Consider the following 72,089-nt stretch of genomic DNA (forward strand, 5'->3'; position numbering starts at 1 on the left):
AAAACTTAATATTAGAACTTGGGTGGGGTAAAAAATCACGCATGTAAAGGAAGATCTTAGGCGACGTTGAGCTTTCGTTGAGGAAATCACCCATTGTTATTTACCAAAGTATTGGAAAACTAATATGTTAACACAGTGATAGGTAAAATATTTTGTGAGAGTTTAACTTGTTAAGAAAATTTTAGAGGCGTGTCAGTTTCAAAGCTTGGTCATAATTAACGCATTATAAAAACTTTATAAATTAATATATTAGCGGCTGACGACTGATTATATTTAATCTACATTCACCATCACCAAGTGGTCAAATTAAGGCAATGTACAATTGATCAATCTAAATCAGAGAGAAAATCTCTGTCCACAAATTAACCAAATCAAAGTCCTAACTACCAATCGACTTTTCCTTTCTAAGTCCTGTTCATATCTGAATTTATTTTTTTCAACCAGCTCTTTAAATGTATAGAAATTCCTTAGCGCATTTAAATATTTTTAAGAAGAAATCAAGTAAAGAACTATAGGAAACAAAGGGAAATTTAAATTTTGCGAAAAGAGGAAAGGGATTTTTTCCTATCTATACCATATATGAAACCTTATTACCAAAAATGTTCATAATTTGTTAATTACCCGCCCAGTCCACACTTTTACTACAATTTATATACCAATCCATAATTAGGCAGATTCTGCCATTTAAAACGCGCTAAAAAGAAGGCACGAAATCTGCGTTTGATTCTTTCCACATTAAATTCGAATTTTGAAACTTAAAGAGATCTCATTGCTGCGTAATTCTCTCATTCACTACAATTCTAAAACAACGCAAGCTTCAGGAGCTCCAGTACTCAATTTGCTTTTACAAATTCTATAACGCAATACAAATTGTAGAATTCAAAATTGTTCTTCATCGACCTCAGTACTCAAATTGTCGAACCTATATCTGTTCTTCATCTCTTTCACACCATAATCAATATTTTGTGGTGCAAAGTAATGGCCATTCTGCAGAAAATAAAAAATTTATTGAACATTAGCAGTTTGCATAAAAAAGAAGCAATAATCTACGTATAACTACATGATAACTACAAAATATAACTAAAAGAAGAACAGCCTACCCACACCTATAACTACAAAACAATACAGGACATCTACACATGTAAACATTATCTCAAAACAATAAGAAGAAAAGGGTAACCACAGCTCTATAACTACAAAAATATAACAGTTAGTTCAAGTAACTCACAAAATGTAGATTAATTGTAGTTAGTATGAAGGTAAATATAGCAGCATACAAAAGGTGAAAAATATACCTTATCTAAAATTTACCCAGCAACTACAAAATAACTACATTTATGCACTGTCTAAAAATCACAATTACAATTAACCTTCAAAATTGAGACAAACAATCTACAAAATTTGGACAATTCCACATTTTACCAAAAAACACTTGAACAACAGATTTTTACAACCAAAATCACACTAAAAAACTGTAAAGAAAAATAATTAGTGTTTATTTTGACGAAGAAGGAGAGACCTTGGATTTTTTCACAGATGGAATTTTAGGGGAATCTTCAACAAAATCATCATCTACACACAACTCCTAAATTAACTGAAGGTAAAACGTGGGGGGTGTGTGGGGGGTGGGAGGAGAGAGAGGCGGGTAAACGAAAATGGGAGAATATACGCTCCTAAATTAACGCCTAATATAAATGAAGCATTAATTGTACCCTCAATTTGAATTATGGTATACAAATGGTAATTTGGTATGCTGAAATGTAATTAACACAATCCTTAAACATTGAGGGTAATAAGGTTTCATATATGGTATACGAAGGTAAAAATCCCAAAAGGAAATAGATAAAGAACCAGTGGGCGCCATTTGGTGGCATGGATTGGGTCATTTGTTACTTTGATTTCTATATTTCCAGTTTTATAAGCCCAACTCCTTGGAGCAATGGCAGCCCAAATATCTTCGAACAGTTCAAATTCGGATCTCAAACCCGATTCATTCCGACCCGCCAATTCCACCCATTTTATTCCCTCCCATCAGTTCTTCAACGAAATAGAAGTGTATGTTCCTCATTTTTCTCTAATCCCCTTTATCGATGAAACTAATCACTGAAGGAAGCTGGAAAGAAACTTAATTGTTTTTTCAGTTCTCAGTTATTATCCATCACTCTTGCTAATACATTTTTATTTTTTATTTTTTTGTCCTACAGATAAGTCAGGTAAAAAATTATTGTTTTTTTTGTTCCTAATTTTCTAGTTTGCCTCTTAAGAACCCTTGTTAGTTATTAGAGTCGCTGTTGTAGATATTTGGCAAGATTTGATTTTTAGGACTGCTGTGTTAGAATGGGAGCTTCTCTACAAATTGAGTTCGTCAACTGCAACCTTTTGCTAAAGGGAATTAACTCAACCCGCTTATCGAAAAAGGTTGGAGTGAGAAACTTTTTTTTATTTTTTTTGCTTTGCCTTTTTGGTGCAGATTTTTATTAAGTGCCTAAGGTTTGGTTCTACTATGATTGCAGTTAAATATAACCTCTGCCATTAAACACTCCCAGAAGCAGGAAGAGCTATCTCTCACTATGTCTCATGTTGCTGATCAGAAGTAAGTAACAATTTAACATTACCCCATTAACACATTTGTTTGAAAACAGAATTATATGAGTTATATTTGATAGTGGATTACTCCTTTTCTTGAAGTAGTTGGGTATTTTCTATAGAGTATTATCTCCGGTTGAATTTCATGTTAAATGTTTTTTTTTCTTCTCTAAATTTTTTATTCTTTAATTATTATGGACGTGGATGCAGGAAAGTTCAAAAGGCTGGAAAAGTAGAACATCACTTATGGAAGAAAAGAGAATCTGCTGGATCTGGGCAAAAAGCGCTCAATCTTGTTCGGCTTGTAAGTTTTGTCAAATTATTCTAGCTTATTATTATAGTACCATGCTGAAAGGTATATTTTCTCTTATACCTGAAGTAGACGTATTTTTTACGTTTCTTCTGTTTTCTTTTTTATCTGTAAATGGATAGATTTCTGGACTTCCAAATGAGAAAGAGTCTGTTTATCGTGCATTAGATAAATGGATTGCATGGGAGACAGAGTTTCCGTTGATTGCAGCTGCTAAGGCTCTAAGAATCTTAAGGCAACAGCGGATGTGGAAACGAGTAATTCAAGTACGACGCATGAGAACTTTATTTATTACTTTGAACATGGGCAGTGGCCTATATTTGATATCATCTCGCCTTGACAAATTTTGAAGTTCTGTAGTAATAAATCTGTTATCTTTCAACATGCTATGACGTTAGAAGCCTTGTCTTAGCTCCATAAGTATCACTCAACTTCTTATTGAATTGACTAAGAAAAATTTGCTCTGTTTCAGTTTCTTTCTTTTACCATTTCCTCCTGAATTTGCAAAACGGAGAATTCTGATTCTGTTGCATTTCTTTTCTTAGTTCTGTGGAAATGCTAGGGGGGACTTTCTTGTGGTAGTAATTGCGAATGAGCAAGGGGGGGGGGGGTGGGGGGGGGGGGGGGGGGGGGGGGGGGGGGGGGGGGGGGGCAACTAAAGAGGTAGCGAGACTGACCGCAATTTCAGGAAGTTATCTCTTGTCATTACAAAATCAACTTCAACTCTATCTGCTGTCACCACGATGTAGTTGTGGTTTATAACCAATTCTACAAGTTTTATTCGAATGTATTGACTACCGGCTACGTTGCAGTAGAAATTGAACTTGATGATACCGAGATGTAGTTTACCTCCTCTCCATTGTCAGGGCATATTGAATCGCTTGGTAAAAATGAGAAGTTCGTGTATTTTGAGTATATGTGAGTCTAAATTGAGATCATGGCAACTAGTTTGAGTGGGCAGTGAAGTCTTTCAGAATGCCCTTTTTTTCCCACCAAATAATGCTTGATCTCTATCACTCTATGCTTAGGTTGCTAAGTGGATGTTGAGCAAAGGTCAAGGAGCAACAATGGCAACCTATGATACACTTCTACTGGCATTTGATATGGACAAAAGGGTAGATGAAGCAGAAACATTATGGAATATGATTTTACATACAAGCACACGGTCTGTCCCAAAACGGCTCTTTTCCAGGATGATTTCATTATATGATCATCATCATGTACCAGAGAAGATAGTTGAGGTAAAGGAAACTCGTCTGCGTGCTTCCTAATTAGTGCAAGTATAATTGGTTGTTCAGTTCCCTACCCTCAGAGCAGCCTGATGCCGTATACAATTCTCTCTTTCTATCTTTTCATAATGGATTTTCTCTACTCTTGAAAGTTCGATGCTGTTTTTGAAGCATGCTCCTTGAAATTTCAGGTGTTCGCAGATATGGAGGAGTTAGGGGTAAAACCCGATGAAGATACAGTCAGAAGAGTCGCCAGAGCCTTCCAAATGTTGGGCCAAGAAGATAAGCATAAACTGGTTCTCCAAAGGTATCAAAGAAAATGGAAATATGTCCATTTCAATGGTGAAAGGGCAAGAGTGAGAAGAGACAAGGAATGAATAAAGCTATTCAAAGAAACACTTATCAAGTGGTATTGGTTAGGGCAAGAGTGAGAAGAGACAAGGAATGAATAAAGCTATTCAAAGAAACACTTATCAAGTGGTATTGGTTAAAGTCTTGATCAGATGCATAGAGTCTTTTCTCTGCAGCGTTTGTTTTTTTTCTATGCCTTGCATTGGCGGTGAAGACTGGTATGTAGTTGGTTGATATTGTACATGTACTGGAACATATTCATGTCGGAGAAAATCAAACTTGCTGTACTTGTATTGATATATCCCTGGTGAGATTGTGTTTTGAATACCAAGATTCTACTCGGCTGATGATATGACACATAACTAGAAGTCAACAAGATTGATCAAATAGTATCCTTATAGCAGTTGGTTTCTTTTGCAAAAGCAAGGGTAGCAAACCATACTACACCTTATAGTGGATGGAGTTTTCCCCGTTATACTGATTTCATTGGGGTTTTTTCATAGGATGCTTGGTTATGGAGGTGTTGTTTCGTTTATGTTTTATTATAGTTGTATCTAAGTTTCATGTGCAGAGACCTTCCTTTCAACTATTAATGGTTTCGAAGTATTCATGTAATCCTTTTCATATAGGTAGATTTTCCTTTCAACTATTTATTATGTATGTATGTACACAATTCTTTTAAGTTTTTTCACATCATTTTGGGAGAAGGGCCGAATTTGCCCATGTAGCATTTAAAAATTAGCAACTTTGTCTACCGTTACACTTTTGACTTAGACCCCTGATTAGCTCCAAACTAGGATGTTTTTTGTATAACTATAGTGTTCAACTAGGATCATTGTCTTATAACTATAGTAGGGTCAATCGCACCTCGAAGAATTTTATAATCAAAGTTAATGGGTAATTTGCATTCTTTTTTTCGGGACGTGCTGAGTCCACCCATTTTAAGCTAGATTATTGTTAAGGGTAAGAGAAAATACAAAATGATTTGCCAACAACAAACATTTGGTCATACCAAAAATATAACAGATGGTAAAATTGAGCAATTTCAGGTAATATAATATGCTAACGGAAACAAAATGACTTCAAAAAGGCCAATCAGTGCAAATAATTCGGAATGGGTCAATGGGCCGACAGAGAGTTGGTCCAAGCCCACATACGAAAGGGGGCATCTTTTATGTTCCTTTTTTGTTTTGATTTTTTTAAGGAATTTTTACCTCCTATAGCAAAGGTTAACACCTTATTTATTTTAAAAAAATACCATTTAAAAAAATTATATTCTATAGATACCTTTTAAGGTTTATAGCAAAATATTTAATTTTGGTTACCTCCTAGCCCTAAGCCACTAAATACGCTAATCAGTTACACTATTTTCTTTCTCTCTCTACTTTGATACATCCCATTCTCTTCCCGCATCCCGTTAAAATTTTCCGTTCTCCTCCTCCTTCCACCGGATTTGTGCAAAGCCCACTTCAGAAATTGCTCCGGCTCCCGCATCCGACGACTGCAACAACTTGAACTTGGTCCAATTGAACAGCCTTGCTCCAATGGGCTATTTGGGAACAAAAATAATCCTGTTGATGTTGATTTTGAATTTGATTTGTTGATGCAAGATGAGTACCAGTGTGATATCTTCTCACTGTTGGCCCCGGAACATGGGCATACTACATAGGCTAATTCTTATGATTTTTTTAATTTTTTTGTGAAAAAATAGGGTCAATATAGTGTTCTAACAATTAACGTTGATATAGCTTTGGCAATAGAGCTTGGATATACTAGATTGGCTAATTCTTCTGATGCTTTCTGAAATTGTTGGGTCAATAATGTATTGACAATTAGCTACAACGTTCAATAAGATTTGTTATGATTTTGCTCTTTTGTGTAGAGCATTTCAATGTATCTCGCTGTATTTCTATGTATTTCATTGTATTCACTATCTTTTTTTTTCATTGTAATTCAATGTATCTCGTTGTATTCCATGTATTTCATTGTATTCAGTTCCTTTTTTCTCATCGTATTTCAATGTATCCCTCTGTATTCTATCTATTTCATTGTATTCATTGTCTCGCTATATGCCATGAATGTATTCATTTATTTTTTTTAATTAATATAATTTATGTATTCAGATGTATTATATAATTTCTCTGAAGATTGCTATATTTTTGGGGTATTTTGTGGTTGAGAATCTTTTTTATAACTGAAAAATACAAAATTTGTGTGTTATAATTGAGTTTGTTGAGTTATATTAGGAGTCTATTATGCTAATTGATTCACTTTCCGTTTTAAAAACAGTGTAATCCCCTATTTCACGCCGTGAATACAGTCGAATATAATAATCTGTCCAGCTGTAATCCCATGTTTCACTCCATGAATACAGTCGAATACACTCGAATACAACAACTGATTAGTTGGACTCCCTGATTCACGCCTATTTTTGCTACTGTATTCATAAATACAATAGCTTAAATACATCAAATACATCTTATAACCACAGAAAAGGTATCTATATTCCGTAATATACCAAATGGTATCTATAGATGGCTAATTACTACTAAAAGATAGTTCTTTATGAAAATTTCTCTTTTTTTAACAGTAGCTCGGACTCGGATTAAAAAACCTTTTCAGTTGCTTCGCTGATCTAACATGGATTTAGAGGGTGTTTGGCTAAGCTTATAAGCTAGTCAAACTAACAGCACTTTTTGACTTATCTACGCGTTTGGTAAAGTTAAATGTGCTTATAAGCCAAGTGCTTATAAGTCAAAAATAAGCCAAAAGCCATAAGCTGGCCACCCCAGCTTATGAATTTTTAACTTATAAGCACTTTAAGTTTGATCAAGATTTTTACTATTTTATCCTTAAAATATTCATTTTTAGAGCAAAACTCCTACATCAATACTCACTACCTCAAGTATTTAACCTAAACCCCCTCCCCCCCTCCTCCCACCTCTTCAAGTCTGCAATTCTCATTGACTATTTAAGATAAGCAAATTCTCTATTCCTTTGCATATTTATATCTAAGTGATTGTGTATTAATATTTATATCTTTGAACTGTATGTAATAAATGAGGACATATCAAATTTTAGGTGTATTGCTTTTAAGTGTTGTGGTGATGAAGACAATATTTGTTTCTCTTAAAATAATTTGTCCTGTTTAGGTTTATTTTTTTACTGAGAAACTTTTGTCAATTTATTACTGTAATTATTATAACTTATGATTATATGCTTATCATAAAATAAATTATATTTATCATAAAAATTATCTTATCTAAGCACTATTGTATTTAAAATAAATTGACAAAAGAATATTTTGTATTTAAATCGATCTGGAATCTAAAATTTTGAAGAAATTACGCCCTTATAAGTGTAAACAGTTTTAAGGTTATTCAAGTCATTTTAACGGAAAAAGAGCTTATCAGTACTTTTTTATCAAATACAGCAGCAACTTATTATCAATTTCAGCACTTGTACCCAAACACGTAACTGCTTATTTGTAAATCAGTTTCAGCACTTAAAATTATTTTTCAGCACCTAATATGCTTATCAGCTAATTCAAGTCAGCTAATCCAAAGGCGCTTTTATTCTGTCGACGTTGGCATATCTCCAGGCGACGTATTTGGAAGGAAAATCTTCGTCGTTATGGGGGAGGGGAGTCAATTACTCAAATGGTCACTCAACTTTCTCAAATTATCTCCTAAAGTCACTTTTCTTTCGTTTGTAACAACAAAGTCACTGAACTATGCCTATTGCACTCAGAAGGTCACTCAACTAGATTTTCAAATTTTGGATTGCCACCCTCTAAATTATAAATATTTATCTTCTTTGTTTTTTTTACTTTTCAATATTATGATTTTTCCTTTTTAATTTATATTATGGGCTTACCTATAGAATAAATAAATATTATTTATAAATTAAAAAAATAAAAAGTATTTAAGCATCTATAATGCTGGAATAACAAAATAATGAGCATAGTAAAAGAATTAATTAGAATAAATCGTTTGTAATAATAATTTTAGTATTAACAACAAATTCAAAAATTTATTTACACAATTCAGAATGAAAGAAAATAAAGGTTGTAAAATATATATTCGGTGCACGTAATATATAATTATTTAAATAAAAGTAGTTTTATAATGTACATTATATATTCTTGAAAATTATGCTCAATTATATTATATTTATTCCATGCACGACTTAACATAGCATATTTTACTCTATACAGATAGTCCCCTTGCTTTCGGATGATATAACTTTGTGTCGTCGATATCTGGTAGAAACATAATAATATAATTGAGCATAATTTTCAAGAATATATAATGTATATTATAAAAATACCTTTATTTAAATAATTATTTTTACATTACGTGCATGGAATATATATTTTACAACCTTTATTTTCTTTCATTCAGAATTGTGTAGATAAATTTTGATTTTTTTTAATACTAAAATTATTATTACTAACAAATTATTCTAATTAATTTTTTTACTATGCTCATTATTTTGTTATTCCAGCATTATATATGCTTAAATACTTTCTATTTTTTTTAATTTATAAATAATATTTATTTATTCTATAGGTAAGTCCATAATATAAATTAAAAAGGGAAAATCATAATATTAAAAAGTTTAAAAAAATAAAAAGAAGATAAATGTTTATAATTTAGAGAGTAAAATAGGTATTGGCAATCCAAAATTTGGAAAATCAAGTTGAGTGACCTTCTGAGTGCAATAGGCATAGTTCAGTGACTTTGTTGTTACAAACGAAAGTAAAGTGACTTTAAGAGAGATAATTTGGGATAGTTGAGTGACTATTTCTGCGGGAGGGCGACTGGTGAAGAAGAGTGTGTTATCTCTGAAAAAAGAAGATCTGATGGATAAGAAAGTATTAGTGAAAGTTGATCTGGACGTTCCGTTGAATGAGGACTTAAGCATCCGTGATGAGACCAGAATCCGAGACGCTCTTCCTACTATTAAGTACTCCATATTATTAGTTGCGGCGCTCGTGTTATTCTCCTCTCCCATCGTGGTTATCCAATGGACAAAGAAAAAGAGTACAGTTTGAAGCCACTGCGCAAAGACTGTCACAACTATTAGAAGTTGAGGTCAACATGGCGGATGATTGCATTGGTCGAGAAGTTGAGGATATGATTTGTAAAATGCCCTCGGGAGGGGTTCTGCTGCTGGAAAATGTGAGATTCAACAGAGGAGAGATGGCGTGTGAGCAAGAGTTTGCAAAGAAGCTGGCGCCTATTGCAAATTATTATGTCAATGATTGCTTTAGGACTTCAAACAAACCACACGCTTCCAACGAAGGGGTTACTCAATACTTGCCAGGAGTTGCTGGACTCCTTATGAAAAAGGAACTTAGGTATCTTTCTGAAGATGTAGCCAATGTAAAGAAGCCATTTCATGCCATTGTTGGTGGTTCAAGGCTTTCAACTAGGATTGGCGTGATAGAGAACCTTTTTGACAACAAGGTTGACGTCATATTCTTTGGCGGAGGTCTGATCTTTACTTTCTTAGCGGCCGCTGGCTACTCTGTTGGAAGCTCACTTGTGGAGGAGAACATGCTTCGTCGAGCAAACCTAATTGTGAGTAAGGCAATTGAAAGAGGTGTACGTCTAGTGTTTCCCGCTGATTATAGCAGAATGGTTTGCTCCTGGTGCTACAACTAAGGTAAAATGATTTTGGCAGTGCTATCTTGTTCTGCAGTTGTCTTGACTTTTGCTGACTGGTCCTTTTTTTCTTTGGCCTTTCAGATTGTTAAACCAGGGAATATCCATAAAAAATTTATCGGGTTAGATATTGGACCAGACACTGTCAGTCTGTTTAGCAGAGTGCTAGATGAAGCAAAAACTATCATTTGGAATGGACCAATGGGAGGTTTCGAGATTGCCGAATTTGCTGGTGGAACAGAGGTATAAATGAAGATCTTGTTTAAGTTTCACCATGAGTTGTGTGCCAGCAAGATTATTTTTCTGGTGTAGTTTGAAGATGTCATAGATAGTTTAGTTTTGTTGGTTGAGATAATGTTTTCCATCTAAAATATTTTTGGCATATATTATCCAGGGGATTGCAAAAAAGTTGGCAAATGTAGAAGAAGCAATAAGTACAATCATAGTGGGTGGCAGTAGTGCTGCCGCTGTTAAAATATTGGGGCTTGCGGAGAAGATGACCCACGTTTCAACGGGAGGGTTTGCCTCATTGGAGCTTTTGGAGGGGATACCGCCTTCTGGGATTTGTGGACTTCAGGATGAGGTTGATTACACTGCTGGACTCCTAGATGAGTCAGATGCTTTTGTCGTTAAATTTGATATTTGATGTTGCTGCTGCTTTTGCAGCGAAGATGGGTTTGCAGTGAAGATGGGTGATGATAATGCTTTTGCAGTGAAGATGGGTGATGATGTTGCTTCTGAAGTGAAGATGGAGCAGTAACAAGTGTATGCATGCTGGGCTCTCATTATGTGGTAGCAGTACATGGCACATGCTACTTTACTTTTTGATAAAAATGCAGATATTTCCGGTGGTCGACTTGTGTAGCTTTGGTTACTAACCAGTTACTGGTATTGTTAGTCTTTATCCTATAACAGTTAGAGATCATTTCTGCGGTGAGTTCTCTTATGCGTATGTGTATTGATGTTGTGGATTCGCTGTAATTAAGATGTTACAACCTGTATCCTGCAACCTATTTAGACCAAAAAAAAAAAAAATCGGATTAAATTCATGCGAGGTGCTTATATTGTCATTTAAAAAAATCAAATACCAGCCGCCCGCTGTACAGAACGCAAAACGCCATTGTTAAGCAAACAGAGTAAACAGAGATGGATTGATCCACCAGAGAAAAACAACAGGAAGAAAAACGAAAGGAGACTGGGTATTAATACCATTATCGGCAGTAAAGGTAGCATAGCTAACTTCTATCCTTTTCTAGTCGCTGTGATACCTATCTAGTATATACATTCTTAAAATACTACTCCCTCCCTTCCAATTTATGTGAACATGTTTGACTAGAAGTTTAAGACTTTTGAAATTTGTTTGTCCTCATATTTGTATGGCTATAATTCTGTTAAAACTCGTGGTGGTAAAAACAGAGTATTTGTATGGTTTTAGCTTCTCATTCAGGGTAGAATTGGAAGTTTAAGTTAAATTATTTTCAAACTTAAAAAGGGTCTTTGCATTCTTTGCTTCAAAAGTAACTACAGGAAAGTTATGTGCACCGAGGAAAAACCAAAAAAAAAAAAAAACACAGAGTACTATATCTATACTGCTATGGGGTTTGAGGATTTATGCCAATTTTACTGCAATTGGACTCCTAACATTATGGATTCCATCATTCCAGGAATACCATCCAAACACATATTGATCTTTCGGAATACTGTCAATCATATCACTGCGTGCTTTCACTGTAATAGTGAATGTCCTCTTCGAACCAACGTGCCTAAAAGACAAGACGGGTGGTGAAATCTCAACAGAAAATCCCAATGGAGGTTTGGCACTGGCAAAGTAAACACTTTTTGGTGCACCAACATTTGTTAATCTTCTGCTAACAGTCACAGTACCATTGAGATTAGGAATAGCTAGAGACGGGTAATTTAGGCTGTTAGGCAAATGTGATTTCTTGGGACACTTGAAGGATTTGTCAAGATCCTTAATACCAGAAGCGCAAAGGAAGAGAAGATAGTCTTGGTAGGAAGCGTCGTATACAAGTCCAGGATCTGCTGCCTTTGATGGCCTGAAATGCCCTCCTCCGAATTGGAATGGATCTGCTGGCTTCCCTGATGCATCCGTTATTTGCTCACCAACATTATTTCTTAATCCAGCTGAAAATACACAGGATTGATCAGTGTAGAGTACAAAATTATAGTATATGTTATAACAGGTTAAAATACTGTCAGTGTATATAAGTTAAGTTCAAACGGAGTTGAGAGGTACCTGAGGTTATGAGAGCAGATCTTATTGCAGCACTGCTCCAAGTAGGATGTATAGCCTTCAAAAGTGCAGCGGCGCCACCGACATGTGGGCAAGACATGGAAGTACCTGAGATTATGTTATACTCAACCACACGATCATCGATATCTAGCTTCGTGGGGGAAGATCCGCCACTCCATGCTGCCAATATATTCAGCCCTGGTGCCGTGATATCCGGCTGTGGAAATAACATAAGTCAGAATTTAATCAGATGAGGTTACATAAATCATAAATCAGGTAAATATCTTTAGGTTTGTTATGTAAATTCTGACCTTGAGGATATGGGGGGCAACTGCACTTGGACCTCTACTAGTGAAGGAAGCCATGTAAGGTGCTGGTTTAGAATGCAATACTGTTTTAGCTGGGACAATATATGCCACTGGGGACTTTGTAGAATTGATGTAGTTGAGAATCTGAACTGCACTTTTATAATCCACTGCAGTGGCTGGAAGAAAGTGAGGATCAGCTACTAATTCAGCTCCATTTGCTTTATTATTTCCTAGTATGTAACCAATTCCTCCTGCCCTTTTCACCTCTCCACCTTTTCCTACTCTTGTCCCGTTCCCTCTCAAGCATATTACTATCTTCCCTTTGGCCTTTTTCGGCGAAAGAGAACCTGGTAAACATTGCCTGAAATATTTTTTCAAAAGTTTAGATAGTTTTTAACATAATCACCCCAAAAAAAGCAACCAAAAAGATGATGACAACAAAAAATAAAGTACCCTGCTACATCTTTGGTTACGTTAGAGTTGATCACTTGTCCTGCATAAACTAGAGGGTACATTTTCTTCTCCAGCTTATAAGGTGTAACTGTTTGTCCCTGATATTAAGCAAAACATACAAAAACAAGAACGGATTAAATAGATAAAGAAAGACGGTATAATCCTAGTGTTTCAATATTTCAGAGGAAATAGTGTATGAAAAAATGAATAAGTTATTACCATATATTTCTTGCCATTTCCTAGGACAACAGGTGCCAAGAATGATCTGTCAACACTGCTAGCACCAACAGTGATAATCCAGGGAGCTGTATTAGACAATGTAGAAGGTGCAGGTCCTGAATTTCCAGCACTACAAGATACAACAATATTTTTCTTCACAGCATGAAGTGCTCCAATAGCAATGCTATCTTGATCAAAAGGCTGAGGTTCTTTTGTTCCAATGGAAATACTAATAACATCAACACCATCTGCAATAGCATCATCCATTGCTGCTAGCATGTCTTCATCAAAGCAAGTGTTTCCATCTTCTTTCCCCTCCTTCGGAATAGCCCAGCAGACTTTGTACATTGCTAGCCGTGCGAGTGGTGCGCCACCCGAGGCGGTGCCAGATGCAAAGCCACCAATGGCAGAGACATTTGGAACCTTTCGGCCTCCTGCTGTTGAGGATGTATGAGTTCCATGTCCATCCTTGTCTCGTGGAGATAGATAATCTAGAGTTCGGTTTAGAGGGCCATAATATTGCTCGTAACCTTTGATATAGTACCTAGCTCCAATTATTTTCCTGCAATAGAAGTCCCAAAGTAGCATAGGAGAATAAATATTAAAGTTTTCATAGCTCAGATATTACATAATTAGGAGACGCAACTTCAAGATTTAGAGTTTGTGGGTTCAGAATGCGATCGAGTACTCTTTTTACATGTAAACATTTTAAATTTTTTTTATTCAAGTTGAAGCCAATTTCCTACCAAGATAGGCAAGAATAGGAGAACTAGAATTATTTTGCTAGGCAAAGACAGGTTACAATGGATAGCTCACAGGTAGGATGAACGGGACAGATCACAATTGCGGAAGGAGGTAGACTGAGATTACACTGTCTAGTAGATAGAGTAAAAGGTAGGGGTGGCAATTTGAGCCCAAACCCAATTAACCCGCCCAACCCGCCCAGAGATTAATGGGTTGGGCTACAAATATATTAGCTCATGCGTCAATATGGGTTGAGCCCACGTTAACCCATTATTTTTTATAGCCCATTCTGACCCATTAAGCAGTCCAAATACAACTCATGAAACTCAACCAAAATAAAGGTATCTCAACCCAACTTATGTAGAAATTTACTTAGTTGCCCCAATGTTACTTTTTTTCTTTTTTTGTATTTTTAATTTTCTGTTCTTTTGTTTTTCTACACCACCACCACCCCCCCCCCCACCCCGCGCAAAACCCTCAATTTTTTTTTTTTTTTTTTGCATTTTTAATTTTATTTTTTTGTTACCACCACCAACCCCAACCCTACCCCCCTCCCCGCCGCGCAAACCCCTCAAAAAAAATTTACTTCTTTTTTTTTTGTATTCTCAATTTTCTGTTTTCTTTATTTTTTTTTCGTTTTTTTGCACCACCACCTTACCCCACCCCACCACCACCCCTCCTACCCGTAAAATATTTTTTAACTTACACATTTTAAGGTAAAAGACTTTTTTATGCAAGATGAGCATGGTTCTAAAACCTAGGTCAAGTTGGGCGGGTTGGGTTATGACCCATTGTTTAGCCGATCTTGACCCAGCCCATCTTAGCCCAAATACACTTTGGGCTGGATTGGGCAATGACCCATTTATTGACCTAACCCATCTTGACCCGCCCAAATTCAGTCCAACCTGCCCATTTGCCACCCCTAGTAAAAGGTATACAAAATCTTACATTTTTATTACCACATATATGGTAGCATGGTTATATACGAGTTGACCAAAAAAAAATGGTTATATACGAGAAATAAAATATGACAGATTAGGCTACTCCTCCCGTCCCCTACCCTTTGAAAAGAAGGGAAGAAAAGGATTTGTTCTTGTTAATAAGAAAAAAAGATATTAGTAATAATACATTAGGACAAGAATGTGATAATCAGATTCAGGCCCACTCCTCCCAACCTCACAAAGTAACTTTAAAAGTTTTACTGCTCTAGTGCTCTTTTTGTGACTTAACAACTAGAAAACGAAATACTATCATTCTAAAATAGTAGAATTTCATCATCAACTTTCTCAAGGTCAAAAAGCTGCTGCATACAAGTCATCAGATAGTCAAAATGAATAATATTACTGGCTACTACTGAGAATATACGTGCAAAGCTGGAAGTAAGGGCCTCACAAAATTACATTATATACTTCAGAATAACCATAGTGACAACAGCACATGCAAAAAACAAGTTACTGCACAAGAAAGCATTGGAAGGATACAAAGTTCACAAGATGGCAAAGCAAGAATCCAAAAAAAACAATTAGCAACTTGTCAGCATAACCTCTCTTGTTTTGATTGAAATGGACAATTTTGAAATTATTACACTGATATATCCTAAGGCCACCAAAGGACAGGCATGGACACCCAATGGCTCCTGTCCTCTCAACAAAACTATCTCTTCCACTCTTTAGAGAGGTAAAAGATTAAAAAACTAAACATGTATCTGCTTTCTTTTAATCCCTTTTAATTGATTTTAAGCTAAATTATGAGAATGGTTTAGGGTCAACTGATATAGAAGACAAAGGAAAACTTTCAAAAATCGGCCTTGAAATTGACCTTTGGCCTTTTCTATTACAAGCCATTTAAATACAATTAATCTTACGAAGTTAGGTCAATGTATAAGAGACAAGAGATAAGTGCCAAACACTTCATTTCCAAGCAAATCCTGAAATCCATAATTGGATAATAAAAGCATCATATGATAGGTGCGCACAAAACTTGATGACATATTCATTAAGCCTATTTATGTAATTTAATACTTAGCAACAACAACTATTATGCAAGTTCCAAATAAGTTGGATTTCGACTAAATGAATATCATATTTTTCGTTCAAAGTCATCTCAGCCTTATAAAATTTGATAAAGTTTATTAAAAATAAAGAAATACTAAAAGTTGGTATATATTCGATAAACCAAACGTCTAAGGTAGTTATAAATCAGCTTATTTTAGCAGGAATTCCCAAAACAAAAAGAATGTGGTCTAGGGTTGTAGAGCAGCCGAACATTTTCTAATCCAAGAATGGCTAAAATCCACATTAAATCATTGTAAAACAGGTAGATATCACATCATCGAGATAATAAAAAGGGATAAGGAAAAGAAAGAAAGAAAGAAAGAAAGAAAGAAAAAGTAAAAGGAAAGATAGAAAACATATGGAAGAGGAATTACACTCACTTATTACAGTTTGAAGAGTTGAAAGCATCTCCAGATTGGCAGATTCCTTTCCATGACTTTGGAATCGGTCCCAACCCTTCATCACTAAAGCTCTTAGATTCTGGCCATAGCCCTGGTAAATCATCCAACAACATTCATCACATAATATCATACTACAATTTTTTTTTTTATGTATCAGACTAGTCAATTAACACTAGTTACAGTTCATAATCTCATAACTAATGAGTCCCGCAACGAGCGCAACCCTCGTTCAGTTGCCATCATTGAATTTGGAACAGACTGCCAGTGATAAGCCGGAGGATAGACACAGTTACACGTCCATCCTATAAAACCATAATCCTTAAACATGCTAGTAGAATTTTTATTTTAACTTTTGACGCCTTTTGGTACGAAGCTTCTCAAAATTTTCCTTATATGTCTATAAATAATATTTTTCAAAATACAATAATTATATATATAATAGGTTGACCCCTCACGTGTTATCCCTTTCTACTATTATATAATACAAGGCATTAGTCTTACTAATAAGATTGTCTATATCACTAATTAGAGAAATGATAATCACATGCTAGATTATGTTGTCCTATGTGGAAATACAGAAAATAATGGTAAGCAAATATATATGTGTGTACCGCTGTCAAGAACGCCAATAATGACATCTTTGCCATATCTGGCTTTCAATAGCAAGTCATCTTTGTTCAAGGAATTTGGCTGTACTGACTCTTCCACTCCAGAAAATTCCCATGACCTTGTTGTTTGCAATCTGTATTTCCTCGGCTCACTTTTATATACCGATACCACTTCTTCCAATTCTGTTTTCAAATAAAAAATAAGGTAAGTTCTTATACATACATGCCCCTTGTTTTTCTTATGCACTGTAATTAAGGAATTTTTACACTATCAGATTTATTTGACCTACGCCGGCCAACAAGTCACTCTGACCTAGAAGATAGAGTAATAACCTGCTATAACCGATTAAATTTCACCATATATAACTTAAAACTCTTTCTTTGAAAGAGTGAATTTTTTTTCATGGTTATTATACCAGATAACTTGGAGGCTTCATGTGGGGTGAGAAGTGCAGCAAAGCCATTGATGCTATGTTTGTAACTGTAAATAAGAGAAGATCTGGCTTCTTCTTCACTTTCCTTCACTGACATGAGATATGAGTGATGGTTTTCTTCAATCTCATGCAATGCTCTCTCCCCATTATGTCCTCCAAAATACACTATATAAACCTGTAAAACAAAACCCCATAATTAAAAGAAAGAATAAACACAAGTAGAATTGCGACTAAAAAATCAATGAGAAACGAGAATTGTACTACATGCTTGTAGTACCTGTTTTTCATGACATGAAGCCAAGATAGGAAGGAGAAGGAGAAGAAGAAAAGATAATATGTAAAAATTCTTCATATTTAACGAAAATAAATATAATGATAGTATATGGTATGAATAGTGAAGTGATAATTATACAGAATAAATGGATATTTATAGCAAAAAGGTTGCAGAATCTTGTTTGGAATTGGATGAATATTTCTATCCGCTTTATGAAAAGAGGCTTTACTTCCAAAGAAATTGTCTTTTTTAGACCTATTGTGGACCTAGAGAATCTCTAACTAAAAGGGTAATCTGGTCATTACAGTGACGTTAAGATACATATATAATTGATATACATATCAAGGCTCATTATTTTTAGTTCTGTGGCTTGAGTTAAAAAATCTCGAATTTGATTTCTACAGTGAATAATTAGTTGCTAAATAATAGTATAGCGGAAGAGAGAGAGACTCCAAATTAAAGAGAGTTCTATTTGAATTATAATTCTGCCATTGATGTATTTTAATCAAAATAAATACTATACAATTAAAGGGTATTATATGTATACATGTATATATAACTTCTTTTTGACAAAGTTAAAAGTGATGGGAAAAGGCACGAATACGGTTAACACATTTGCACTATAGTTGAAATTTCAATTATTCAATAATTTCTTGATGTTTGAATTATTTTATAATTTCAGTGTTGACAACTTGTGAATGTTTGTATATTATTAGTCACCCCGTCTAAAATTGAGTATTTAATAATACTCCCTACTTTTCCCTCCGAATTAATCTTTTCAACCAAAAATTACCTTGTATAGAGTTTACATAGACCCACCTTTTCAATACTTAATGAATTTTTATTTGTGTGTTATTCTAAAAAAGGAACAGAAAAATATATGAAATCAATTCTGGATATTTTCTATTGCTTAATAATCAGAACATTTACATTGCTAAATCATACTTTAATTCTTATACAAAATCAAGCCCAAACATTTAAGCAATAATCTTATAACGTCCAACATAAAGTGTGAAACGTAAAGCCAAAAGGGAAAGCTTATTATTAGTAAATTGATCTAATCCATATCCTAACATCAAGCAGACTATAATTTCCTTTAATCTCCCAAAAATTCACTGATATATATAATATGAAAGAAAGACTAGTAACATTTTATATTTTAGCTTCAATTGTATTAAGCACCTCTCTAGCTAATTTAATGTCACAAAAAAAGTGGCATTGTTATGAAACAATAAAAGAACAAGAACAATATTGCGGAGAAAGATAGAGAGGGAATTCTTATTGATATTGGATGATTTACAATGGAATAGGACCCCTCTATTTATAGGGAGAGGGTGACTTAGCCACCAAGTAATAAACCCTAGAATCTCTCTAAATATAGACATTCACCATAAATAAAATTCTATTTATAACACTCCCCCTTGAATGTCTATTCAACAGATAATGTGCCTTGTTAAAACCTTAACTAAATAAAACCCAGTGGGAAAAAAATTCTAGAAAAGGAAAAAGAGTACACATATCTAACAATACGCCTTTTGGTTGCCTCGTTAAAAACCTTGCAAGGAAAACTCAGTGGGGCAAAACCTTGTAAGGGAAAAAGAGTACAACGCGTATTAACTCCCCTTCATGAGAGCATCACTTCACATCCTTAAGCATTTGCATTCCAATCTTGTGCACCATCTTCAAAAGATCGTTGGTAGAGATTTGATAAACAAATCAGCCATATTAACTTGAATGAATATATTGTACCTTGAAATCATCATTCTTGATAGAGATGGATTGTCTTCATATGATCTTGTTGGAATCGTCAGTTCAATATCTTCACATAGAGGTGAAAACTCTTGCTATCATATTATCATGCATATAGTTATAGCAAGATACATTTGTGCACAAATTGCATTGAGGAAGTAGTACTTCAAGATCAAGAATTGTATATGCTTCAAGCGATTTAAATCCTTCAAGAATTGTCATATAAGTCATACAATAGACTTTAATTAGATGCATATCAAGTTTTCATGTCATGCTAGACAAAATAAGATATCGAAAACTGATTGCACATATCATTGGCTTCATACTTTCAAGTGTTTGAACTACATGTTCAAAACTGCATGTCTTTCATATGAAACCAATTATATTCGAAATTGTTTCTCCAAACTTAAGATCCTCATATATATTTAGCGCTGTCATAGATATCGTCGACAAACATTTTATATCGGTTCCAACCTCCTTATTTTTCATAAAGACATAACATAGAGATCTCTTCATTCATATATTCAGGTACCTGAATCTCTCTTGAGATTTTATGAAGTGTTATGTCATGTGATCTTCTAGATCACTTGCCTCCTTTATTATGATCATTTTGATCATTTGCTCATCTTCTTTAACAAGAAGTTTATTTGAAACCGATTTGTCTATACGCTTTAAGCGTACCATAGACTTTGTCCTTCTAGGACTTATTCTAATAGGAGCATTTGCAGTGAGATATAGTTACTTTCTTTGGGTCAGCAAATGCGTCCGGCATGCTTTGCAATATATTGCACATGAATTATCCTTTATGAACTTCAAGTTCATATTATCTTATTCGAGGATCTAGATGTACAAATGATAATTCATTCCACGTAACTTTTTCTCAACTGTTGTATCTTGTCTCCCCCTCATGTTAGAAAAACTAACTTGTTTCCTCAACTTTGAGAATCCACCTTTGTGCGTTATGGTGTTAATCAAAATATACGCACATCAATAATAATAAGATGGAATTATTTGGTTCCTGACCCCGAACCACTTATGAGGGGAGAAAATAATATACGTTGGTATATAACATATATCAAACTGATATAGATAACTTTGTTCTCATAAGCAATCGTTTAGCTATTAAGTGGAGGCACTCAATGAATCATTTTTCTAAACCAACTGTGATGTAAACCAACTTATCAAGATGAACTATCTTGAATAAAAAATCTGGAAATTATGCTCTAAATTAAATTATTGAGCAAGTTACCTCGCAAACACCATGTTGCGGGTTATTATCAATCGCACATGTAACCATCTCTTAGATGCATCTTATGTGGTATACATGGCAGGTGAATGGGCCCATATTCACCTTTGATATTTCCAGCATTCATGGGATTCGATCCCAATTTTAGTTGGTCTATTAATTAATGAGAACAAGCAATGTAAGAGAATTCGTAAAGAACTTTCTAGTTCTTTAATATTTACCCATGTGAATTCTCTTTTATTTTTGCACATCATACTTGAATTAACATGGCTAAACCAATTATGCCAACTGGATAAATTATCAATATTGATAAACTTCAGGTTTACACCATGATGTGTGCAATTATGAATAAACTCCAAGTTTATTATGATATGGGTTTTTATATCAATAAATATCCACTTCATTGTGGTATTCTTTTGTTTATGTAGTACAAATTGGAGAATAAAGCAGGTAGCTTTTCACATACATATTGTCCCGCTACAAGTTGTAGTAATAGAAGATATTAAATCTTTCCTTTATTTATAGTCTCAATATAATCAACCGCTTTCGCGTATACTTTGGAAACTGAATAAGTTTCTTTGAGACTTACTACAACACAATACCTTATTGGTAATTAATTGTGTTTCTCCAAAATAGTATAATTGGCTCTTGCAGAGTTCTCAATTAATTTTGTAGTACCACATATTCATCAACACCCATATGGTGAATATCTCTTTTAAAGAGAAAGTTATACCATTATGGTTATGGTCAAAATTATATGCAAGATCTGTTTCTTGCATTACCGTTGTCTTTTAACAATCACAATGCCAAAATATTTTGGCGTACAATAGGTACGTGACCAATGACCATTCATGCCATAATAATGACATTATTTTCTTATATCATCTCAAACCTCCTTTTAGAGGTGAGTGCGGTATATTCACTACCACTAGCACGTTCATATTCTTTGAAGAATGAATATGTATTCATAAATCAGATGTTGTCACATTCACATCATGAATGGACCATAATCATCTATATGTGCTTTACAAAATCTCATGTCAAATTGATGACAAATATTTTTCACAGAGTGAAAGATTATTTTGAGAATCCTTATTGTTCTCATTACCACAAATGATGATGATTATAATTTCGTCTATTGCCACGTCCATATACATTGATACATTCATAGTAATAATTTTGTCTTCTTTCAGACTTATCACATACTGCTATCACACTCTCTTAAGGGAATGAGAATGGAGCAAATTCAACGGGACGGGTTTTCAATTCTTTGCCGACAATCATACATGAATTTGATCATGGCGAGGCATATAAATTTTACCACTACAGGTGGTTAAAACTCCATTAGAGTTATACTCAAACTTTGTTGTCTTTGCTTGTATTTAAAATCAAAGTATAGAATAAAAGAGAAAAATACAGTAAAATACTTACCTTAAATCCAGAATTTAATCATGAAGGAAGTTCATGGAATAATTGACAATCATTATGCTCAATCCCAAAGCTTCTACTCAATTGGTTAGAGCCTCGTGCTGATAATGTGTTATGAAACAATAAAAGAACAAGAACAATATTGCGGAGAAAGATAGAGAGGGAATTCTTATTGATATTGGATGATTTACAATGGAATAGGACCCCTCTATTTATAGGAAGAGGGTGACTTAGCCACCAAGTAATAAACCCTAGAATCTCTCTAAATATAGACATTCACCATAAATAAAATTCTATTTATAACAGGCATGAGTTTATTCTTTTTTCATTTTTAAGCGCTTACCATACATATGAAGCAAATTGATTAAAGAAAAGGATGAATTATGTGGTGTATCTCTTATAAATGAACTTCAGTCTAAAAATAATTTTAATGAATACGTAGTACCATAATTTCTTGCGTGGGAAAATTTGCAAAGAATAGCTAGTCTAAAATATCGAAAAATTGAGTTTAGATTTATCTTTTGTGATTATATGAAAGCCAAAAAAAAGTGAATAGCAATACCAACGAAATACATATAAATGTCAGATATTTATGAAAGAAGAATGAGTTGACTATCAAGTTTATGTCTGTAACAAACGACTAAATAATACAACATAAGAAATTGATGAGAAATGAGAAAATGTCAATCAGGTACAACGGCTCAATAGTGAACACTTCGCTTTAAATGACATCAAGGGATAGTTTAGAAATTAAAATACTTTTTTAATGATTAAAAAGTAGATGTTAGAGATATTTTAAGCAATATACGTACACTCTTTAGCCATTAATGAAGAAAATTTTACTTCGCGTCTTTATATACAGTTTTTAGTAAGTCAGTAAATGTTAAAATATATCTGAATGGCATTTAATGTAGAGAAATTTATATTATACAAGGACGACAAAAAACTTATTAATTGAAGAAATAAACGACCTTGGACTTGCTTAATTTTCAAAAGCTTATACTAATTAGGTCTTGCTATATTGGAAAATGAAGGAGGACGATGGATCGAGAAATGCTTTGTACATATTTTTCTATGGAACCGTAGAGGCGAAAGAGCGAAAAGGCTATGAGCACGTTTGAATTAGCTGATTGTAAATTGCTGACAAGTTTGAAATGATGGAAAGTTTTTTTAAGTGCTGAAACTGATTTTTAAAATAAGCATTTAAGTGTTTGGATAAAAGTGCTGAAATTGATAATATGCAGTTGATGTGTTTGATAAAGAAGCGTTGATAAACTATTCTTTTGTTTAAATGACTAAAATACCCTTGAATTTTTTTTCAAAAGATTATAAATTAAAAATTTCTTTGTAAAAAAATAATTAACAACAAATATGGAATGAAGAGAAAGTTAAGAAATTTATTTTGGGAAAAGTATTTTATGAATTAGAAAATATTATTAAGGATAAATTAGTAAAAGTGCTGGTCAAACTAAAAGTGCTTATAAGCTGAAAAGCCATAAATTGGGGGTGGCCAGCTTATGACTTATGGCTGATTTTAGCTTATAAACACTTGATTTATAAGCACTTTGGGGGTTTATCAAACGCGTAGATAAGCCAAAAGGTGCTTATAAGCCAATTTGACCAGCTTATAAGCTTAGACAAACACCCTCTGTGTCCTATCCTCTACTCATGAAGGGAATAAGTTTCAAACAGTGGCGGCCCGACGAGTTATGTGGCTTAAAGCAAACTTTATGAGGGCATTTAACTTTTTAAAAATAAATAAATTATATATTTCTTTGAAGTCTATTTTTCTAGCGTTTCTTAGATACAAAGTTATTATAATTTTCTTATAATCAATAACTCCTAATAAGTCTTTCTTAGTTGACTATATATATACCCCTAATCTATTTAACCTTTCTTTAGACATTGTTGATCTTAGGTAAGATTTTATCAATTTTAGTTTTGAAAATTTCTTTCCGCTGAAGCGACGGTAAAAAGAGTTATTAACAATATAGGCATTGGAAAAAGAATCAAATCATTTTTTGACAGAGTGTATCAATTAAACTATTTTCTTCTATTTGTACTATTTTTCTTAATATTTTTAATTCTGAAAATAAATCTAAACCATCAATATCGAATTGATTATTATGCTTTAAGGAACATTCAAGACTAGGGAAATATTTTTTCAAATTTCCTCTGGTGATCTCAATTTTTACCGCTAAATAGAAAATCAAAAATATTTTCATATGCTTCGAATTGTTCAAATTTATTTTGAAGTGAAAAATAGCCTTGTCTACTATGTATAAAGTAATCAACTCCAAAGGACTCTTCGAAATATTTTGAGATTTTATTATCAACATTCTCATCAAATTGTTACTTCCTATATATCATACGTTTCTTACGAAATTCGAGTTCGATATTCATTTCAAGTGCAATTTTCGTGGCAGAAAAGAAATCATAGGGGTTGTAAATCCTTTTTCTCTATACTTATTAAAGAAAGAAATCAAACTTTTTCACTTCACATAACCTTTTTTAAACTTATACAATATAGCCTATTAGGTGTAAAAAAAAAATAAGGCCCCCAATTTGTGGGGGCCTAAAGCAGTTGCTTTACTTGCTTTATGGGAGATACTAGTGTTATTTTTGCTTTAAGCCATGGTGGATTAACTATAAATTGAGTTGCGCGCAAGTTGGACCGAACATCACAGTTTGGAACTTGGAGTAACATTTCCTTTCACACGTTCATTTAATTGCAAAAAAAAAAAAAAAAAAAAAGCAATATAAGCAGTGTATGATAACTTCAAAGCCCAACTTGGCGAAGATAATTTTTAAAATACCTAATTAAGAAAATGAAACCAAGAAAGGTTAGGTAATTCCTTTCCAAGAATGTGACCTACTGTTCTATGAAGTAGATCTTTTTTTTTATATTAATTTTGCCTTATGGTAATAAGTGAAATTATGAGAGATAAGGATTCAAATCCCAATAGAGATAAAAATAAAACGCTAAGTAATTTCTTCTTATATTCTACCTAAGTCTAAGTGGACTAAGTTAGTATAGTAGATATGTGATAGGTGCGCACAAGTGTTAGCTCGGATACGAGCGTCGTTTTAAAAAATAAAATATAATAAGAGAGAAAGAAGAGGGAAACTTTTGTAGGTTCCCCACCCTATAAGAAGCAAAGCTACGAAATTGGGCATGGGTAAGTGGTATATGAAGAAAGTGGAATGGAACTCACAACTCTTCACTACTCTATATATGTAATTTACAAGGTGGAAGTAGCTTTAAAAAGGACCACTAAACCAAGGCGTGCAGTGCAGAACTAAAGTTCAAACTCACTTCTTTTGTGTCTTCTTCTGCTTCAAAAGCTTTGCATAATTGGATCAAATTGCCCATATACATCCTCTTCACATTTCAACTTCAACGCTCTAAAGAATATGTCTATAACATCCATTGCTTTTGCTCTTCTTATTTTGGCATTTTTTAGAAAGCAGAAAGGCCCCTTTCTTACTTCTTCTTCATTTCTTTTTTGTTTTGAGCCAAATTGTGCGACTTTGACTTCAGAGCTAAATCTATCCCTCCTAAAAGAGAATATTTTCTGGGATGGTAAGATTTTTTGAAAGTGATATAGTCTCTGTTTGCATTACACGGATAAATATATCGATTTCGAAGAAGTCAGAGGTCTGATGTAATGTGAATTTTGATTTTATATCTCTGCGGAAAAAGTAGAAACAATAATCTTTTTGATTTATAAAAAGATTATGACATATTTATAACATCCATTAGAGAAAAGTCTTTGCAGTTTCAAGCTTTCTATCTTATCTTATTTAATTTGATGCATGCACATGGTGCTAGTAATTTTTTTTATATAATGGTAGTCTTAGGGCCAATTTGTGCTCGGTTATTCTAGTCAAAATTTTACGGTATAGCCAGTTTTCGGGCTGGTCAATCAAAAATAGCCAGCGTTTATCAAGTCAATGAAAAATAGCCACCGTTTTGCTGCAATAGAGACCGTTCCAGCATAATATACTGGAGTTCGGTGCACTTGTGTATGAACTCCAGCATATTATGCTGGACCGGTATACTTTGCTGGCTCCAGTATAATATACTGGAAACTGGAGATGGTGGCTCCAAACTCAGTATATTATACTGGACCATTATACTTGGTGGAACTCCAGTATATTATGCTGGAGTTCTAGTGTATTTATGCTGGAACTCCATCATATTATCCTGGAGTTCCAGCATACTATCCTGGAACTCCAGTATAATATGCTGGAGTTCAAGTATACTTATGCTGGAACTCCAGCATAATATATTGGAGTATTTTTCGGGTTTTGAACAGTGTTTTTGCTCAGATTTATCTTTACATAAAAAGTGGCTAAAGTTCGATTACTTTTGAAATTGGGCTATTTTTGAACGACCAGTTGTAAATATGGCTATTTTTAAAAATCACCCGTTATTCTATAGTATCTGCTACTTTCAACCTGTTGTTATTTATCTGTATTGCTGTAAGTAAATAAAACAGTAATCTTTCTGGAAAAAAAAATAGAAAGTTAGTAGAAACAATTCTGAAAAATAATATTCAAACTTCAAAATAATTTTTGAAACGTTGAAGGAACAAATCGAGCCCACTGAATACACAGTGTGTCCTTAAGGACATTATTCCCCTCAAGTACCCGAGGTTATGGAATATATCCTTCCAGGATAGAACGATTTAACTCACCAGTGTATCGGTACCTAAAACTCTGGTGATCGGCGAAACACTCGATGGTCGTAAAACACACTGGAATATTTTGTACAGAAGAAGAAGAAGAAGATTCGGAAAATTTCGTAAGTAAATATTCTGGGATTTGAAGGTCTATTTATAGCCAACTTGGTGATGTTTCTGAAGATGTTTGCAACCTTTCAAAATAGTCATGACTGTTGGAACAGGTGTGACCCTCTGAAGAGGTTTGCAACTTTTCAGAATAGTCATGGCTGTTGGAACAGGTGTGACACTGTTTCAGAACAGCCATGGCTGTTGAAAATTTTTGCGGGAAATTTAAAACGAATTTAAATTAATCCGGGAAAGAAAAACGGACTAGACCGGACCTGGTCGCGGGTCATCCCTCCACTTCTTTTCCCACCATTTTCCATTCACACCTCTTTTGTTATTATTTATTAAATAACAAACCCAACAATCCCCCACATGAATGGGGAATGGCTATAAACTTAAAGGAATGCACGGACGTGTGTGTGTTTTACAAACAAGAATTGATTGCATCTGGATAAGTAGGTTTCCCTTTGAACTTTCCGTAGTGAACTTATATCGGATATACTCGGTCAATCGGTAGATTTGATATCTTTGAGCCGTCGAGCTTTGTTGTATACCTAGACAACATAAGTCACACAATCAATCCTTAACCATCTATGGTTCTCACGGTTGTGTTCGTTTCAGCCATGAACACCGCCTGGTTTCATGAGTGCTTAGAGAATGGGCCTTTACTTTCATTCTCCTTGAATCTCTTTTTGTTCTGCTCCTTAGTTTGTCCAGAAGACCTCTTCCTCTTCTTACTTTTTGGAGCAGTCTCTTCAACGATATTAGCTCCCATGATCGTTGAATTTTCACGAGACTTCTTCTCGGCTGTTTTGTTGTCTTCCTCGATCTTTAGACGTATCACAAGATCTTCCAACTTCATTTCTTTGTGTTTGTGCTTCAGATAGTTCTTGAAATCTCTCCACAAAGGAGGCAATTTTTCAATCATAGCAGCTACTTGAAATGCTTCATTCACGAACATACCTTCAACTATAAGGTCGAGAAAAATAAGTTGAAGCTCCTGAACTTGGGTTCCCACAGTTTTGTTGTCTATCATTTTATAGTCTAGAAACTTGGCAACCACGAACTTCTTCAAGCATGCATCTTCTGTCTTGTACTTCTTCTCAAGTGCGTCCCATAATTCTTTCGAAGTATTCATTGCATTGTACATATTGTACAAGTCATCTTCTAAAGCACTTAAGATATAGCCTTTGCAAAGAAAATCTGCGTGCTTCCATGCCTCAACAACCATGAACTTTTCATTATCCGGCATGTCCGCAGCAGGCACTGGAGGCTCTTCACTAGTGAATTTTTGCATACCAAGTGTGGTAAGCCAGAAGAACACCCTTTGCTGCCATCCTTTGAAGTTGCTTCCAGAAAATTTCCCCGGTTTCTCAACCGGAGGAACAGCAGTGCGGCTTGACGAGGCTATCGTCGTTGCACCAACAGTCGCAGAAGGATTTCCATTTTCATTTGCCATTTCTTACTGTCAACAACAGAAGAAATCAATTAATGGCAAAACCAAAACAGTAAATATTACTGTAATCAATAAACAGTACGTAATAAAAACAACTAAGGTTTTTATATACTGTTTTACAGAAAAACGATGAAGTTTTTATGTTCTTCAGATCATTTTCTGAATTTCAATACCCTGATGAAGTTTTTATATCTTCAAATCAGAATAGTAAAATTCAGACAGAATACAGAATATAATAAATATAATTTCCTTAATATTGTTATTTATCTGTATTGCTGTAAGTAAATAAAACAGTAATCTTTCTGAAAAATAAAACAGAAAGTTAGTAGAAACAATTCTGAAAAATAATATTCGAACTTCAAAATAATTTTTGAAACTTTGAAGGAACAAATCGAGCCCACGGAATACACATTGTGTTCTTAAGGAAATTATTAAATTATATTCTGTATTCTGTCTGAATTTTATTATTCTGATTTGAAGATATAAAAACTTCATCAGAGTATTGAAATTCATAAAACGATTTGAAGAACATAAAAACTTCATCGTTTTTTCTATAAAACAGTATATAAAAACTTCAGTTGTTTTTATTACGTACTGTTTATTAATTACAGTATTATTTACTGTTTTGGTTTTGCCATTAATTGATCTCTTCTATTGTTCATTGTAAGAAATGGCAAATGAGAATGGAATTCCTTCTGCGACTGTTGGTGCAAACAACGATAGCCTCGTCAAGCCGCACTGCTGTTCCTCCGGCCGAGAAACCGGGAAAGTCGTAACGTTTGGATACAATTGTTTAGTAAACAATGACATGCGAGATTTGACCAAATAATATTGTCAAATGGTTTCAAAATTAATGAGTGTAAACAAATGTGTTTACGTTAAGAATACTTCAAATTATATAGTCATTATTTGATTATATATGATATGTTGATGAAATATTTAAAATGTGGGGGCTTTTAGCTTATGCATGACAAAAGCCAATGTTAGACGTAATGTCTAAATTATATAATTTTTGAACTCCATTGATATAGTAGTTGGTAAAATCATCAGTTGTTTAGTCTTAATAAAGACTAGTTGATGAAACTACTAATTCGGAAGTTGGTCACATGCCTTTCTCGAAAGGTCATTTTCTTTAATGAAAATTTATATTGTTTAGTTCTTTTATGAAATGATGTCACTCTGAAGGTTGTGACTTTTCATAGAAAGATACTTCTGTATAGACATGACCGTTCATGAACGAATATATTAATACGTTGGTCTATAATGAAGTGAACTAACCGATGAACATGACCAAAATCCATTGCAAGTTGGATTTGTTTCATGAATGGAGGTGCTATAATTTGCATATCATATAGACATATGAATGAATAGCATACAAATGCTTGAAAATGGCGGAATGATTACGAAATGTGTTATATATTAAAAGGTTATGTCCACAACTGATGCCAATCATTCCAGCTGTTGTTATAATTACTACACTAAGTGTAGTCAATAATCTGATATGCAATCGAAAATCGAGACGTATTAGTCTACAACATAAGGAGGTTTGCATTGAACGTTCATGACAATGAAACGAGTTTTGAAGTATTTGAAATATACTCCAAATTATGCTTTGCACTACGATAAGTATCCCACGATAATAGAGGGGTATAGTGATGCAAATTAGATTACCGGTTCAACCGATTCTAAACAATCGGTGGATGAGCGATGTCTTGGAAATCGTCCAAACAAATGTGCATTGACCGCTCTACAGTGGAGGCTGAGTTTATAGCCTTAGACAAGGCCGGTGAGGAAGCTGAATGGCTCTGGAATTTCTTGGAAGATATTCCATTTTGGCCCAAACCTTTGGCACCTATATGTATACATTGTGATAGTCAAGCGGCAATAGGTAGGGCAGGGAGCGTTATGTATAACGGAAAATCTCGTCATATCCGACGGAGACTCAATACCGTTAGACAACTACTCTCTAGTGGTGTTATCACAATTGACTACGTAAAGTCAAGAGATAACGTGTCGGATCCGCTTACAAAAGGCCTATCTAGAGAGGCAGTTGAAAGATCATCAAAGGGAATGGGGTTAAAGGCCTATGACAAGTCATCATGGCGGTAACTCTACCTAGCAGACTGGAGATCCCAAGAGCTAGGTTCAAATAGATCAAACAAAGTTATGAATGACGGTTCAACATTGTCAACTAACTCAACCCATTCTCGTGATGAAGACAATGTTCAAAAACGAGGTAAAGCATTAAGGCTTTTTTGATGAGTCAATAAAGCTTAAAGCTTTTTAATGATTTGCTAAGTCTGGCAGGATATGACCAGATAGTGTGTCTTTAGGATTACACGTTTAGGAATCACCTATGTGAGTGTGAAGTGTAAGCCGCTTCAAGGAGAATGAAAGTAAAGGCCCATTCTCTAAGCACTCATGAAACCAGGCGGTGTTCATGGCTGAAACGAACACAACCGTGAGAACCATAGATGGTTAAGGATTGATTGTGTGACTTATGTTGTCTAGGTATACAACAAAGCTCGACGGTTCAAAGATATCAAATCTACCGATTGACCGAGTATATCCGATATAAGTTCACTACGGAAAGTTCAAAGGGAAACCTACTTATCCAGATGCAATCAATTCTTGTTTGTAAAACACACACACGTCCGTGCATTCCTTTAAGTTTATAGCCATTCCCCATTCATGTGGGGGATTGTTGGGTTTGTTATTTAATAAATAATAACAAAAGAGGTGTGAATGGAAAATGGTGGGAAAAGAAATGGAGGGATGACCCGCGACCCGGTCCGGTCTAGCCCGTTTTTCTTTCCCGGATTAATTTAAATTCGTTTTAAATTTCCCGCAAAAATTTCCAACAGCCATGGCTGTTCTGAAACAGTGTCACACCTGTTCCAACAGCCATGACTATTCTGAAAAGTTGCAAACCTCTTCAGAGGGTCACACCTGTTCCAACAGCCATGACTGTTCTGAAAGGTTGCAAACCTCTTCAGAGGGTCACACCTGTTCCAACAGTCATGACTATTCTGAAAAGTTGCAAACCTCTTCAGAGGGTCACACCTGTTCCAACAGCCATGACTGTTCTGCAAGGTTGCAAACCTCTTCAGAGGGTCACACCTGTTCCAACAGTCATGACTATTCTGAAAGGTTGCAAACCTCTTCAGAAACATCACCAAGTTGGCTATAAATAGACCTTCAAATCCCAGAATATTTACTTACGAAATTTTCGGATTATCTTCTTCTTCTTCTGCACTAAAATTCCAGTGTGTTTTGCTGCCATCGAGTGGTTCGCTGATCATCGGCGTTTTTGGTACCAACACTCCGGTGAGTTAAATCGTTCTATCCTGGGAGGATATATTCCATAACCTCGGGTACTTGAGGGGAATAATTTCCTTAAGAACACACTGTGTATTCAGTGGGCTCGATTTGTTCCTTCAACGTTTCAAAAATTATTTTGAAGTTCGAATATTATTTTTCAGAATTGTTTCTACTAACTTTCTGTTTTATTTTCAGAAAGATTACTGTTTTATTTACTTACAGCAATACAGATTGATAACAATCTTAAGGAAATTATTAAATTATACTCTGTATTCTGTCTGAATTTTATTATTCTGATTTGAAGATATATAAACTTCATCAGAGTATTGAAATTCAGAAAACGATTTGAAGAACATAAAAACTTCATCGTTTTTTCTGTAAAACAGTATATAAAAACTTCAGTTGTTTTTATTACGTACTGTTTATTAATTACAGTATTATTTACTGTTTTGGTTTTGCCATTAATTGATCTCTTCTGTTATTCACTGTAAGAAATGGCAAATGAGATGGAATTCCTTCTGCGACTGTTGGTGCAAACGACGATAGCCTCGTTAAGCCGCACTGCTGTCCCTCCGGCCGAGAAACCGGGAAAGTCGTAACGTTTGGATACAATTGTTTAGTAAACAATGATATGCGAGATTTGACCAAATAATATTGTCAAATGGTTTCAAAAATTAATGAGTGTAAACAAATGTGTTTACGTTAGAATACTTCAAATCATATAGTCATTATTTGATTATATATGATATGTTGATAAATAATTAAAATGTGGGGGCTTTTAGCTTATGCATGACAAAAGCTAATGTTAGACGTAATGTCTAAATTATATAATTTTTGAACTCCATTGATATAGTAGTTGGTAAAATCATCGGTTGTTTAGTCTTAATAAAGACTAGTTGATGAAACTACTAATTCGGAAGTTGGTCACATGCCTTTCTCGAAAGATTATTTTCTTTAATGAAAATTTATATTGTTTAGTTCTTTTATGAAATGATGTCACTTTGAAGGTTGTGACTTTTCATAGAAAGACACGTCTGTATAGACATGACCGTTCATGAACGAATATATTAATACGTTGGTCTATAATGAGGTGAACTAACCGATGAACAAGACCAAAATCCATTGCAAGTTGGGTTTGTTTCATAAATGGAGGTGCTATAATTTGCATATCATATAGACATATGATTGAATAACATACAAATGCTTGAAAATGGCGGAATAATTACGAAATGTGTTATATATTAAAAGGTTGTGGCCACAACTGATGCCAATCATTCCAGCTGTTGTTATAATTACTGCATTAAGTGTAGTCAGTAATCTGATATGCAATCGAAAATTGAGACATATTAGTCAACAACATAAGGAGGTTTGCATTGAACGTTCATGACAATGAAACGAGTTTTGAAGTATTTGAAATATACTCCAAATTATGCTTTGCACTACAATAAGTATCCCACGATAATAAAGGGGTATAGTGATGCAAATGAGATCACCGGTTCAACCGATTCTAAATAGTCGGTGGATGAGCGATGTCTTGGAAATCGTCCAAACAAATGTGCATTGACCGCTCTACAGTGGAGGCTGAGTTTATAACCTTAGACAAGGCCGGTGAGGAAGCTGAATGGCTACGGAATTTCTTGAAAGATATTCCATTTTGGCCCAAACCTTTGGCACCTATATGTATACATTGTGATAGTCAAGCGGCAATAGGTAGGGCAGGGAGCGTTATGTATAACGGAAAATCTCGTCATATCCGACGGAGACACAGTACCGTTAGACAACTACTCTCTAGTTGTGTTATCACAATTGACTACGTAAAGTCAAGAGATAACGTGTCAGATCCACTTACAAAAGGCCTATCTAGAGAGACAGTTGAAAGATCATCAAAGGGAATGGGGTTAAAGGCCTAGGACAAGTCATCATGGCGGTAACTCTACCTAGCAGACTGGAGATCCCAAGAGCTAGGTTCAAATAGATCAAACAAAGTTATGAATGACGGTTCAACATTGTCAACTAACTCAACTCATTCTCGTGATGAAGACAATGTTCAAAAACGAGGTAAAGCATTAAGGCTTTTTTTGATGAGTCAATAAAGCTTAAAGCTTTTTAATGATTTGCTAAGTCTGGCAGGATATGACCAGATAGTGTGTCTTTAGGATTACACGTTTAGGAATCACCTATGTGAGTGTGAAGTGTAAGCCGCTTCAAGGAGAATGAAAGTAAAGGCTCATTCTCTAAGCACTCATGAAACCAGGCGGTGTTCATGGCTGAAACGAACACAACCGTGAGAACCATAGATGGTTAAGGATTGATTGTGTGACTTATGTTGTCTAGGTATACAACAAAACTCGACGGTTCAAAGATATCAAATCTACCGATTGACCGAGTATATCCGGTATAAGTTCACTACGGAAAGTTCAAAGGGAAACCTACTTATCCAGATGCAATTAATTCTTGCTTGTAAAACACACACACGTTCGTGCATTCCTTTAAGTTTATAGTCATTCCCCATTCATGTGGGGAATTGTTGGGTTTGTTATTTAATAAATAATAACAAAAGAGGTGTGAATGAAAAATGTTGGGAAAAGAAATGGAGGGATGACCCGCGACCCGGTCCGGTCTAGTCCGTTTTTCTTTCCCGGATTAATTTAAATTCGTTTTAAATTTCCCGCAAAAATTTCCAACAGCCATGGCTGTTCTGAAACTGTGTCACACCTGTTCCAACAGCCATGACTATTCTGAAAAGTTGCAAACCTCTTCAGAGGGTCACACCTGTTCCAACAGCCATGACTGTTCTGAAAGGTTGCAAACCTCTTCAAAGGGTCACACCTGTTCCAACAGTCATGACTATTCTGAAAGGTTGCAAACCTCTTCAGAAACATCACCAAGTTGGCTATAAATAAACCTTCAAATCCCAGAATATTTACTTACTAAATTTTCTGAATCTTCTTCTTCTTCTGCACAAAATATTCCAGTGTGTTTTACGACCATCAAGTGGTTCACCGATCACCAGAGTTTTAGGTACCGATACACTAGTGAGTTAAATCGTTCTATCCTGGGAAGATATATTCCAAAACCTCGGGTACTTGAGGGAAATAATTTCCTTAAGGACACACTGTGTATTCAGTGGGCTCGATTTGTTCCTATAACGTTTTTCCAGAATTTATTTTGAAGAAGTTTACTGTTTTCGGAATTTAATTTCTACTAACTTTCTGTTTCTGTTTTCAGAAAAATTATTATTTAATTTACAGCAATACAGATAAATAACACCTGTATAGGTTTAGATAACGTTGCCCGTCAATACTTAGGTAGCTGGAGAAATTCACGTATTTATTTTGTCTTTGTTAGAATTTGAACTCTATTTTTTCTTTCTAATGGTTTTTACTAAGTTGGTTGAGGTGGTGCAACTAAATTATTATCCTCAAACAAGTGTTATTCATTACAATTACACGATTTTGGTTTCAAAGCTAAGCAATGGATTTCCAGAACAGGAGGTTGAAAGCAAAAATGAGTGGATGGTTAGGAAGACATATAAATAATCAAAGGATTAGTACTTGAGAGTAAGATGATATTATTGGGGTTTTACGTACATAGAAATAATTAAGAAGTACTCTCCATGATTCTAATACAGAGTATATTCCTATCCATTGCGTAGTTAAATAACTATCAAGAATGATGAATAATGTATGGTTTCTTGAAAATAAGATAAAACATTTTACTTTGCTGAAATATAATTTTATGTTTGTGGGAAAATGGGAATCAGGTCAGAAAGGATTCAAAATGAAGAATCACATACTGCTATGGACAAAATGTGGCCTCCAAGCTCTTACAAATCTTGATGATTCTGTTTGAAGGTTGAAAAGTGGAAGGGAATAGAAATTTATTTAAACCTAGAGGAAAATAGGGTGCATTCTCCAAATTTGTTAATCATGCCAAGGCAAATATTGAAAATCAATTTGAAGGGGAAAAAAACATTTATTTGTAAGATTGGCTTTTCGCGATTGGTTTCCAGATTAGGTTGACTTTGAGGATATAATGATAATTAAGAAATGATTCGACTATATAGATCACACTAATGGAGATAATTAGCAATCCCACAGGCAAAGTGGGATTGCTAATTCCCTTTTCATCCCTTTTAAATTTTGTACACTTCTATTTAGAATCTACTCTCTCCAATTGATATCATGTCTTTTAAATTTTGTACACTTCTCGAGAAATATTTAACAGCCTTAATCATAAGGTATTTGTTTAAATTTTTATACTCAAAATTCATCCCTTGGACCCGGTCGTGATGGCGCCCTCTCGTGAAGACAAGGCCAGCTTTCAATTCATTTTAAGCAAGTAGAGTAATAAATATTAAGTCTTTAACTGAATAAAATCCCAAAATAAGGTAAGCAATACAGTTTGCGGAATAAAACACAGCCCGACAGCTGCACACAGGGGTGCAGGGAGTAAAGTGAGTACTCCAACTCGGTGAGTAATAACCATAAATGAAGACTGAGCGATGCAAAATCACGTTAAACACAACAGTAAGCTATAAGAGGCAGAATAAAACAAGTAAATGCAATTAGACAATGTAATCTCATAAAGCACATTTTAAGCAGTTAAACAAATAAATGAAAGGCAGCTAAAAAAGATAAACACATAAAAACCGCCCCTCAGGCACAGTAACAATAGAATCAGCCTCTCGGGCAATAACATAGAACCATACCAGCCCCTCGGGCTATATCTCATATCACAATGGGTACCCGCGCTCACTGGGGGTGTACAGACTCCGGGAGGGGCCCCTTACGACCCAAGCGCAATATCAAGCCATCTAGTGGCATAATCACATAGGCTCTCGGCCTCATATCAACAAGCCACCTCGTGGCGTACAATCTCAGGCCCTCGGCCTCATAATCATAATTAGTGTATCAACGCTGCAGCGTGCAGCCCGACCCAAAAGTATCCTCACAACACAGGCCCTCGGCCTTACTCAGTCAGAATCTCATAAGCCACTCGGGCAACAGTAAAACATGATGCTCAGCTCAAAATATCTTTTAAAATATCATTTAAGGTATGGGTGTTTAATGGGTGGGCCGGGCCGGGCTGGGTAGGGATTTTTTATACCAGTACGGGTTGTGGTCCGGGCCGGTTACGGGTTGGGACTTACCGGGTTTAACGGGTTCGGGTTCATCCGGGTAAAAATTGAACCGTAAGGGTTACGGGTTGAGGGGTTCGGGCCGAGTTTAGTGTATTTTTTAATTTTTTTTCGTATTTTATTTAACTATTGTAAGTTATATTAATACTTTGTATTAATATAAAGAATACAAGGAAGATGGGAAAAAATTGCACTTATAAATTGCAAGTGCTACATTTATTTCAAAATTCAAACTTACAAATTGAAAGGTTTACATTTAACAACAAGTAAATCAACCAAAAAACGAGTAAATTCAAAGGTTTTGCATTGCCTTAGTAAGTTCTTCATAATCAATATGAACTGAGTGACCTTCTTCTGGAGTGTTAAATTCGGATGGGTTACCATGTGTTAATATATCTCCAAGTTCCTCGTCTTCTGGGCTATCAACATCTTCACGTCCTTGATTTCTTCGTTCCGATCTAATCCAATCTCTGAAACATACTGAAACTTCCAAAGCATTGCTTCCCAATGAGTGACGGGTGTCTCCAAGTTGTTGTCTTGCTTGGCTAAATGCACTCTCTGATGCAACAGTTGAAATTGGCACATTCAGCACGTCCCGAGCCATAGCGAAAAGAACAGAAAATTGCTTTCCATTCTCATGCCACCATCCCAACGGTGAAAATTCCTTTGTGCGAGGGTCCTTTTGCTTTTGCAAGTAGAATTGAAGTTCATCAATGTTCCTGCTGCTGGTTTGAGTGTTAGAAAATGTAGAAAAAATATTAAAACTATCAAGGCCTTCTTCATCATCCACGGTAGCAGAAGTGGTACAGTGCATAGTGGGATTAACATTGCCTACACTACGAGCAGCATCATCAATTACTTTTGCATAATAATTATATAATTGTTGTAAATATTCATTTAGCTTGTTCATACAATTATATAAATCTGGGATTTCAGTTGGTCCAATCTCCATATAAGTATATAAAGCATTCATTAATTGGTGATAATCAGACATCTTAATAGAAGGATTTAATACAGCACCAATCAAGTAAATCGGAGGAATTGGAAAGAAATATTTTTTGAATTTTGCTTGCATTTTTTCAACAACATCCGTATATCTTTCTTTCTTCTTAAATTCAAAGAGTAGAAAAGAAATTTCAGCTATATGTACTAAAGCCATAGCAATAGTAGGGTAATATGCTCCAGAAAACTCAACAGTAGTTGTATAAAATTTATGTAAAAATTTAACAACATCATTAATGACCTCCAAGTAGTAGCTGTTAACATACGGTTTGGATCAGTACAATGCGCATTAGCAACTTCAGTTATTGGGAATCTATATTTGTAGCAACATTTTAAAAATATATATGTATAATTCCATCTAGTAACGATTTCGTCTGGCATAAATCTGGGTTTAAGGTTATACTGGATACACTCTTAAATTCCTGTATTCTAGATTGTCTATTATTTCCTTGAATAACACCAACTGCTCTTCTAACATGAGTAATCTCAGTTGAAAATAAATCAAGGCCACTTTTAACAATTAAATTATAAACATGACATGCACACCTAACATGAAAATTTTCATCGAGTGTGGTTGCAAATGCAGTTTTAATATTGAAATTGCGGCATTATTGTTAGAAGCATTATCAAAAGACATACACAATACTTTTTGCTTGAGATTAATAAATTCAACAACTTCACAAATAGTACTACTTCTAAACGCAGCAGTATGACTTTGATCTTCATCATATTTAAAAGCGATAATACGTTTTTGCATACAATAATTATAATCAATCCAATGACATGTAATTGTCAAATAATCATTTCCATTAACAGCATGGCCAATATCAGATGTTAGAGAAACTCTTACAAGGAAAGGTGGCAAAACAAAATAACGTATGTATGTTTGATATTGTCCATGAAGTCTAAAGATATCAAGCTCTAACAAGTACTTCTAGGGATACCTTTAAATAAAGGATTGTAAATCCTTGAATATACATAATAAGATATGATGAAGAAGCAAAAGAAAAGGTAGACAACCCAAAGCAATCATTTTTGCTAACTCTTTCACGGATCCTTCATTTTATCATATTTCATAACACCTCTCAGTAGTAGGGTTTAAGAGTTGCTTGATTTCCTCTCCATCAGAGGCCATCCTATAGGAGGTGCTCAATTCTCATATGTCTACTAGGTCCCAGCCTTCCCTCCCCCCCCCCCCCCTAATTTCCCCCAGTCTTATATTTAAAGTCATATTAAAAAGTTTTGCATTAACTCTATCAGTACTTCTATTTCCTCAAAAAAATCCAAACTTACTCTTTTTCTACGATTACTAATCGGGGGCCGCAGGTGGTCTACTACTAGCACCACGACCACCACCCCTGCTAGCAGCTCCAATACTACTAGGTGTAGGTGGTATCTCATCTTTTCATTTCTAATTCATTATCATCTATACCAAAATCTTCCTGCAATTGTTCATAATCTATACTATTATCAGGTAATGTTTCAGGTTTCAAGAATATTTGGAGAGGTATTTTAAATTACTACCAGATGTCTGAAGCTGAACTACTACCTCTTTTTTTATTTTTCCCGATATAGTAACCTTGTTACAAACTCTTTTGCAGGCATTAAACATATTGTAAAAAATTAACTACTAGCAACAAAACAAATAAATATGCAATAAAATAGTAAATAAGAGAAAGAGTTGGGAGGGAGTGTACCGAATTCGGCAATAAATTGAAGCACTTGATGATTTCGCAATTCGCAACTCCAATGTTACCACGAAGAAACGTCAATTATTCCAATTTGAAGTTCAATTGTTCAACTTCAAAAATAAATACTACGATAAATTAAATTCCAAAAAAAATAGCCAAATAGTTGATTGCACTTTAATAAGTGAAGAAGAAGATTGTGAATAAGAGAAATATGAGAATTGAGAATTGAGAGTGAGTAAAAAAATGAGATAGAGGGGGGGGGGCGGTATTTATAGTTTTTGAAGGGGGGGGGGGTTAATTTAAAAAAAAAACCAAAATTGGGCTAATTGTGCAATTCAGCCGTTGGGCAACGGCCATTTTTTGAAATGGACCGTTGCCAACGGTCAGATCTGGGCCCAGTTAAAAAAAAAATTTAAAAAAAAATCTTTTACCGTTAAACCGGTCTGGGCTGGTCCGGGCCGGGCCGGTTAACCGGTTTAACGGCACTATTCATCTAACGGGTTGTACCGGTCCGGGTAACCGGTATTTAAAATGTGAACGGTGCAACCCGCGTGTCCCCCTAACATAGCCCAACCCAGCCCTCTTTAACTGGTCCGGGCCGATTTCGGTTTTAATCGGTCTGGGCCGGTCCGGAATCGGGCTGACCCGGCCCGTTAACACCTATAGTTAAAATAGAGTAAAAATGGTTGAGTTATGAAAACAGTAAAATATAGCATGACTGAGTACAAGTATAATGTCAAAACAGTGAGGAAATGGCAGTAAAAATCCCCTAAGAGTCCAAATAGTTGGCAAGAAGCCTAAATACGTCATTTAGCCCAAAACAAGATAACATCAAACAATTTGCAATCAAATACGCAGTAAAACAGTCATTCGGGATGGACCGAGTCACAATCCCCAACGGTGCACGACCCTACGCTCGTCATCTAGCATGTGCGTCACCTCAACATAGCCTAACGCTGTGTAATCCGGGGTTTCATACCCTCAGGACAACATTTAAAATCATTACTCACCTCAATCCGGCCCAAACTCTAGCTCGCGATGCCTTTGCCCCTCGAATCGGCCTCCGAATGCTCCGAATCTACCAAAATCAGAACGTAACCATCAAAATATGCTAAGAGAACAAAGCTCACTCGAAAACAATCGAAAAGCAACGAAATTCCCGAAATTAACCAAACCTGACCCCTGGGCCCACATCTCGGAATTCGATAAATTTTACATCATTAGAATCCTTATCTCCCCACGAGTTCATACATATCAAAAGTTATGAAATCCGACCACAAATGGTCCTTCAAATCCTCAATCAAAGGCCTAGGTTTCCAAGCCCTAGTTTCCCCAAGTTTAACACTTAAATTCCGTTAATTACAGCCATAATCCGTGAAATAATACCATAGGAATGAGTTTTCATGATCCAAAACCTTACCTCAATGAAGTCTCCTTGAATTCTCTCTTCAAAATTGCTCAAAACTCCAGAAATCATGTTTAAAAATGGTGAAACTCTCTGAAAATCGCGAAGGAAGAAATATATACATTCTGACCCAGGTTTTCCGCACCTGCGGTCAATCCATGCATTTGCGGTACCGCTTCTGCGGTCCAAATCTCTGCACCTGCGGTTTCCACTTGACCAATTTCCGCTTCTGCGGTTAAAACATCGCACCTGCGGCATCACAGGTGCGCCTCCTCGACCGCTTCTGCGGTTTCAGATAGCCTTCGACCTGGCCGCATCTGCGGCTCCCATTTCGCTTCTGCGAGACCGCACCTGCAGTCCCCTAGCCGCAGGTGCGGTTATGACAGCAATGGGAAACTTCAGCTGTCACAACCAACTCCAAATCTTTTCGCCAACCATCCGAAATTATCCCGAGGCCCCCGAGACCTCAACCAAAAGCACCAACAAGTCTTATACAACCATTCAAACTTATACCAACCTTCAAAACACCTCAAACAACATCAAAACAACCAAAACACATCGAATTTAAGCCTAAGGTTCTAAAATCTTCCGAATTGTGCTTTTGATCAAAAAGTATACCAAACCACGTCCGAATGACCTGAAATTTTGCACACACATCCCAAATGACACAACGGAACTACTGCAACTTCCGGAATTTCACTCCGACCCTATGTCAAAATCTCACCTATCAACCGGAAAGTGCCAAAATCTCATTTTCACCAATTCAAGCCTAAATCTACTCCGGACCTCCAAAACACATTCTGATCGCGTTCCTAAGTCACAAATCACCTCCCGAAGCTAACCGAACCATCAGAAGTCATATCCGAGCCCTCTCACACATAAGTCAACGTCCGGTTGACTTTTCCAACTTACGTTTTCTTAAAAGAGACTAAGTGTCTCAAACCTTACAAAAACCTTTCCGAACACGAGCCAACCAACCCGATCACACATGGAACTTGTAAACAAAGCAAATAGAAGCAGAAATGGGGGAAACAGAGCGGTAACTCATGAACCGACCGGCCGGATCGTTACATCATGCCTCCAAGCAAGCAAAAGTTTTTGGGGGTAATCGCTGCACATCCTTTCTATGCTCCGTGACAACGGCGGTACCCGAAACAAAGGGGCCAGTTTTCTTCGTATATATCCACATGTTAACTTGACACTACTACATATAAATTTACAACGTATATCATATCATATCATACTATATTATAAGTGTGAAGACCCTATGTCAAAGTTAAAAGACTAAAATGGTCATGTAAAGCTGAATGACCATTATGTCCTTCAACTAATATTATTTTAGAAATATTTTTGTACAAACATGTAAATTCATATTCTAATAAAAATAATAAACAAAAATGTTTAATTGGGTAATTAATAATTTTTGAATTCTTCGAGCACATGAAAATATATTACTATATATTATATATCATCATACTATATTATAAGTGTGAAATCCCAAGTCAAAAGCTGAAAGACCAAAACAACCTCATAAAGTTGAATGACTATAAAACTCATTGAAAAATAAATATATTACCTTCTTCATAAAACTGTTACATTAAACAATATTCTTTTTGTTATTATAGAAATATGAAGAATTTGAGAAGTTATGTTGAATAATAAATAAATACACTAAATTCATTGAGTATTTAATACATCGATCATATTCATACACATTGAAACACAACGGATGAATTTTGTTCCTAATTCCCTTTCTTCCGTTCAATTCCATTAAAGTTCTTAGATAAATTTTAAGTTATAATCTTTCCAACTTACTTGTTTTTCTCCTATTTAAGAACGATCTTTAACAGCGGCAGTAGTCTTCATTGCATCACTTTTAAACTTCTTCTCTCCAATTTCAGAAAGATGGCATATGTAGCAATCTTCAGGTTTAGGAGCCACAAGAGCATATTCACAAGAATATGCTCACTCTTTCATCCTAAAATGTTAAGAATCTGGAATTAAGGTGGAGGTTACTATTAGATTCATTTTCTCCCTTTAGATAGATTAATTACTCTTTAACTAAATGATATGATGGTTTGATTTGGTATGCAGATTTTTAGTACTAGCTTTTTGGAATTACTCCTTCAATTTTACTGCTAAGAAAAAATGTTAATTCTCTCTCTCTCTACACTTCAATATCTTAATTTGTACTTTGCTTGTGGTAAACTCTAAGTAAACTTTTGAGCTTTGAATGTTCAGAGCGATTTTACCAGTAAAATATTTTGAAAACTTTGGTACAACTCTTATTTTATCATTTAAATCTTTAAATGAGTAAAGAAACTTAATTTTTGGCAAAATATTAACACTGTATACAAATATGTAACTCATAGAGTCCGTTTGGCTTAACTGATTTAGAGTAGCTGATAAGCATTAAGTGCTGAAGCATTTTTAAGTGCTGAAACTGATTTAAAAAATAAGCAGTTACGTGTTTGGATAAAAGTGCTGAAATTAATAATACGGAGCTGAAGAACTGGGTATACGAAGAGTTTTGTTTTAAGAAGAAGTATTTTAGGGATAGAATAGTAAATATTTTGGTCAAACTTAAAGTGCTTATAAGCTAAAATTTGATAACTTGGGGGAGACCAACTTATGGCTTTTGGCTTATTTTTAGCTTATAAGCACTTTTAATTTTACGAAACGCGTAGATAAGCCAAAAAATGCTTATAAGCCAGTTTGACCAGCTTATAAGCTTAGCCAAACAGCCTCATAATTGTTACCGTTTTGACTTCATTGTCCTTATTTTAGGAGGAAAATCAAGCTTTTTATTTATATTTTTTTGGATGCTTGTATCATTTTAACTTCTTAAAATTTTAAATTTAAGTGAAAGAAATTCAAAATTGTTAAAATAGGAGAAACCTACGAAGGACTGAAAGATGTGCCTTGTAAGAGGTTAGAAGAGTTAAATTTATGGTGATGTACTGGTACTATACATACTAGATATGTGTTGTATGTGTACGACGAATAGTTGCATATTTATTTATCTTAAAATTATGTTGGAATTAATTAAATGTAGGATAAAATCAATCTATCGGTTTATATAATTTTAAAATTAAAAGAGAAACTCTAATCGACAGTGTCATTGTTGAAATTTTTAACCGAGATTGAGTTGGTTAGATAATATAATTTCTGACTTCATTCGCAAAAGGTATTAAGGATAGGTAAAAGTGATAACTTTTGTATATTTGGATTTGTAACTTATATTTCAATCAAATATTTGTAGAATATGTATATTTGAACTTGTAACTTGACCATTCTAGATGTAGATATACGTTCGCCCAGAAACTAGTATGTTATATAAACACAAAATTATATTATCTAAAGGCAATGAAAATTATGGATGAAGAAAGGAAATGAAAAGGCAAGGCATATGGTTTCTATAAAGTCCAACCAAAAGGATACCGTTTACAAGCCACCAAGGGTCCTGTGGACATTATTTCTACTAAATTTTCTTACAGGGGAATTTCTTTTATTTATATGCTCAACTCTTTGGAAGTACAAGCATGTTTCCTCAGATGTGAATGTGAATGTGAATGTGAATGAAGGCGATCGTACTATCCCTCCCCGAGTGTCTCTCTGCATGTAAAAACAGTGCAGCATCAGCAGTCACACTTTCCACAGCTTGAAAGGAGCTTTAGCATATCCAATAGGTAGATAGTGCCAACATATTCCATTACTTTTAACATGTTGACAACATAAGCTAAACTCAGCAAGAACGGTCTAGAAACACCATGGTGCAGTATTATTTTGCCGTATCAGCAGATCAGATGTGGTCTGTACCTAAAAAAAAAAGATTGATACTCAAAGTTTATGACTGACCTGTATCCTATTACATGATACACAATATTTTTCTTTATTCAGATAACATTATCTCAAATTAGTCAACCTACTGTAGCTAGATGCAGGTTAGGAGTAAGATCTTGACAGTACTGTCATATATCAATACAATAAATAAATAGTTTTAAACTAATTTTAAAATGTCAAAATATGAATGAATCAATCGACTGTACTTTAATCTCAAATTAGCTTGGTTCGGCTATATGAATCCTCTATATCTGTTCCGCTACTAAAAGGATGTTACATCAAGATGATAATCAGTAGCTTTAGATTGTTAAATTTAATTGTTCTCCAAAAGTCCTCCAATTAGGGAAAGTGATAAACTAAATCATGAGAGACAAAAAAGTAGGTCAGCTAATATGGAAGGATCAACAATCTCACAGTTACGTGAAGTAACATAACAACCAAAAAGAAAATGGGCATGGTTTTCAGTTTCATTATTTGTCCTATCCAGCTTTATGCAAAGGTTGTATTAGAAACTGTATTTCTTGAAGATAAGATTTGTTGCTGGAGTATAAAAACAGAGAAAGAAAGGCCAACCCTCGGGCTCAACTTGGTAAGGCTTGTAGTGGCTGCAGTCTTAGCAACTTTTCCTAGAGGATAAGTTTAACAATATAATAAATTAGCCCAAGATGTTTAGTCACAAAGTACACATTACCTGAAATGAGTAAAATATGAATGTACCCCAAATAATAGACTTCTATTTGTACGAAGAAGCAGCTCTGTAAGATGAACAGTAGGCCAGCTCTTTCAGTAGGGACACAACATCAGCTGATGAACCAAGAAGGTATCTGGAAGTAGAGCACTTTCTACCAACTGCACAAGAGAAGTAGTTATCAGCCTTGAGGTCAAGAACCGATGACCCTTCATGAACTGTCATTCTATCACGCATCATGGACCACCAATTTCCATTTTCATTACTGCCAGCTTTCTTGTCTAAGGTTGAAGCTTGCTGGGAAACTTTGTAACTAACTGCCTGATGCCCACTTTTACCAGCTGAATGATTTGAAGTATTTCTATTGAGATGGTTAGCTATCTTGTTTCTTGTAGTTGCTGCTTGTCCAAGAGGAAGCTCTGGCTCAAAAAATGAATAAATATCTTCATCCTGAAAGACAACATTTTATTGCAAGCTGTGTTCATTGAAAAGAAATACACAAGGAAGAAACGAGAATTACGAGTTGTACCTAAATGAATGAGTGATACATAACAATTTTTCATGAGCAATATTCAAAGATGGATGTAAATGAAGCTACTAGCAGTGAGGTTCTGTGAAGCTCTTGACAAAGCTGCTGGGGAGAGCGGGTGGGAATAGAGGGTCTTTCAAGCTTCTCGTCAATGAGCAGTTGAAAAAACATAAACCAAAAGTCGCCTAGAGTCCCCGGGAGAGGAACATCCAGGAGTATAAGAGCAATGTTATTAAAAGCCATCTCATTGTCTCTTGAATCAATGAAGCGATGTGAAGCAAGAGGTTATCGCTTCATGGGTGAGGCCATAGGCTTCATAGAAGTTTGTGCTTCAAACAATGACGCACAAATAGATTCCAATGAAAAGCAGACGGTTGTTTGAATCTCAATTGCAGGGAATTGGATTAATATCAGCACTTCTTTTATCACGGTAGTGAGGGCGCCAACTTGAGCGCACCTCGACTATTCCACCAGAACCAGGTGCCTGCTACCTCCCACTAGCATTGATACCAGCAACTCTCATATCGGCATTATTGTACATTGGATATTGAATTAATTGCAATTTGAATTATAGTCGTTAATCAATATATGTTTAGAATATTTTAATGTCATCAATTGTGCACTTCAAAGAAGCGTGCACTTCACTTCTGAAGGACTGATAAACAGCAAACTACTACAGCAGACAGACAAACACGTTGATGATGTAACTGAAGGCAAACGAGGCCCCCAAAAGGCCACAACAGGCTCGGAAAAAATCCACAGACATTAGAGGGGTCCGGAGAGAAGTCTGTGGGGTTTATATGCTATCTTGCTCGGACTCGGGTACGGGTATTTGATACAGGTTAGGATCTATGGGTCGGATTCTTCATCACATAAATTTAGGATTCGAGGGTATGGATCCAAGTGCGAATACGGGTGCTTGGATACGTCAAATAAATGTATTTTACAAAATATAAAGTATATATCTCGATTAATTAAACTTATTGAACTAAACTAATAAAATTCAATTCTTTATATACACTTAATATTTTATTCACAAGATATCTCGCGTAATAGCAAAGCATTCTCTTACTTTACATAACTATATATATAACTACCATTTCCTCTCATGGAAGACTGAGTAGATATACCCTGAGGCAAGGCAATGGGGAAAGTCAAAGAGGCATAGTGTGCACTAAATATCAGCAAGGACTCAACAATCTTTGTTAATTTGCTCGAAGGTGGAAAAATAGGATGGTTCCATTAGTGTATTAGAGAAAGCTGAAGGAAAAGCTGTGTAGGAATCAACAAACCTTAGAAGGCTCTACGGGGTGGTTCTGTTGTGTTGATCGCAACGCAGAAGTGCTTAGGATCCAACTCATACCTAGTATGGAGTTTTACGCCATCTATTGTTTCTCTCAAGGTGACAAAGTGAAAGAAATGTATCCTGAAAGTTGACAGATGTCATAAAGATTCTCAGTGACCTTTTCGAAGTCAAAGTACACTAGGCCATTGAGTGGACACAATTGAGATTATGGAATCTGAAAGTAGAGAAGATAGATGACTTCAAAGTTAAAACACATACGCTTGACATTAAGAAAATTGTTTTTTTCAAATGGAAGTATCAGGTGCCCTGATGCAGAATTTCCCTTGATAGAGCTAATGAATACAAAGCCAGAGCTAGGGAAGGTCATTGAGGAGCTATGGGAAGAGGGAAGAACTTTGTGCCTGATTTTATTAGAGAGATCTCCATCTTTGAAACCTCAGATTTGAGGATTCTACATTGGCCTTGGCCAGCTTGCACACTCCTCGACTATTCCATCGGGTACCTGCTACCTCCTACTAGCACAGGTACAGGGTAACACTGCCCACCAACGCTGAGGCAGATGAGAAAAAATCATGTAGGTACATTTTCCTCTGCTGGGATTTGAACCAGACAACTCATGATTCTTCCTCTTCTGCTGCATCAATCAGTAACAGTATTTCCATTTTGGACCACAGCTTTGACTATAAGCTTAAGATTTAGCTACGCCTTCATTTCTATTCCTTAACTGTTTTGGATAATCCATCAAGGTAACTACTTAAGAGAAGACTGATTTCATATCTAAGACTTCCACAACTGACAAACATCGGGAAACTGTGATAGTTGAAAATGTGAAATATGCGAGGAAAGATTTCCGAGTTATTGGGACAAGTATTTGAGATGTGGCTTCAGAATTTCCTGCAAGCTTGGATGCTCAAGGTAGGGGTGGGCATTCGGTACTTTGGTTCGGTATTTCGGTATTCAGTTTATCAATTGTGTATACCAAATACCGTACCAAAGTAGTTCGGTACGGTTTCGGTTTGATACATTAATGGAATCATGTCTTTTAAAAGGAAATCATTTACAAACGTGAATAGATGATATAAATGGAGAGTGGACACACTGTGCTAAGCTAGCAGGCTGTATGAAGCATTTCACAGATGAGAAATGCCTCAAGGTACACATAGAGAGTTGCCACCAGCATATTGTGTGTGAAATATGTGGAACCAAGAAATTGAAGAAGAATATTAAGCAGCATCTCCGCAAGCATTTCACAGATGAGAAATGCACGCATCAGAGAGAATAAAATGTGAATTCCAGGATTGTCAGCACACTTTCTCCACTGTAAGGGACTGCTGCATTTTCTTTTATGTAAATAAAGTTCCTTTCTCATCATCCATAACTTTAAAAATTCTGTCCATAATGATAACATATGAAGTAAACCATAGGAAATACACTTAATCTAAGCAAGGGGGTTGGGGTATTGGGCTTAGGTTTATTGGGCTGGAAAATAGAAATAGAGGTGGGCTTGGACTTAAATATTTCGGTATTTCGGTAAATACCGAAATATCAAAAATTCAATACCGAGTACCGTACCGAAATACCGAAAAATCTATACCGAAGAATACCGAAAAAACCGATACCTAAATACCAAATTAATTCGGTTCGGTTCGGAATTCGATTTTTCGGATTTTATGCCCCACCCCTAGCTCAAGGGGACCTCATGAAACTTTTGTGAAACGATAAGCCTTTTGACCGGGCTTTGATAAGCAGGAGTGGGTTTCCTCTACCAAACAACTTGAATAACCAAACTAGTACTCAGTGCATCCCATTTTGTGCGACCTGTCCTGACTTTTGAGGAATTTAAGAGAAATATTTAAATGAGTTACTACAATAGAGTTCAGTAGATATATGTCAAATACTAAATGGATGATGTGAGAAGGTATCAAGATGTTGCATCAAATAGAAAGTAAGACTGAAGTAGAATTACCAAAAAAAAAAAAAAAAAAACAGCAAACAGCATTACTGTGGTGGACGGCGGACACCACAATTTAAGAGGTTGTATATTTGTTCGATGAGCTAAAATAGAAAGCAGGTAAAACAAGATAAGATCAAGTCAAATTAAATTCAAAAACTACCACAAGGTCCAGGTAGCTGTATAGAACTAAAGAAAACAAATAAGCATGTTCAATTATTTGCGCCCTCAAAAAGACAAACTATTGACAAAACCACAGGAAGAAAGCACATTTATGTAAGAACATCCTCTTAAGATGCAATCTGCCACAAAAACCATGCCAAGTTATATGATGCGCAAAGTTTTTAGGTCAAAATGGAGTTCCTACACTGCAATTTAAAAGCTTAAGTGTTCAGACTGGTCAAATATATGTGCTGTTAGCCGTAACTTTCATCCAAATAGAGCATTTAACAGTTAATTCAGCATTTTGTCAACCACAACATACAAAAGATTGCACACCTTTGGCAGAAAGTGCCCTATGCATAAAACATAATCTATTGGTGCCTTCACATCATTGTTATGCACTATTTCTCCCAAAATACGATCAATTGCTGCCCCCTGTACAAGAATAAGCTGCATAAGAAAATAATCAATTTAACATAAAATGAACATTCTAGGAATGACAGCACAGACCTTAGTAATACCAACTGCTCGAACCTCAACGGATCGACTACCCTGGACTACATCTACAGAAGCATTTGAAATTGGGCCTGTCCACAAATGTTGCAAGAGATCTTTTGATTGAAGTCTTCCAAACTCGATATCTGCATGCTCAGAACCCAATAACAGAATAAGTAGTCCAAAACCACAAATAAACATAAGGGTGTTTATTTGATTAAAGATGGACCTAAATTGGGCATAGATTAATGACCTGTATATTTATAGTTCCAAACAAGTGAGGTCTCACGAAGCTCAAAATGAGAACGGGGGGTCCTCTCAGTGAAATACTCAAATACATGCTGAAACAAATGAAGATAGACTATGATTTCAAAAACATCACAAATTTGAGACAATTCAAGTTCAAAATACAGTGTTTCACCTTCACGCTGTCAACCCAATCCATATTCAGATTTTCAGGCATCGTAGTCATCCAATTCCCCTCTGTTTGTCGCAAAAACATTCCATGTTCAGCAGCCAACCACATCCTATATTCTCCAAAATTCTGTAGAAGAAGTCAGTCAACAAATATAAATACTGATACAAAGACGCTAACTTATGAAAGTAGGACACCTCATCAAGAACATTCCGGTCACTTCCACTGAGGACAACTACTGTCGTTTTTGGGTCATTACAGAGCTTTCTTAAAGGTTCTTTTAAATCTGGATGCAACTTAAGCTCCATTTCTTTTAGTTGATCAATCCTTCTTCCCTGGGCGTCCACTGGCTCTGTTAATGTGGCATTGAAACCCTGAATTACAGAGAATGACTGTCAAAAACAAGTATTACATATTTGGGGAATTGCGCTTATCCCCTGTCTTCGTCATTTATATGTTCAAAATATTTGGAACTATAATGAGAAGGAGCATTCAAAACACATAGTAAATGAGACAAATAGCTTAGCGCAAGCAAAAATACACCGTAAATTGGACATTTAGTTTGACTAATTCTCTAAGATACAGTCCCTCTCCACTTCCAACAGGCCCAATAGACTATCTATAAATTAACAAATGCAGTTGGTAAAAGCAGCTCCACCCAGTTAGGTCCTGGGTTCGGGTCACACTGGAGGGGAAGTGTGGAAACACTATCGATCCTCCTAATTTGGGAGGGGTTTAAAAAAAAGAAAAAAAAATGGAAATGGAATAGAAGAGAATAAGTGGAGCAGTGAAGGAAAAATAACTATTTTACCAATAAATATCATGACTAAAGCTAGATAGAACTTTTTGTTCTCATTTGGGCAAGTGCCAAGGAAGCTTTTCTTGGAAGCAAAAATGTGACTTTGAGAAAACGGCAACATCAGAACTACCTTGTCCTGGGTTAATAATATAAGTAGGTGAGACATCGTAACAGAGAAAAAAAATATAAGTATCCTAGTGCAGAAACTCTTTATATGTGCATAACCTTATGCAACAGCATCCTAAGTTGCTCGGACACGGGTACGGGTGTCCGACACTGGTGCGGATCTAGAGGTCGGATCCTTCGAAATGTATATTCTAAGATTCGGGGTACGGATCCCAGTATGGATACGGGTGCGGGGATCCGGCTAAAAGTAATTCAAAAAAATAAAAATATAAAAATATCTCTAAATTATGAGAAATTTGTGGAATACTTATGTATAGCTAGTAAAGCGTGGAATTCTTTTTTATTCTCAACTTGTAGATAAGTAAAGGATTGATAAGGTATGCTATTTTCTTCAAATTTACCCTAGTTTTGGTTTTGATTTCGGGAATCAAATTGTATCTCGTCTCGAATTTTCTCGTCATCGTGGTCAAAGTAACCAAAATTGTTTGACCGGATCGGATATGGATCCAATACCCACACCCATACTAGTGTCGTGTCGACAAGGGTGAGGCACCTAAACTGCCATGTCAGAGCAACTTAGACAGCATCACATGTACCTTATGAGGATAGTTTCTTAAGACGGCATCATCCCTTTGATATTACAAACATTTTTTTGACAAATAAGAGCATAAGTTTATCATGAGACATATTTTGATAAAAGCCAGTTCAGCACTTTATGTTCAAATATGTCTCAGGCAGTAATGAGCAACAACAGACTCCAATCCCAGTATTGATTGGGATCCTATAGTAGTAAGGTGAGGTTAAGTAAACATGTGCAACAGTAATGAAGAAATGACAGGATATAGAGACATCAGTATCTGGTCAAAATAGCTATAAGTTCAGTCTTTCCATATCCTTTATCAAATTCATGAACCAAAAGTCAAATAAATGGTTTGAGAAGGCAAATGAAATAACATCCTGAGCAAAGCAAGCCCTAGAAATCCGTATAGGAGCTACTACAATTGCTTCGGCCTGAGCTGCTGCCAATAATTGGAAATACATATGTTAAAATGCACGCTTTTAAAACATTTTCTGCTTTTATGAATAACTAACTGTACAAACTTCATCTTTCAATAGAATGTAGAATTCACCAGCAGTGTCAAATTGCACCAGTTTCCTGGGTTTTGATCCTTTTGAGTTGACACCAAGTACTAAGACCACAATAATATACATAAAAATTATAATCAAAGGGTGGAATTAGGGTTTTACAAAAAAAACATATAATATTTTTGCATTTTGGTGAAAGGAAAAAGGACTACCAATATAAGCAATCGATTATTTGATCGCAAGTAGCGTTCGATAGCCAATTTGGTTGGTAGCTGAGGTGGAATTTGTCTAGTCCTCAGTTGAGCTTCAACAACTGTATCATTGAGTTCGCTGCATAGAAGAAAAAAAAAGTAGTAGCATCAGATTGCACTAGGATTGACATTGGGCAAAACCGATTAAAAGAGTGTCTGAGCAAACTGTTTGTCTTGTGACCGCTTCTTGATATTGTTATTGATTTAGACTTCAAAAACCGTGAAAAGTACATAATGTAGAGCACAAAAGGGGATCCTTTGTTATCAAAATACAAATGTGACAAGTTTAAACCATAAGAGCTACTCTGACACATTAATGACATACCTTACAAATGTTTCAGCCCATTCCTGGGAAGTGTGAGTAGTGACATGCATGAAGTTATGGTGATGTCGTTTTTCTCTTTCATGGGCAGACATTGTTAGAGCATAACCAATAGAGGACGCAAGTTCTGTAACATTCCACGGGTTCACCAAAATAGCCCCAGCACCAAGAGACTGTGCTGCACCTGCAAACTGTAATTAAGGAAATATTATGCAAGAATACAACAATATGCCTCAGTCCCAAACAAGTTGAGTCAGCTATATGAATCCTCGCTGACCATGTTACTCCATTTAAGTCATCTCATGCCAATGTTATGCAAGAATATGCCACTCAAATCATTTGTATAGCACGTCTACATGTGCAGTAGCAATCTGATGATTAGTAAACAATATTTATAGGGAGGAAGAGTTTATCTAAGGATATGATGCCACTTTCCATCCTGAATCAAATTCCAAAGGCCTTCTGAATTCTAGAAGCTAATGTAAACTTGCATAAAGAAGTTGAAGTAGAAATAAAAGCAACAAAATAGACACTATCATATATCCCTTTTTGCATGTTGAGGTATTCATTACCAACACCAGACAAGGCCTTTGCAATACTATCTCTCTATCTTCTTAGGCAAAACATTAAGATTTCCATTGGAGCTTCTTTGCTACTAAGACCATTGTTGAGAAGGTGAACATAGTGAATAGCTCAATCCCAAAAACAAGCTCAATCATGCAAAGAGACTACAATCATACTTAACCTATATGGGATGTTAACAACCCTCACCCCTTCCCCCCCATGCTCAAGGCTGGGCATCTGGAGCGTGGAGCAACATAACGTGTGTGACCCAACATTAGGTAGCCCAACATCGAGGATGAGCCTAGTTCTGATGCCATGTTGAGAAAATAACCTAGCTCCTATATCAACCCGAAAATCTAGCTCAAATGGTGAGAATAGGTCATATGCTTACCGATCAAGGATTCTAAAAATGTTATTAGCGAAATCATATGCATAGATAAAAAGAGAACTGCCTACCTCACTTAGAATTAGGACTCCTTTCTTGGATGCTTGGCAGGCCACAAACTCATAGCTGACAAGATTCATTCCATCCCTCAGGGATGTAACTAGAGCAACATCTTGACAAATTGCAAGAAACAGAAAAACAAGTGACAAAAGGGGCAGAAAGTGTATTCAGGAAAACTTTAGGCATTTTGAAACTTACAAGTGTTATCAGAACCATCATAAAATTGGTGGTATGAATTAAAAAATAAATAAAATGTTAAAAAATAAATTATTATGTGCTGCAAACAAGAAAGATACCAACTTGTCCTTTCAAGTTTCTAAAGAGTAAGTTTTCTTGGTCACTCATCTAGTTTCTTTTTTGCCCTCAACATATACTATCACACATGGACGTAGCCAAAAATCTAAAAACTAAATAAACAGTAGTATTAGTACATTCATATGTCAGTTCAGGACATCATCCTAGGACCGATAAGTAATTTGCGCTCATATAAAAGCTATGGCACAGACGGCTGCAATTTTGCTTTCTTTCCTTCATATTGAGCAGGCAACCCCCTGGGAATGTGTTGCTGTTTCCTTTTTCCCCTTCCCTATATCTGCCCCTCTCTATCAGAAGAATTCAACTATGTTTTCCACCTTCTAACCATGTTAAAGTTATTTCCAGTATAATTTATAGGAAGATAACAAGAATGAGTACCAGTGGCAGCATAAATTGCGCACAGTGCATGAAAATCAAGAGAGCGGTCCTGTAAATATAGAGAGAATATCATTAGAATCTTCACAAGGTTATGGAAATCGCTCATAAAGCAAAGAGGAATGATGAGAAGAAGTAGCAGAAAAAGCTGAAATGAGAATAAGAAATATCAAATCCCAGCAACCAGAATCGTGAACTCGTTGTCAAACTCAAAAATTCACCCTTCAGTTTATTTTACTGTAAAGAGGAAGATCCTTGTTTTATATCTAGTTGGCTTGATTCTCGGGGCCATAACACCACATATAGTCAATGCTTCTGTAACCTAACACCATCTTGGTATATCTATAAACTTTAGTTGACTTACCCCCACAAAATATAAAATAAAAAAGCACCCTATAGGAGTAAAAAATATTCCCATAGGAACCATCCCTTTTCAAAAACATTTCCTCTTATTATCAGCCACTTCATTAAACACTGTTGTATTCAAGCAACAAAAGTTAAACTGAAAACTTAGTGTTGATACTTCAATTGACTCAATTCCCTGATGTGTAACTGACCATCAATCTCAGACTGTAGACCTATAATTAATGTTTTCTACTTTCAGAAAAAGTAATGGACAAATCCCATCAATGAAATGAAAGCTTTCTTGGGGAAATGACACCACATGAAATCTATTCAGAGGATATGCAATTCCAGTAGAAAAGATAAAGAAAAGGATTTTCCCGGTTCAGAGGATTTGCAATTCAAGTAGAATAGATAAAGAAAGATAAAGTCCCGGCTCAAGAGCAATATATTTTCTAATTATATATGATTAAAACCAAAGAAAAAACAAAGAAGAACCAGACCTTCAGTATAACGACGTGACCTTTTTGATTAAGATGTAAGTAAGTATTAAAAGCAAGCAAAAGATAATGCCATTCAGAGAAGATAAGATTGATGGAACCCTTCACGTAGAAATGCTACACCAACAAAATAATTCGGCTTATTTTATGTTACTGGTTAGTGTTATAGACTTTGTCAAAATATTGGGTTTTTTCCCTTCCGATAAGTAGAGTGATGTCAAAGTGTTGGGCTTTCTTCTGCCAAGTAGTAAAATAAGAAGTGAAACGTTTTTTTTTCTATCCATTTCAGAAATCAAGTTTGCATTAATTGATCTGATGCCTCAAAGTAGTAGTATTTGAAGCACGGAAACTATACTTTGAGGATTTGACTATGCAGCATTACCTGATAGAGTCTCGATGAGTCTATTTATCCAGCAGAAAGCTGTAGCAATACAAGGTTTCCTGACATAAACTAGCTGCTTAATCTCTAACAACAGCCCAAACACTGCCTGTATTAAATTTTAGCTTAACCAACAAAGATTTCAAGCAGAAGAGTTTACCAAGAGTTAAGTGTTAAAGGTAAGTAATTCCTTAGTATGTCCTTTACTTTAAATATACCCATCCAGCCCAACTACAATTCAGAAGACGACAAATGGGTATACTCATAGCCATTCCTATATACCAAGAAATTTTTATATAAGACTTTTTTCGGGAATTACTTGAATGACATCTCAAGAGTTAATACAGTATCCTTTTGTATCTGTTGCAATATTTCTTTCACCTGTAGTACAATAAATTTCTAAAACTGCCAGGTACGTGTCCTCATGCTCAAGGTTCAACTGAGTTTCTGTATTGACATAATAATCAAAGAAGCCGATCTACCATGAAGAGGAGAAATTTTCAAGGAGTAAGCTAAATATTCCTGAAGAAGTATAAATGTACTCTCGGAATTGCTTTGAGCATCTAGTAGGTTATATCAAAAGGAACCTAGAATCATTAATTAAAAATGACATCAGAAAAAATGAGAGCTCCAAATTTAAGAAGAATTCTGAAGTAATCTAGTATCTGTGCCCCACCTTTAATAGAAGCTGGGGGGGAAAAGGCAGAGTCAGGAAACACCCATATATGTCCAACCCAAAGAGGAAATGATAACAGAAATCTTTCCATGAATAAAGAACTTTTTATAACGGGATCCCTTTGGAAGATATTTTTTTTGCATAAGGCACAAAGTAAAAGGATAAAGATTTTCTTGAGTATCTACAGATATGGACTACCCAAATTATAGCATAATATCAAGACACCAGAGAACAAAACAAAGAAACATAGCTGATGAATCAGCCACTGACCTGTTATTTGTGTACACTAATCGAGAAGATAAATAATATGCAAGTTCTTAATCAGAATGAAAGGCCTTAACATTTCAGCAAAGATAGGATTCACATTGAGATTCCTTTATGTCGCATAACATTGAGTACTATTGAGAGTCGTTTGTATTGTAGCATCAAAACTTTTTGATATTTAGTCCGTTTATTCTACAATTATGCCTGTTATGAGTTACGAATGACAAAAATCTTCATTATGACTTTTATATTTCAGTTATTATAGTTTCCTTATAAGAAAAATTGTCATGGTGTGTACTACCTCACATTCCCAACTCTACTTTTATTTTATTACGACAGTGGTGTTCGGGCCATCTTGTGCACTCCTCGACTATGGCATCGGCTACCTGCTACCTCCAAATGCACAAGCACCGGTTAACTCTACCAACCGAGACTTAGGCAGACACGAAGAAATCACCTAACGTGTTTTGTCGGCTGGGATTTGAACTCTAGCCTTCCATTGTTCTCAACCCTCGGTGCTGTCCAACTCTACATTTTACCCTAAACAGATATGAATATCCATGCTAAGCAGGTGTATTTATACCAATAGTACCTTGAGAAATTCTTTTCTGTTTCTGCAATCGTTAAGTTTTAAGGAGTGAACTTACACGTCGAGATGAAGCATAAATAAGTTGAAATGTGAATTTAGAGACTTAATGAAAATAAGTAAAGGAAAAACAATGTTAACCAAATGTTGAGTTTGATGCGCTTCTAATATATGCCCGTTTGGCACTTCACACCTTGTTTTTATCTTTTTATGATTTGGTACCTAACTTCATACTATTTAATGTATAAGATGCAAACTGCTGGCTCAAAATTAGATTCTGAGTCATGTGTCAATCCAGCAAACAAAAAGGAAATAATTATCATAATTAGATATGGGTAAGGAAAGGGGCAGGAGGGTTGGATTGACAAAAGAGAATAGATGGAAAGTAAATGAGTTAGGGGTATGGCGAGGATCCAAATTCAGCGCCAGGTTAAGAGGTGGCAAGGGGTGAAGGGGAAGACATCGCTGCAAGGAAACCAGTCTCCCACTTTATACTTGTAAGAAAACACTCAACATTTTGGCAAGTGATGAGTTTCTCAACTGTACCGTTTCAGGATCAAATTGTAAAATTAACAAATTTTGCTGCAAAGTACCAAATATTGAATACTTCACCCTGTAAAATGCTTCTAACTCTACAATACTCCTTCAAAGACATAGGTATTATTGTATTAATGTCACCATTACATCAGAGGATTCAAAAAGGTACTCCTATGACCTTTATTGTTATATCTTTCTTTATTTTGTCTTTTTGATAGAGGGGAACCTTGGAGCAACGATAAACTTGTCTTTCATGTGACCTATAGGTCGCATGTTTGAGTCGTGGAATCCACCATTGATTAGACTGCCCACATCACACACCCATTGGTGTGCAGCCCTTCCACGGACCCTGCGTGAACGCGGGATGCTTCGTGCATCCGGCTGTCATTTTTTCCATTTTTTTCTTATTGATAACTCCTTATCGTTTGATCATTATGATCTAGTGTTAAATGGGGAATGGGAGACAGTGAACATTTTTGTAAAGAAAAGATGACAAAAACCAACTTTGGGAATAACCAATAACCTGTTAATCTTACTTTAAAACTCAAGCAACTGAGAAGAACCACTTGACACAGAATGAACAATATCATACCGATTCAACATTTTAAGAAACTGCACGACATCCAGAAATTACAGCATTCCTAAAATTTAAAAAACCTAAAATGGAAAAAAAAAATTCTCAAAATGCAGAAGAATCAATCATTGAAAATAAAAAACAAAACAAGTTGCACCAACTTAGGACTTTACAGAAGTATCAACAAAATCAAATTGCAAAGCATTAGAGACCAGCGTGAATAATACAGTAATACATATCCATTAATATCAACAATTAAATTAATACTATAAAGTAACAAGAGACAGACCAAATGATGGATCGGGACAGCTGTTAGAGTTCCAAATCTTCCATTGATGCGTCCCACAATTTCATGTACTTGGCACGTAAGTTTTTGATCTGCCCAACAGGTTTAATAAGGAAATCCCATGAAAAATACCAAAATGTTTAACATATAACAAGGCTTTCTTGGCAATAATATACCTTACTACCCATGTGCGGATTTTATTTTCGATTTTACAAAGTTAGTCTAAAAATCAGAAGTTTTGAGCCATCTTTTTCAATGATAATTTGACGATAGCGTATATATAATGCACAATAATTTTAGAAATTACACTAACAATTAACTATTCAATACAAAAATAATCTTGAAAGATCATTAACTATTGTGCTTTATAAAAATAAAATTAAAAAAAAAAAACTACTGTGCTTTATAGATATGACTTTGCTACTTGGTGCAAAATCTTTTTCTTTTTTTTTGAGAAGGATATAAACGAATCCTTTTTAAAATAAATCAGAATCCACTCTTTCCAACTTCGGAACTCGGAAAATGATAGGCCTACCCCTTGATCCTTCTGCAAGTAAGTACCAAACTTGGTTCATTTGATTCGCCAGCAGGATTCAAACTCTTGATGTATCTCGCCCTCAACATTACTCCTGTTTACAGATCTTCTCTTCCATTCAGTCCACTCGAATTTGCACTATCAGTCTTTGAACATTCGGAAGATTTCTCACAGGCATAAAACAAGGGACTTTTCCATAGAAGATAAAAGTATTGACTTATATTTCTCAATGCCGTTAAACTAGGGTTAATTACTGCATAATCAGTGTCTTTTTGCCCTGTTCAAAAGATGTCAGATCAGAAGACAGACTCGCCTGAGATGAAAACAGAAAGTGAGTGAGCTAAGAAGAGGCTATTAGAAGCTGACAAGGTTCACGATCTCGAGCGAGGAGGAAAAGGGAGAATGGAGAAGATAAGAGAGACATTGGAGATATACAAGCTTAGAGAAGAATATCAGAAAGATGGAATGTTGCAGATAGGATTATTGGAATTTTAGAGAGGAGGAGCTTTTGTCTGTAGAAGTTTTTAAGGATCTTTTATTGCAGTTACTAATTTCGAATTCATTAATTTCGCCTATCACAATCCAAGAACATCGTCATTTTTCCTTTCTTTTTCTTTCCAGATGTTCTTGACAACTAGCAGTATTTTTGTTCACAAAATCTACAAGACATGATTCAGTAGTATATGCAAATTATATGCTGTAGTTAAACAACAGAAATAAACTTGATGACAAGGAACATACACTCGGGGACATCTGTCCTGGTTGGCACTGCAATTTGTAGCAAAACTACCTTGTCACGCCAGTCTGGGTTCTCTTCGAGGAACTTCTCAAATGCCAATATTCTTTGGGGGATTCCCTTAATCATATCCAGACGGTCTATGCCCAGCATTACCTGTAAATTAACAAATTGCCAATCAAAAATCAGTAAATAAAGTTTACTTAGGTTTCCATCTTTGCTTCTCTTCAATTTTCTTCCTTTATTCTCAATCATCCCATCTATTATACAGATGGTCATCTCACTTTTCTTTTTCTACTTCACACTGCTTTAAAATCAGAAATTTAAAAACAAATTGTAATACTTTGCAATCAAGGTCTAAGGCAACTCTTCTTGTGATAATGACTGAAATGGGGATAATATATCTGCTTTCACCTTTTTTCTATATTCCAATTTTTTTATGTTTTTACGAGGAAGAATACATCAAACTGTTGCACTGAGGATGACAGAAAATTTGAGGAGTGAAATAATTAAGGCATTCCACATTTCGAGCTATACTGATTGAATGCTGTAAAAAAATCTGCATCATGGTGATCAAAGATTTTATACTGGAATGAACCTTTCTGCCAGCAAATCTTTCTTGCAGTTCTTTGATATGGTACTTGACTGGAGAAAGCTCAAGAGCTCTAATGAACCGATCAGAATCTATCCCGATAGGAAACTGTTCATCCAAAGGATCCAGTCAATATATCATCCATAACCTTTTGCAAAAGAGGAAACTTGACTTAAGTTGCAAATGATGAAAAAAGAAAAAATATAAAACATTTAAAGCTATTAATAAAGGCTTCATATACCGCAGCAACACGTGTCAGCTTTCCTTGGTCCTCCACTCCTTCAGGTGTGCCCTCAAGCCCAAGAATGCGAGTGCAAGCACTAACAAAATGCCTTGCATAATCGTAAGTGTGGAAGCTGTAGACAAAATCAAAAAAATCCAAAACCTGAGCAGCTGAAAGCTCTTAACATAAAGGACAATCTAAATCCTCTTTGCTGCAAAATTATGAAGTACAGAAAATTTTCATAGTTCAGAAAATAGTCATGGATTCAAAATAAGCTGAACTCCATGATGTTAATGAGGCACTTATCCCCTTACTAAATTTACTGATGGTATTTGAAAACACAAGCCCTTTGTTTCCCTGGTGGAATGCTTCTCAAACCCTCATTTATGCATCACCATCACAACAATAAGAATTTTCTCATTATAAACCTCTTGAGGTAAGAAAAAGAAAAAAAAAGTAAACAAGAAAAAGGGACAGTTTGCTACTTTAATTAATCAGAGTTTGCTCACAATATGTTAAACACTCCTTCCCAATAATAGGCATCAACCAAATTGGACACAAATGGTATCAAACCTCTATTCCTTCTTCTGAATACTACTTTAAGATAGTCTTTAGGAGAAGCATTGGTTAGAGCTTACACTAATCTAGACCGTCCACAGATGACAGACGATCTTGTTACGCACTGCATCCTTAAGACTGCTTTACATTCTTTTCCTCATTCATTTAAGGTATAATATCTTGTGGTGAAATAGCACGGAGAACATTACTTGGTACAACAGGTAAGCGTCTCTTATGCTTTTTCTAGGTAGCCTTGTCCACTCCGTTACACCAATCTTGAACAATACCATAATTCAAAAGTGATAGTTGTTTGCAATACCTAAGCAATTTGTGACAATATTTGAATTATTGAAAATAGAGATAAGTGACTGACCCAACTAAATCAGCAGCAAGAACTGCTCTTAACAGCTCTGATCGAGATGGCAATGTCCTATGAATTTCGGATGAAGGAAAAGGTGTGTGAAGAAACCAACCAACTTTCATTTTACTATTATACTCTTTAAGGCATTTTGGTAGAAACATCAGGTGGTAATCATGGCACCAGACGACATCACCCTCTTGATAATGCTCATTGATGACATCAGCAAACATCTGGTTTGCCTTCTTGTATGCAGCAAACTGAGACTGGAAGCTACGGGTGGTTGCAAGACGGTCTTCTTGCGGAAGTGGGAGATAATGGAAAAGAGGCCATAGAATGTTATTACAATAGCCGTTGTAATATTGGTGAACAGTTTCTTGATCAAGAAAAACTGGAATGCACCTCTGCAGTCATGTAAACAATAAAGCACATAAAAATTCAACCTTTTTATGGTAGTTGTTATACAGATATTAAATTTGATAGCATGCATCAAGGTAAAATCTTTTAGATGAAGTTCAGTATTTTGTTACATGTTGATGTCGCAACAGCATATAATAGGCGGTATACAGAAGTAGAGGCTCTACACATATCACTTTGTTGGCAAGTGATATATCAAGAATTTAAAATGGGACCTATTTTACAAACCTTTTCAGCTAGAGCTTCAGTAAGTGATCTCTGACCAATTTCATCAGGTACATTCACCCCAGCCCACCCGATCCAATTTGCTTCAAACTCGTTGACACCTTTACCAAAATAAGAAGACATCAGCTAGCACACATACAAGATGAAAAGAACCTCACTGAAGCTCAAATGTAGTAGATAATTTAAGAAGATAAGGAAATGAACAATGCCTGCAGAGAAAAATAAAGAAAGGTATCAGGAGCAAAATGTGCTAGTCACTTTTCGTGTATATAGAGCATTATTTTTTTGGCTTACCCAACAGCGCTCGAACTAAACCTCCTACACTAACTTCTAGAGCCCATGAATCTTCGCCTTTCCTAACAGCAGAAACAGGCAACCGATTTGCCACAACCAACAATCTTTGCTTTTGCGGTCGTCCATCTAGCCTCTCAGAGCCATCAGAAAGGGTTTTTGCAGCTACAAGTCCTTCAATAAGCTCTTCATCTCGAGTTCTCTTATCGCCATCTGATAGACAGAGTTCAATTCCATTTACAGAAACATCTGAGTCTCTGTAGCCATCTCTTATGCCGTCATTTGCATATAGAGACTTGCTGGATTTTCGTAGTTCCCTTTCTCTTAAAAGCCTTTCCAATCTAGATGGAACACCATTATACTTGATTCCAGGCGTTTGTAGGATCTGTGTTTCAATTGAATTAGTATAAGTCATGAATCATATGATGCATTTATTTATTCACAAAGCAGATCATCTTCACAAAAATTTCAATCATAACACCTCATGAGTCAAATGATACAACTATGAAAAAGTAACTTCTTTTGGTCATTTAGAAGAATGGACAAATTCCATATTCACCAAAAAGGACAATGTGAACAGCTATAGCGTCTACGTCTCTTCCGTTAACAGTGACAGTCTGAAACACATCCAACTATGAGGAAACTAACATAAGTTGTGAGTTTTAGTGAATTTACCATTGCCCTGATGGCATCCAAAGGTAGACCAGAAATGGGAAAAGGAGTTTTCACACAAGACCCAATCTTTAACAAACATTGAAGTTAATAATAAAGGAAAAGAATAAAAAACAAAAGAAAAAAAAAAAAGGAAAAGAATAAACAAACCATCAACCAGAAAGACAGGGATGAAGAAGTAAAGCAGAAACTTTTAACTACATTCCATGAGAGGAACTTTTTACCTAGAATTAGCTATTCCAAGGGAAAAAAACATAGAACTACTCTATACATAATTAATTTGTTGCCTTTAGTAGTGAAATAGTGAGTCATACATGTTCCCAATATTAACTCATAACATGGCCTTAGATAACGAACAACGACATATCTATCACAGTTTCCCAAAACGCAATTCCTATTTTTAGTAGTATATAATAAGAGAGAAACCAAAAAAGGAACAACAAAATCAATATCCATTTTAGACAAAGAAATAGCACAAAAAGTAAAATTCAAGAACCAGCAACCAAGAGCACCCCCGATAAAACTCAATGCACAACCAAAAGAATCAGCAAGTGTTTAAAAAAAGGAAAAAAATTCAAGAATTAAAGTACCAAATTGTTCTGAGGAATGCGGGTATCTTCAATCGACTCCATCTTCAGCACCGACAATTACAACAACAAGAAAGACCCAAATGAGGAATTGGGATATTGAATTTGAAGTGGAAAGACAGTCCATAAGCTGCAAGCTGTCACAATTTTGTATGTATTATGTAGAGAAGAGAGAAAAAAATCTGTAAATAGAGAGAGGAAAATGGAGAAACGAACAAGTCTAAGGGATTTTTGCAAATTTCATAAAATCCAAACCCTTTTGAGGAGAGAGTGTAATAGAGAAAGTTTTGCAGGAACACGGGTTTGGTTTTCTCGCCATGCAGATTGCAGCAGCTGTTCGAGGTTTCCCTTGTGGCCCCTTTTGGCACAAAGCCTACACATGTTTCTTTTTTTTCAAATTATTGTTTTTTAATGAGTAAATAAATAAATTACTCTCCAACTCTCAACTACCTTTTTTTGCCCCCAAAAGTTCCAAAATTGATCATTAATGATAAGGGCTGTGCATAATTTGTTAAATACCGAATTTTGGTATTTGTTATAAAATATTTAGTAAATGTGGATGTCCACTACTCCCACTACTTTCACCCATGATGTAAATTACCTCCCACTACTCATCACCATTATGATTGTAACTCCACACCTCCATAACCCCTCCTCATGATCTCAATTTTTAATGTCATGTTTAAGACAATGATTTTGTAACCTTCATATGTAATAGTATAAATAGAGGCATGAAATGTGAGATGGAATACACTTGAACACTTGATGAAATAAGAAAGTTATCTCTTCTTCTCTTATTCTACTTATCTTCTTGTTTTATATTGTTACTTTGAGCTACATTTTTTATACACGTCATCAGCACGAAGTTGAGCTCTTTCCGTTGTTCAGAATATAAAAGTCCCCAGTCTTCAATTGGATCCAAGATGAGTAATGAAGATTTATGCCTTTTGGATAGTGCTACAACTCACACAATATTAAGAGAAAAGAAAATTTTTTCTTATTTGGTTATGAAAAAGGCTTATGTTAATACAATATCTGGTAGTACAAAGTTAATTGAGGGCTCTGGAAGAGCGGCCTTATTACTACCTGGAGGAACGATATTAACTATTAATAATGCATTGTATTGTAGTAAGTCTCAAAGAAACTTGTTGAGTTTCAAAGCTATTCGCCAAAATGGCTACCATGTTGAGACCTCTAACGAAGGAAAGGTTGAATACCTTTATATTACTACAATAAAAGCGGGGAAAAAATGTGTGCACGAAAAATTACCCGCATTTTCTTCTGGGTTGTACCACACAAATATTGGTGTGGTTAAATCACATGCCATAGTAAACAAAAGGTTTACTACTTCTAACGATTTTATCATTTGGCATGACCGGTTGGGCCATCCCGGTTCTAACATGATGCGCAGAATAATAGAGAATTCAAATGGGCACACATTGAAGAATAAGAAGATTTTTCAATTTAAGGAATTCTCTTGTGCTGCTTGTTCTCAAGGAAAATTGGTTATTAAACCATCAGCAACTAAAGTTGGGATTGAATCCCCTGCATTTCTGGAACGTATACAGGGTGATATATGTGGGCCTATACACCCTCCATGTGGACCATTCAAGTATTTTATGGTCTTGATAGACGCATCTACAAGATGGTCACATGTGTGCTTATTGTCAACTCGTAATATGGCATTTGCGAGATTGTTGGCCCAAATAATAAGGTTAAGAGCACAATTTCCAGATTATGCAATTAAGACAATTCGTCTTGATAATGCTGGTGAATTTACATCTCAGGCCTTTACAGATTATTGTATGGCCACTGGAATAAAAGTTGAGCATCCGGTTGCTCATGTTCATACTCAAAAAGGTCTAGCAGAATCATTGATTAAACGACTTCAACTAATAGCTAGACCATTGCTAATGAGGACAAAACTCCCCCTTTCAGTGTGGGGACATGCTATTTTGCATGCAGCAGCACTTGTGCGCATAAGGCCAACCAGTTATCATAAAGTCTCCCCATTACAGTTGGCTTTTGGTCAAGAGCCAAATATTTCCCATCTAAGAATTTTTGGATGTGCAGTATATGTTCCAATTGCTCCACCACAACGCACAAAGATGGGTCCCCAAAGAAGGTTGGGAGTATATGTTGGTTATGAATCTCCTTCTATTGTTAAATATTTGGAGCCTATGACAGGAGATTCGTTTACAGCCAGATTTGCTGATTGTCATTTTGATGAATCAGTTTTTCCAACATTAGGGGGAGAAAATAAACAGCTAGAAAAAGAGATAGATTGGAACGTATTATCTTTATCTCATTTGGATCCTCGTACAAATCAATGTGAACAAGAAGTTCAAAAGATTATTTATATGCAAAATGTTGCAAATCAATTACCAGATGCATTTACTAACCTTCCACGGGTTACTAAATCGTATATTCCAGCTGTAAATGCTCCAATTCGAGTTGATGTCCCAGCTGGACACTATGATGATGCAAATGAGTCTAGGACACGCCTTAAACGTGGTAGACCAATTGGTTCCAAGGATAAGAATCCCCGAAAAAGGAAAGGAGCAAATAATCAAGTTGATCATAACATAGAGGCAATTGCTCAAGAGGAACATAAGGACATAGCAATTGATAAGACCTCACAGGGGGTTCTAGTACCTGGAAATGATGAAAATGAAGAGATCTCAATAAGTTATGTCTCTACAGGAAAAAGGTGGAACCGAAATAACGTTGTGGTTAATAACAATTTTGCATATAATGTTGCAATTGAAATAATGCAACAAGATGAGGATCTTGAGCCAAAATTTATCGATGAATGTAGACAGAGAAATGATTGGCCAAAATGGAAAAATACAATTCAAGCGGAATTGGCTTCACTTGAAAAACGTGAAGTTTTCGGACCAATAGTCCGAACGCCTGAAGGTGTCAAGCCAGTGGGGTACAAATGGGTTTTTGTCCGAAAACGAAATGAGAAAGGTGAAGTCGTAAGATATAAAGCACGACTTGTGGCACAATGGTGTTCGCAAAGGCCTGTCATTGATTATATGAAGACATATTCTCCTGTAGTAGATGCAATTACCTTCAGGTATCTAATAAATCTGGCAGTCCATGAAAAGTTTGATATGCGATTGATGGATGTTGTCACATCCTACTTATATGGTTCACTGGATAATAAAATTTTTATGAAAATCCCTGAAGGATTTAAAGTTCCCGAAGCACATAAAAGTTCAAGAGAAACTTGTTCAATAAAGCTTCAGTAATCCTTATACGGATTGAAGCAATCAGGGAGGATGTGGTACAGTCGCCTTAGCGAGTATTTGCTAAAGGAAAGGGTACAAAAATGACCCTATTTGCCCTTGTGTCTTTATTAAGAGGTCTGGATCTGAATTTGTCATCATAGCTGTGTATGTTGATGACTTGAATATCATTGGCACTTCTAAAGAGCTTCTAAAGGCTATAGAGTGTTTGAAGAAAGAGTTTGAAATGAAAGATCTCGGTAAGACAAAATTTTGTCTTGGCCTACAAATTGAGCATGTACCAAATGGAATTTTTGTCCATCAATCAACATATACTGAAAAGGTTTTAAAGCGATTTTATATGGATAATGCACATCCATTGAGTACCCCAATGGTTGTGAGATCGCTTGATATAAATAAAGATCCATTTCGGCCTCAAGAAAATGATGAAGAGCTCGTTGGTGATGAAACTCCATATCTTAGTGCAATTGGGGCACTGATGTATCTTGCCAACAATACTCGACCAGATATTGCTTTTGCAGTGAGCTTATTAGCAAGATTCAGCTCGTCCCCAACAAGAAGACATTGGAATGGTGTTAAGCATATATTTAGATATCTTCGGGGAACCATAGATATGAGATTGTTTTATTTTAATGAATTCGAGTCAGAAATGATTGGCTATGCCGATGCAGGTTATTTGTCTGATCCACATAAAGCCCGATCTCAAACAGGCTATTTGTTTACATATGGAGGTACTGCTATATCTGTATATCATGGCGTTCAATGAAACAAACAATAGCTGCCACATCTTCAAATCATGCTGAGATAATAGCCATTCATGAAGCTAGTCGGGAATGTGTTTGGTTAAGATCAATGACTCAGCATATTCAGGAAATGTGTGGTTTTCTTATGAAAAAGGATAATCCAACAATACTATATGAAGACAATGCTGCTTGTATTGCTCAACTGAAAGGAGGATACATCAAAGGAGACAGAACAAAGCATATTTCACCAAAGTTCTTTTTCACGCATGATCTTCAACAAATGGTGAAATTAATGTTCAACAGATTCGTTCATGTGAAAATTTGGCTGATCTGTTCACTAAGGCCTTACCAACCTCAACATTTAAGAAGTTGAGACAAAAGATTGGAATGCGACGCCTTAGAGAAATAAAGTGATATTTTCATGAGGGGGAGTAAGATACGCGCTGTACTCTTTTTCCCTTAGCCTAGGTTTTGTCCCACTGGGTTTTACTGGTAAGGTTTTTAACGAGGCAGCAAATAAAGCGTATTAGAGATATGTGTACTCTTTTTCCTTCACTAAGATTTTTTCCCACAGGGTTTTTTCTTAGTAAGGTTTAAACGAGGCATATTATCTATTTTTTGGACATCCAAGGGGGATTGTTATAAAATATTTAGTAAATGTGGATGTCCACTACTCCCACTACTTTCACCCATGATGTAAATTACCTCCCACTAATCATCACCATTATGACTGTAACTCCCACACCTCCATAACCCCTCCCCATGATCTTCCCCCATGATCTCAATTGTTAATGTCATGTTTAAGACAATGATTTTGTAACCTTCATATGTAATAGTATAAATAGAGGCATGAAATGTGAGATGGAATACACTTGAACACTTGATGAAATAAGAAAGTTATCTCTTCTTCTCTTATTCTACTTATCTTCTTGTTTTATATTGTTACTTTGAGCTACATTTTTTAACAGTATTTGGTATCTGGTATGGTATTTGGTTTAAGTTTTTAAAAAATATTGGTATTTGGTATTTGGTAATTTAAAGTTCATCAATTAACTCTAAGTAACAAGACATTTCTAATGATCAAATTTATTCCTCTATTTACAGTTTTCTCTAAGGATTGATATTTGCTGGTTTTAGACAAAAAATTTGACAACAAATAATTTTTAGTTTATATTTTGATTAAGAATTTTACAGTCTATGACTTTATGTACTAATTAGTATCCAAACCGAATAAACCGAAGTTACCGAACCGAATAAACCGAAACTGAAAGGAGAAAAATCGAAGCGTACCGAATTTAATTAGGTACGGTATTGGTATAGCATTTTAAGAAAACGAATACCGAAAATACCGAACCGAAATATCTAAATACCGTATTGTACCGACCGACGAACACCCCTATTAATGACAGTAGCTATATCGAAATTCTTTCTCTTTTTTTTGTCTTGAGATTTCTAAGAGCATGTTTGGACATAAGAATTCGTTCACTTTTTTCCGAAATCAGTGTTTGGCCATAAAATTTTCAATTTGCACTTGAATATGAATTTTGATTTTTTTCAAAAATTTGAAAAACTCGAAAAAGTAGTTTTTCAAATTTTTTACTCAGATCACTCACAAAAATACAAAAATAACCCAAAATTATATTCATATCCATACACAACTCTAATTTTCAAATGCCATTTTCACTTGAAAAAAGAAAATTACTTTTTTTTGGAATTTTACTATTCTTATGTCCAAATGCCCACTAAGTCCTTTTTGTGACGTAGTGATATTTCATTTCGGTTTTAAATTGTACTCCCTTAATTTCAGTTTAGGTGAATCTATTTTCTTTTAGTTCTACTAAAAAGAATGATCGTTTTTTAAATTTGAAAATGATTTAACTTAAACTTCAACTCTATCCTTGGAGAGAAGCTTTTACAGCCACGCAAATACTCTTGCATATTTCAAAAAAATTATAGTCACACAAATATTATGACTTGCTTAGGATCATGATAATAGGTGAATTGAACTATTAGTGTTTTTCATGTTTTTCAGGTTACACACATTAGAAGAAGGCTATGGAGTGGTTTTGTATCATTTATGGAAGAAAAAGAAGCCAATCGCATCAAAGTCGCCGAGTGAACCATTTGAAATACACAAACGAGGCCTGGAGGTGAACTGCCGCGGTCCCAGCGTGGGCACGGTAGGACCGCGGTGAGCTGTCAAAGGAGATTCAGAGAGGCCATTTGGCCGCGGTCCCAGCGTGGGCGCGGTAGGACCGCGGCAGGCGACGGAAACTTAAGGGACTGAAGTGCAAATTCCAAAATTCTTAGCCCAAAACCCTATTTAAACACTAGAACTCGCCCAAAGGAGGCATGTAACATTATTAGAGAGTACTTTGGCAAGAAAAACAAGTGTGAGAGATCACCCAAAACATCATTATTTCTATTCTTCTTTATTTTCTTGCAATTTATGATTATGAATCTTTTAGTATTTGATTTACCCATTGTCATGAGTAGCTAAAAACCTTAATCTAAGGTTTTGGTGGAACCCGTTGGGAATAACTTGGTTGTGTCATCAATATAATTAGATTTGATTGTTAATCTCTAATTGTTCATCTATGTTTTGATTGTGGAATAGTTGAAAGGGCCCTCAATTATCCGTTCCTATTTATTATGTATCTTCTTGAGAGAGAGTGCATATTTAGGTGATTGTATGAACAACATCACTCCCAGAGTATAGACGAGAGTCATAACCGAGGGTTTAGGGGTTGGATTAGAGATAACGAAACCCCGAGTGCAATCTAAGCGAACCGTATTGTGCAAGTAGCTAGCGTAGCTTGAGAAAGTGCGTCTAGTAGATTATTATAATTACTTGAGAAAGAATTATGATAGATGGAGAGTTCATGATTGTTAGAGATAGCTAAATCATAGTTATAGGACATATACAACCAAGGAAAGTACCAACGGGGGAAACCATTGCCTTAGACTTTATTTCTACTGTTTACACATCAAGTTTAGTTAATTTTCAGTTATTAATTACTTTCAATCTTAGTTGTCAGAAAATCAACCATTGTGAATCGAAAAGTTTGGGAAAACAGATTGTCTGAATTTAGTAAATCTGACAGTAGTGATTGATAGGTTAGTTCCCTGTGGTTCGATTCTGGGCAATAATACTGGGATTATATTTGCAACGCCCGCATAGTCTTTTGTGAGACTTAGTTGAGCGTGATCAGATCACAAGTTCTAAAAACCTTCATTTCTTTCTTAAACTTCCTGACATTTAAATAAGTACACATAAATTGGAACGGAAAAATTATATATGTGCTCTGTAAAAGTTTTTTCTTTATTAACAGTATTATTTATTTGATAAATTAATATTTGTTACACCTCGGTAAATAGATTATAAACTCGTATATTTCACTTAGCACCCGATCAAAGCTCACTATCTTAATAAAATTACATATTGCATTGGATTATTTGGTGCTAATTTATTTTAACCATTTGTTTGGGAAAGAGAAGAGAAAATAGAGGTAAAAATACGAAATATCTTTTGCTTGTCTTATGTAGTTATTATGGGAAAGAACAAGAAAAGGTGAATAAAATTATGTCGAGGAAGAAGTTCTTAGCATCCGACAAAAAGAATTTAATACCAAAACAAACTAATCAATATTTCTCACAAACCCAAAAAAACGGAAAGGAATATTCTCCTTTTCTTTAGTTTCTTTTCTCAGTAAAAGGGTTAGAGTTTGTGGCTTAGTGAATTTTACTTGGCCATGCTTGTTTCTTGAGTCCGAAACCAAAATGTTGCTATTTTGGACTTAAAACACATAAATAGGTGTAAAAGACAAAAGGTAACAAAAATATATATAGCGCCAGAAATAGTGGCGCTATATATAAACGGTAACAACACCGTTAACTATATAGCGCCACTATTTCTGGCGTTATACACTGTCAGAGTGATATAGCGCCACTATTTCT

At 35.4% G+C, this 72,089-nt stretch overlaps 3 protein-coding genes and 1 pseudogene across 12 annotated transcripts; 2 read left to right on the forward strand and 2 right to left on the reverse strand.

Moving 5' to 3' along the window:
• LOC109242933 (pentatricopeptide repeat-containing protein At4g18975, chloroplastic) lies at positions 2,029 to 5,180 on the forward strand. 4 transcript variants are annotated; one of them, XM_019409824.1, is made up of 7 exons: positions 2,029 to 2,418; positions 2,514 to 2,593; positions 2,797 to 2,890; positions 3,019 to 3,162; positions 3,925 to 4,137; positions 4,317 to 4,524; positions 4,596 to 5,180. In XM_019409824.1, the coding sequence occupies exons 1-6, from the start codon at positions 2,338 to 2,340 to the stop codon at positions 4,500 to 4,502; spliced, it is 798 nt and encodes a 265-aa protein (XP_019265369.1). In that variant the 5' UTR covers positions 2,029 to 2,337; the 3' UTR covers positions 4,503 to 4,524; positions 4,596 to 5,180. The 4 variants fall into 4 exon arrangements, with proteins under 4 accessions (XP_019265369.1, XP_019265387.1, XP_019265373.1 ...); XM_019409828.1 differs by having other exon boundaries at positions 2,030 to 2,213; positions 2,298 to 2,418; positions 4,317 to 5,180; XM_019409833.1 differs by having other exon boundaries at positions 2,030 to 2,213; positions 2,337 to 2,418; positions 4,317 to 5,180.
• LOC109215731 lies at positions 5,457 to 10,991 on the forward strand (annotated as a pseudogene).
• Positions 11,601 to 18,001, reverse strand: LOC109242953 (subtilisin-like protease SBT5.6). Its single transcript, XM_019409849.1, has 9 exons — positions 17,898 to 18,001; positions 17,603 to 17,795; positions 17,190 to 17,369; positions 16,558 to 16,669; positions 13,380 to 13,941; positions 13,161 to 13,258; positions 12,711 to 13,068; positions 12,403 to 12,616; positions 11,601 to 12,290 (listed from the first exon to the last, which is right to left on the reverse strand). Exons 1-9 carry the CDS (start codon positions 17,970 to 17,972, stop codon positions 11,755 to 11,757), a joined length of 2,328 nt encoding a protein of 775 aa, XP_019265394.1. The 5' UTR covers positions 17,973 to 18,001; the 3' UTR covers positions 11,601 to 11,754.
• Positions 44,515 to 64,506, reverse strand: LOC109242959 (alpha,alpha-trehalose-phosphate synthase [UDP-forming] 1-like). 7 transcript variants are annotated; one of them, XR_002070470.1, is made up of 20 exons: positions 64,139 to 64,506; positions 62,880 to 63,261; positions 62,589 to 62,686; positions 61,959 to 62,347; positions 61,046 to 61,160; positions 60,811 to 60,912; positions 60,218 to 60,368; positions 58,945 to 59,033; positions 54,801 to 54,849; positions 54,119 to 54,219; positions 53,102 to 53,289; positions 52,738 to 52,855; positions 50,712 to 50,888; positions 50,521 to 50,643; positions 50,353 to 50,440; positions 50,115 to 50,245; positions 49,941 to 50,039; positions 45,660 to 46,106; positions 44,842 to 44,944; positions 44,515 to 44,740 (listed from the first exon to the last, which is right to left on the reverse strand). XR_002070470.1 is itself a non-coding variant. In XM_019409870.1 (20 exons), the coding sequence occupies exons 2-19, from the start codon at positions 64,178 to 64,180 to the stop codon at positions 45,702 to 45,704; spliced, it is 2,847 nt and encodes a 948-aa protein (XP_019265415.1). In that variant the 5' UTR covers positions 64,181 to 64,272; positions 64,391 to 64,506; the 3' UTR covers positions 44,515 to 44,944; positions 45,660 to 45,701. The 7 variants fall into 7 exon arrangements, 6 of the variants coding, with proteins under 6 accessions (XP_019265415.1, XP_019265406.1, XP_019265426.1 ...); XM_019409870.1 differs by having other exon boundaries at positions 44,515 to 44,944; positions 64,139 to 64,272; positions 64,391 to 64,506; XM_019409861.1 differs by having other exon boundaries at positions 44,515 to 44,944; positions 64,139 to 64,272; positions 64,352 to 64,506.

This window comes from Nicotiana attenuata, chromosome 2 (genome assembly GCF_001879085.1).
Source record: "Nicotiana attenuata strain UT chromosome 2, NIATTr2, whole genome shotgun sequence".
Lineage (NCBI taxonomy): Eukaryota > Viridiplantae > Streptophyta > Magnoliopsida > Solanales > Solanaceae > Nicotiana > Nicotiana attenuata.

What these genes read in the sequence shown, in the direction of transcription:
- LOC109242933 (XM_019409824.1), top strand. Translation starts at nt 2,338, where the DNA reads ATGGGAGCTTCTCTACAAATTGAGTTCGTCAACTGCAACCTTTTGCTA. An exon ending in TCTCATGTTGCTGATCAGAA is followed by an intron (nt 2,594 to 2,796) that starts GTAAGTAACAAT and finishes ACGTGGATGCAG; the next exon opens with GAAAGTTCAAAAGGCTGGAA. An exon ending in CGCTCAATCTTGTTCGGCTT is followed by an intron (nt 2,891 to 3,018) that starts GTAAGTTTTGTC and finishes GTAAATGGATAG; the next exon opens with ATTTCTGGACTTCCAAATGA.
- LOC109242953 (XM_019409849.1), bottom strand. Translation starts at nt 17,972, where the DNA reads ATGAAGAATTTTTACATATTATCTTTTCTTCTTCTCCTTCTCCTTCCT. An exon ending in TGAAGCCTCCAAGTTATCTG is followed by an intron (nt 17,370 to 17,602) that starts GTATAATAACCA and finishes ATTTGAAAACAG; the next exon opens with AATTGGAAGAAGTGGTATCG. An exon ending in TTGCCCCCCATATCCTCAAG is followed by an intron (nt 12,617 to 12,710) that starts GTCAGAATTTAC and finishes TTATTTCCACAG; the next exon opens with CCGGATATCACGGCACCAGG.
- LOC109242959 (XM_019409870.1), bottom strand. Translation starts at nt 64,180, where the DNA reads ATGGAGTCGATTGAAGATACCCGCATTCCTCAGAACAATTTG. An exon ending in CTTGCTGCTGATTTAGTTGG is followed by an intron (nt 61,161 to 61,958) that starts GTCAGTCACTTA and finishes TTTTGTCTACAG; the next exon opens with CTTCCACACTTACGATTATG. An exon ending in ACCGGAATGTTCTTGATGAG is followed by an intron (nt 50,644 to 50,711) that starts GTGTCCTACTTT and finishes CTTCTTCTACAG; the next exon opens with AATTTTGGAGAATATAGGAT.